The sequence below is a fragment of the Panulirus ornatus genome, chromosome 14 (assembly GCF_036320965.1).
Source record: "Panulirus ornatus isolate Po-2019 chromosome 14, ASM3632096v1, whole genome shotgun sequence".
NCBI classification, from domain to species: domain Eukaryota; kingdom Metazoa; phylum Arthropoda; class Malacostraca; order Decapoda; family Palinuridae; genus Panulirus; species Panulirus ornatus.
The window spans coordinates 56,753,497-56,825,585 of NC_092237.1; the positions used below are offsets into that span (position 1 = coordinate 56,753,497).

The 72,089-nt window shown below is 38.8% G+C and overlaps 1 protein-coding gene across 1 annotated transcript; it reads right to left on the reverse strand.

Moving 5' to 3' along the window:
• Window positions 1-16,231: 16,231 nt before the first annotated feature.
• On the reverse strand, window positions 16,232-48,620 carry LOC139753461 (uncharacterized). Its single transcript, XM_071670002.1, has 9 exons — window positions 48,128-48,620; window positions 45,944-46,144; window positions 43,384-43,591; window positions 40,991-42,585; window positions 30,678-30,796; window positions 26,178-26,330; window positions 24,810-24,958; window positions 20,895-21,006; window positions 16,232-19,184 (listed from the first exon to the last, which is right to left on the reverse strand). The coding sequence occupies exons 4-9, from the start codon at window positions 42,572-42,574 to the stop codon at window positions 16,535-16,537; spliced, it is 4,767 nt and encodes a 1,588-aa protein (XP_071526103.1). The 5' UTR covers window positions 42,575-42,585; window positions 43,384-43,591; window positions 45,944-46,144; window positions 48,128-48,620; the 3' UTR covers window positions 16,232-16,534.
• Between the last annotated feature and the right edge of the window lie 23,469 nt (window positions 48,621-72,089).

Consider the following 72,089-nt stretch of genomic DNA (forward strand, 5'->3'; position numbering starts at 1 on the left):
TAAATGTGCGTATGTGGACATGTATGTATACACATGTATATGTGGGTGGGTTGGGCCATTCTTTTGTGTTTCCTTGCGCTACCTCACTAACGCGGGAGACAGCAACAAAGTATAATAAAAAGAAAAAAAAAAAATATATATATGATAGCTTGAGAGTGGATGTGAGCAATCAAGGCCATTCATTCTTTGTCTGTGCCTGGAGCTACTTCACTAATGTAGGAATCTGTGAACAAGTATGAAAAAACAAAAATATTTAAAAATGGCATTACCAAACTCTGCCTGTGGTTATGCCACAACTGAAAAGTCACTTTTGACAAAGCAGTATGATCAGGGTATACTCTCACGAAAAAACTCATTCCAAAGCATCCCATCCTTTCCCTTTTACTGACTGGTATGCTGTACTCTCATCAAAAAACTCATTCCAAAGGATCCCATCCTTTCCCTGTTCCCAAATGAAATGCAGTCTTGAAGCTGCGAGAAATCCTGAAGATGAGGTCCTTGGGGTTATATAACTGTATGTAAATGAATAACTTCAAAAATTTCACTCTTATACAAACACTATTACTGCTGCTAACTACAAATCTAAAAGAAATTAAAGACTATCAGATATAGGGTAATAGCATAAACAGCCTATGTCAAGTATCTACAAGGTCCTTAATATATGCTTTTACAGTAGTGAACATAAAGTTTTGATATCAATATTTTCATGAACATTACAGGCATGCATGCAGTGGAATTATATCACTGATATTAAAAGGACAGTGCAATCACAGTATTGAGAGAGAGAGAGAGAGAGAGAGAGAGAGAGAGAGAGAGAGAGAGAGAGAGAGAGAGAGAGAGAGAGAGAGAGAGAGAGAGAGAGAGAGAGAGAGAGAGAGAGAGAGCCACAAAACAGTGCAGGCTAGTTTAACTTTTTTCATCCAGTCATACACTAAAATCCAAATCTGAAGCTAGACCTTATCTGAAAAGGGTTAAAAAGTGAAAGATGTAAAGATGACAGAAAAATATGTATTTTTACAGTTTTAAAGAATTAGAAAATCCCTGCCTTATAAAGGGGCCATTTTGTTCTTAGGAGAGGTATGAGGTGGTTATAAAATTCCAGAGCCTTAACATGTTGGGAAAGAAACAGATGTGACACCAGCTTACTCTAAAGTTGCCAAAGGCCATATAGAAATCATGTGAAGCATAATTTAATAAGAATTAATGTGGTGTAGCTAAAGGCATGGGCACACAAGCAGCCAGCTCTTCTGAGCAGACACTAAAGTAATATCTACAGGAGAGGGAGAGCAAACCAACACTGTGGCATAGGGTACATAGGTCAAATTTTAGTTTGCAGAAGTTGGACTGCTTTGCCTTTAGCTCTAGTACGTATGAAGAGATAGAACTTCCCCAAATGTCAAAATGGTACTCATACAAGAATAGATTAAAGCTTTGTATAACTCAAGCAACTGTTCAAAAGAGAAGAATTTACAGCATCTGAAAAGACTCCCAGTATCTTACAAGCATATCTGGGAGCTTGTGTAATGTGGAGTTTTCAAGATATGCAAGATATCACTGTGATTATAAGTATGTTCATTGTGTTGAACAATGGAATTACAGAGCATCAAAGGAGATAGGAAAGCTGTGAAGGATTCTAGAGAGAACATTAAGCAGCAACTAGATTTTAGGGGAATTAAACTTAACCAGGACACATCTGCCTTATGAGGAGATCGTCTTAAGTCTGAGTTTGAAAACAAAGTTATGGTGAAACCAGATGCAGACCAAGTATGAAAGGATGGAGCAAATTTAAAAGAAGTGGAGTAATGCTGAGCTGAGTCAAGGTAAAAATGAGGTGGGGTGTCAGAAATTGGACAGAATCCCAAGGTTCACCAATATTGATTTTTTTTTGTCGCTGTCTCCCGCGTTTGCGAGGTAGCGCAAGGAAACAGACAAAAGAAATGGCCCACTCACCCCCATACACATGTATATACATACGTCCACACACGCAAATATACATACCTACACAGCTTTCCATGGTTTACCCCAGACGCTTCACATGCCTTGATTCAATCCACTGACAGCACGTCAACCCCGGTATACCACATCGCTCCCATTCACTCTATTCCTTGCCCTCCTTTCACCCTCCTGCATGTTCAGGCCCCGATCACACAAAATCTTTTTCACTCCATCTTTCCACCTCCAATTTGGTCTCCCTCTTCTCCTCGTTCCCTCCACCTCCGACACATATATCCTCTTGGTCAATCTTTCCTCACTCATTCTCTCCATGTGCAAAAACCATTTCAAAACACCCTCTTCTGCTCTCTCAACCACGCTCTTTTTATTTCCACACATCTCTCTTACCCTTACGTTACTTACTCGATCAAACCACCTCACACCACACATTGTCCTCAAACATCTCATTTCCAGCACATCCATCCTCCTGCGCACAACTCTATCCATAGCCCACGCCTCGCAACCACACAACATTGTTGGAACCACTATTCCTTCAAACATACCCATTTTTGCTTTCCGAGATAATGTTCTCGACTTCCACACATTCTTCAAGGCTCCCAGAATTTTCGCCCCCTCCCCCACCCTATGAACCACTTCCGCTTCCATGGTTCCATCCGCTGCCAGATCCACTCCCAGATATCTAAAACACTTCACTTCCTCCAGTTTTTCTCCATTCAAACTCACCTCCCAATTGACTTGACCCTCAACCCTACTGTACCTAATAACCTTGCTCTTATTCACATTTGCTCTTAACTTTCTTCTTTCACACACTTTACCAAACTCAGTCACCAGCTTCTGCAGTTTCTCACATGAATTAGCCACCAGCGCTGTATCATCAGCGAACAGCAACTGACTCACTTCCCAAGCTCTCTCGTCCCCAACAGACTTCATACTTGCCCCTCTTTCCAAAACTCTTGCATTCACCTCCCTAACAACCCCATCCATAAACAAATTAAACAACCATGGAGACATCACACACCCCTGCCACAAACCTACATTCACTGAGAACCAATCACTTTCCTTACATTCACTGAGAACCAATCACTTTCCTCTCTTCCTACATGTACACATGCCTTACATCCTCGATAAAAACTTTTCACTGCTTCTAACAACTTGCCTCCCACACCATATATTCTTAATACCTTCCACAGAGCATCTCTATCAACTCTATCATATGCCTTCTCCAGATCCATAAATGCTACATACAAATCCATTTGCTTTTCTAAGTATTTCTCACATACATTCTTCAAAGCAAATACCTGATCCACACATCCTCTACCACTTCTGAGACCACACTGCTCTTCCCCAATCTGATGCTCTGTACATGCCTTCACCCTCTCAATCAATACCCTCCCATATAATTTACCAGGAATACTCAACAAACTTATACCTCTGTAATTTGAGCACTCACTCTTATCCCCTTTGCCTTTGTACAATGGCACTATGCACGCATTCCGCCAATCCTCAGGCACCTCACCATGAGTCATACATACATTAAATAACCTTACCAACCAGTCAACAATACAGTCACCCCCTTTTTTAATAAATTCCACTGCAATACCATCCAAACCCGCTGCCTTGCCGGCTTTCATCTTCCGCAAAGCTTTTAGTACCTCTTCTCTGTTTACCAAATCATTTTCCCTAAACCTCTCACTCTACACACCACCTCGACCAAAACACCCTATATCTGCCACTCTATCATCAAACACATTCAACAAACCTTCAAAATACTCACTCCATCTCCTTCTCACATCACCACTACTTGTTATCACCTCCCCATTTGCGCCCTTCACTGAAGTTCCCATTTGCTCCCTTGTCTTACGCACTTTATTTACCTCCTTCCAGAACATCTTTTTATTCTCCCTAAAATTCAATGATACTCTCTCACCCCAACTCTCATTTGCCCTTTTTTTCACCTCTTGCACCTTTCTCTTGACCTCCTGTCTCTTTCTTTTATACATCTCCCACTCAATTGCATTTTTTCCCTGCAAAAATCGTCCAAATGCCTCTCTCTGATATAAAGAAGAAAAAAGATTATCCACCAACAATACTGAGAAAGATCAGCCACAAAAGTTAGATATGAGGAAAAATGGTGGAGGAGGAGAGCCAAATGAAGGGTGCCACTGCCACACCCTGCCAAAAGCTTCTGATATATCAAATTACAATCAATGAATCTTATCTAGCAAAAGCCATTCTGATAATGAGATGGAAAACTGTGAGATTTATGGTTTAATAGTTGGGCTACTGAATAGATTTCCAACTTCATTCATGACGTGTGTAAGTTCTATATAAAGAAAAAGAAAACAAATTTGGTATTTGGAAATTTTTACTGGCTTTTTATCATGCCAAAACCATAAGACTTCTGTATCTGGCCCCAATATTTCTTAAAAACATTTAATGGCAGAGAAAAGAAATAAAGAAAAATTAAAATATTTATGATTTCATGCCTGTAAAAGGCATAAACTTCCTTAATTGTAACAGACTTCTTGGCTCTTACACTTATAATGAATGAATAGTAAAGGGCATGAAAAAATTAGGATGCTAAGCATTCTCACATTGTTAACTAATGAGCATTCATCTAGAGCATCATACAGTATCACTGTATATCTCATCTATAAATCAAAATACATAATACACAGTCTTAGTGAATAAACAGTAGAAGGCATCAAAAATATATTAAAGAGCCAAATTTAAAGAGACACTTTTATCTCGCACTGCTGACTTGTAATCTCGTTACGAATGTCATGCTATCGTTATATATCTTTATTCATGCATTATAATACAAAATGCACACACAGCGTATCCAAACATTAAACTGTCAATACATTACCTAAATAATGGTGAAAACAAGGTGAAAAGAGAAAAGAGAATGAACGAATTACTGGATGGGTGGCAGCAGTCAGCTTAGTAAATTATATTTTTATATGTGTGTGAGGTTTAAGTCAGACAATGTGTGGGGCCAGTGCCTTACAGGACCCATTTCCAGGTTAAATTAGGGTTGGTGGACTGTGCAGGATGAAAAATCTTTTTTGACAGCTGTGAACTTTATCTATACTTCATAACTTGTAGCAAGAAGAAAAATTTTGCATTATGACTGGTCATAATTCATGGCCAAAGGGTTAAGGAAACTGATGTCGATGTGAGATTCAAAAACTTTGAAAATAGGAAAAGTATAGGAAAAGTAAGAACCACTGGAAGACAGTTGGAAGGGTTAGAACAGTCACATTTTTTGGGATAAGGCTGTACCAATGCACATTTCCAAGACGAGGGAAAAGATTCAATTTTTACAGAAAAACAGACAAGTAAGCATATGTTCAGCATCATACTCCTCCAAAGTGTGAGGATGGGTGCCATCTGGTCCATGTGCCCTACTTGTGTCCAAAGATAGAAGTGCTTTTTGGATTGTATGAAAAAGGTTACTATGAAGAGTATACAATTAGTATGATGAGAATTAGGGAATATGAGGAAGTTACAATTAAAGTTTGAGGAAAAAGACAATAAAAAATAAGTTCCTTTGTTAATGAGAGAGACAGGTACAGAACTGTCTTAACACAAAAGCCAAAAAACAGGTAGAACAAAAGTCTTTAAGATGATTTTGGCTTAAGACCATAAAAACCTAAAATGCATATCAGAGAGGTTGATGCACTTCTTTTGGTTAAAAGAACACACTAAACGATTTCAGGCAAAGAATAACACACTAAATGATTTCAGGCAGAGATGAAAGCTGAGTGTGAGTCAGAGGAAGGACAGTTTTCCAGGTCCGATATGCCAAGTTCCTTGCCTGAATGGCCTCAGGTTAGATGGATGAACCAAGGATTGGAAGAGGAGATAACCTTTGAGGAAGAAGGATTATATGCTCCCATTCCTGTGACAATGCCTCTGCTATACATTCAAAAGTTATTATCATGCTAGAATAATATTTCTTAAGTCATGTGTGAACTGTGACTGCTTCTAAGTTTGTGATCACAGTAGTATTGTACAAGCTGTACTACCTATATAAGTGAACATGAGGCCTTCTTTTTTTCAGATGCCTTTGTCATCATTTACATATGGCTACCAAATCTACAAACTTAGTCTAACACCATCATCTGAAAATGGATAATACCTGATTCATTATTCTGACAAGCTGCGGATAACTTTGACGTTTCCTAGCCAACCTTAGAAACAAATGCTTCTTAAGAGATCATACTCAAGGTTCACAGGTTCACAATTTGCTCTGTGATACACCAATCTTCCATAACAAAAATAAATCTTTAACAAAGTAGTTGCCCTTAGTATAAAACGAGATACCTAAATCATATACATACTTATAAACAAATCTGTCATAGTTATATACATGATGTTTTGTCAGTAAAAAAGTTAGTATATATACAGACCTTAAAAGAATAAAGATCATATCACAAGACTAGTCATTATCAAAATTTATCTTTAAAAAGCTGTACTTCCAAGTTAGCTTGAGAAATTACTTTCATTAAATATACAAGTGAATAAACTGTTATGCATATCGATGCTTACATGAGGAAGGGCAACACGGAATACCACAAACTAGTCATCATGGCTTGAGAATGATTAACAATCATACTTTGCTGGTAACAAAAGGAATGCAATATTTCCTTTGTTTAGTAGTTATCATACAGTATCATGGAAAAAAGTCTGGGAAGCAAACACATGTCTGGATAAATGTCATACTGCTGGCATGAATTGATACCAGTCTTTTTTGAGATGTAAACTCAAATTCCATCACCATGAGCACCTCCCAATGATTTAGACAAACAATATTGTTTTCACCCAAGTCTACCCTATTGGAGAACTTAGTAGTGTGCTGTTACATGGAAATTTAAACAAAATACTGTAAACTGATTTTTCTCTTCTTATATTAAAATAAATTCCTAAAATCATACAACAAAGCTCTCCATTTACTAGGCATCAGTGCCATCCTCAGTAATATACAAATACATATATTTTCTTTTTCTGTGTCAATAGTCAGTACCATCTCTTAAGGTAATGTTAAAAAACCAATGAACAAGAGCCTCTTTGCATACATCCAGTCTATACCTGTTGCATAAATTATAGGAAAACCTGGGACTCCCATCCAGAGCCAAAGCCTAAGACTACTCCATGTTCACCTTTGCTGTTTCATATGCCTTGGTTTATCAGAGAAGGATTTGTTCTAGATTAGCTTTCTCAGCTGTTCCTTTACATTTTTCTATGAAGCATAATTTATCTCTTCTTTAGCACTGATGGGGGATATCCAACTTTATCACAGTCACTCGAAAGCTATAAATATCTAACAACAGAATTCCCTAAGTATCAACTTAAAGTGATTTACAATCATACATCTTTTCAAACCACATATCTTTCATCAAAATCACCAAAGCTTTATTTGGATAAACCCATGCATCATTTTTGTTTTTAAAGCCAACAAACATGGCACATGGAAAACATGACCGAATGAAGGTCATCCATCCCAGGTGAAAAGGAAAGAGTACGAGAGAAAGAATAAAGAATTATAATCTGAGATCCTTGAGATGAAGAAAGTAATCTGAGCACCTAAAGTCTTTGTAGACTGTTCTGGATGTCACTGTAAGAACATATAAACTAGTGCCAAAATATTACCACGGTAAATCTAGGAAGGCACAAAAGGCTAAGTAATTGAATTTTCTCGTGTTATATAACCTTTCCCTTTGCAGGCTCCAAGACAATGATGTCAAATCAGTTAAGAAAATAAGGGAACTGCTCCTAACTAAACAGTTTAAATACACTGCTCCAAAGGAAGTTGGCCTATTCATTTCAGAACATGGGAGACTACCTAATTGGACAATAACTGAGCTCACTGACCCAGATAGGCTTTTTTAGCCCAAATGCAAAGGTTCCAAAATGTGCACGTGCAGGTCTACCAGGCATACTTTGCTATACATCCTAAATGTGTTCCTGGAGATTGTCATTAAAGGAGGAAAAGACTTATGGCAATAAAGTGAGGTTCTATAAGTTCCAATGAAATTATGGATATATCTGCTCCTAGGGAGCATCTTTGGTCATATGTTTAACATAAACATGGGAATAAAACATAAAGTGGCTTGTACAACAAATACACAAGAGTATTATATGATTCTAAATCTGTAATATAGTTATAGTTAACACTCACCCATACTGGTTGAAGACAGGTGGAATTATAAAGAATCATAACTGCTTGGTTCATCATCCAAGGGTTGCTTCTAAACAAATCTGTACAGAGTTAACTACACAGATTTCCTTTCTCTGCTGGTATAAGTCCCTGTAGTGGGATGAGTGCAGCACCGTTTGTTTATTCACTAAACTTGTGGCTCTGTTCTTAGGTGGACCACTCTCATCAGAACTGTTCACTACCCAGTCCAAAACCTTTAGACTCCTCTCCTTAATCTGTTGCTGAAGTCTTATCTGATCTTTTCCATGTGATTCTAGCAACACATCTTTTCACACTGTTCAATCCTACTTGTTGCTATAATCTAAAGAGGTTGTGGTGAATAACTGGAAGTTGTTGAAATCCACAAAAACCGTTGACACACTCGGGCCAGACTTCGCCATAATCCATTTATGAGAAAGGCAGCAGCAACTTTCTTCCACAACTGGCCAATGTTAAAAACCCAGAGCCTTCAAAATATTAAAGTTAAGGCAAAAATATCTTATGGTGCATTTCCTAATGTTTCCTTGACAGGGTAAGCATGGTTGTTCCTGGTAGAGTAATGCATTACAGCACAAAAAAGAACCGAGAATCAATTCAATACTGGAAAAGAATGTTTATTACCTAGGCCTTGATATTATTACATCAAAAACAGGGAGATGATGCTTCGAGTAGCCGTTCAAAACACTGGGAGTCTCGCACAAGACAGCAACATGGAGTTTGGCAATCTTTAAACACAGGTGATTTGCTCTTCCCTGCAAGTGAATGTTCTCAGTTGCATTCACTTCCAAGACTATCTAATCCAGTCTCATCTACGCTTTATACCTGTTGAAGTGTGTAGACGCTTTGTTCTTTAACTAATGGCATTCTTCATGGCTGTGTACTCCTTAGCTGCCTGTTTTCAAACCATCCTTAACTAGCACTAGACATCTCACCAGTCTTTTTACCATATTTACTCCCTTCTACCATATTTACTCCTCAAATCTTCATACGGATCATTGACCTCTTCAGTAACCAAGGCACTCAGACGAACGTTGCCATGATGTTAAGTCTTAAATCCATTTGTTTAAAATGCGCTCCATCACTTACGAGAACCACACTGTCTGAGTTGGGTCTAACTTTCAAACCACTCGCTTTAATTGTTCTCACTAAGGGTACTCAAACCATTCGTTCTAATTGTTCTCACTAAGGATATTCAAATCATTCGTTCTAATTGTTCTCACTAAGGATATTCAAAAAATTCGTTCTACGTGTTCTCACTAAGGATATGATGCGAATGAAGAGACCTGATGATATCTTCACCTATAACTGCATTAGCACGTTTTAACATGTCATCCACTGAAATACTCTTCTGAGCTCCCGTTTTTAACACAAGAATCATGTGACTTTACTGGGGTGAAAATGTGAGGCAGAATGTATGCCTGGCATGGTAAGGGATGCTGAACAATGCCGCCAAACGTTTTTCATGGGCGACTTTTGTTTCTAAAAAGCATTTTTCCTTCCAAATTATTTGAATTACGAATATGGTAGCAAAAAGGGGGCCATCAACACTTAAGATTAACCGAAAAATACTACGGTAACAAAGTATGTAATATCGAAATTGCCTGTTTAAATGACGTTGAACAATATTTTATATGAAAATGAGTCGTAACCAATCAACGAAACAATCATTTTTATGTGCTCTAAATGCCCGAATAATGGCGAAAAAAAAAAAAAAATTATATATATATATATATATATATATATATATATATATATATATATATATAATTTTTTTTTCTGCCTCACATATATATATATATATATATATATATATATATATATATATATATATATATATATATATATATATATATGACTCATATGAATTGAAAGAACATCATTTAATAATAGAACTAAGAAACATTGCTATAAATCTCAATTCGCTAAAGGAAAAACGAGGGAATTAGTACATTTTAAAGACGAGGTGAAAGTTGACATCAGCAGTTACACTTATGCAAGAATAACGGTGTTTAACACCAGATTGCCTAAGACGTTTTTCAAATGAGTTGGTAGAGCAATGTTTGATATAAGAAAAGATTAAGGTAACGAAGGAAATACATTTTGTGATAGTAATTTACCCAGATCGCTCTCCCAGACTGAATGCCCTACATATTGACACAAAAAATATATTATAACCATTTGGAATAAGACTTGTGAAAGCGAATAATAATCTTAACATTCGCCAACAACACAAGTTTCTAATTTTCCCCTTGGTAGGTGAGGGTTGTTCTTTTACTCTCTTAAGCTTTACTCATTGTTTCATATCTTACTATCTCGATAATTGGCATTTTCTTTCGGTTCATTGGACAATCTAGTAAGCACATATTTTTCTTTGGACAGCCTTCGCCACGCCATCCCATCCGTAATGTTCACTCACATCTAACCTTACACTTAACATGCATCGATTTTTTTTTTTCTCTTCTTAAGTCACTGGCATTACACTATCGTTCTATCCTTATGTTCATACAAATATGGAGATATCAAGTGGGTCTGATCATCATTATCGCAGACTGCACCGAAGCAAAAATCGCCGGGAAAGCACCGTGCAGAACATTGTTTCTTGAACTGTTCCTACCTATAGTCGTATTTACAGCTCAATATGGACATCGTGTTAAATGAACACGTTCTCTTGGAGGAATTACTTTATCTGTGGACTACCAATATGCCAAAATATGTTTATTGTTAACACGTATGGTGGGGTGAACCTGTAGTGGCAAGCCACCTCATAAATCTGTCACACTAAGAGAGTCACTTTGTGACCTGGTTCTAATGCAGAAAGCTAGGTCAGGATGTGCCTACTTCTCAAGAGATAATACAAAAAGAGAGGGGAAATAACGAAGCAGCCTGTCCTCCCGTGAGGACAGCTGGATTCATGAGACAGTAAGATTGATTACTGATTGATTTGTCATTAATGGTATGTTACTAGTAAACAGTAAACAACCGCTTATTTGGATATTTTGACAACGGCACGTTTTGCAGTAATATTACTAAAATCAAATTCCCAGGTAAAGAGAAATTTTCACCAAAGAGCAGGTATGGCTTAACAGAATTGATGGTCCAATCAAAGCTCCATTGTGTGGAATGTATCTGAAGACTAATGCGAATTCTATATATTTTTGGAGTATCACTTCTGTGTTCTTGATGAAATTGAAATGTGGGTCTTACCTGTGAATGGTTCAGTTGTCTACAGAGAGGCAGAGCTGCCTAGCACTGAAGGTGTGTGCATCATTTCAGAATTGACACATAGTCGACCAAGTGAATCATCCAGCAATCTTGATAATCCCCTTGTAGGAAATGGTGTTGTCTTGGGAGATTGAGTTGAATTTCCTGCCAGAAGATTGTGAAGAATTTCTCTAGATGCCATGAAGGGAATATCTAAGGAAGTTGATCTGAGTTGATATGCTTCCTCATTTCATCTCTGTTGTATGCTTCCTCATTTCAGAGTTAATACATCTTCTTCAATTGGATAAGAAGTTGCTGTTAGACCTTCTGTGCATTGTGTTACTGAGCCTAGTGAGGGAAACCTTGTTGGAATGAGCTTTCGGTGATGTCTTCAGGGGGACATGAGGTCTCAGTCTCCCTCAAGTTGTTTACTACACCTGGCATGAAATGTGGGCTTTGATCACTAATGACAGCTTGTCATACGTTTGAAGATTTGTATTCACTTGAACCATGTGACTGGCTTTAGGGTATGTGGACTGGTCAAGAGAAACCAAGGAATATCTGGATGGCTTGGCTGTGGATGGTAGGCTCTGGTCTTTGAGCACTGTACAAGACAGCTAGAAAGTGGATGTGATGAAGTGGGGGGCTATGATTTCAACTCTTCTTGGTGCTGTCTTGTTAAGGTGGAAAAGGTGGATGAGCAAGAAATGGAAAAGAATGTTTCTTATGGCACAATCCTCTGCATAGGGTACACTTCATAATTTTGTGTCTATCTATATATATCTCTGATGCCCATTCCATCTGGGAACTCCTACCAAGGGGGTAGCTATGGCAAAAGTCTCCACTTATCCCTGTCCTTACATGCATTCATTTATTCCATGCATTCTTCCCCAATTTCTCTTCCTCCAGTACTTTTCCATTTTATTTCCCCATGTTACTAGTGGTCTTCCCCTCACACTAATCCCTCTGGTCATTCATTTATTTATTTATCCATTTATTATGGTTGATTGCTGTTTCCCGAGTCAGTGAGGTAGTGCCAAAAAACAGACAAAGAATGGCCCATCCACTCAATGGCCCATATATATTGGAAAGGATCACAATTTTGCACGTGATCAAGATATTCCTATGAGTCCACGGGGAAAATGAAACACGATAAGTTCCCAAGTGCACTTTCGTGTAATAATCACATCATCAGGGGAGACACAAGAGAGAAATATGTCAGTTGTTATACATCGAAGAGATGAAGCTTCGTCTCTTCGATGTATATCAATTGACTTTTATTTCTCTCTTGTGTCTCCCCTGATGATAAGATTATTACACGAAAGTGCACTTGGGAATTTATCGTGTTTCATTTTCCCCGTGGACTCATAGGAACACATATATAAACATAATACACACACATATACATACATACAATTAACATATACACATATACATGGCTGATTCATGTGAGAAACTGCAGAAGCTGGTGACTGAGTTTGGTAAAGTGTGTGAAAGAAGAAAGTTAAGAGTAAATGTGAATAAGAGCAAGGTTATTAGGTACAGTAGGGTTGAGGGTCAAGTCAATTGGGAGGTGAGTTTGAATGGAAAGAGGCTGGAGGAAGTGAAGTGTTTTAGATATCTGGGAGTGGATCTGGCAGCGGATGGAACCATGGAAGCGGAAGTGGATCATAGGGTGGGAGAGGGGGCGAAAATTCTGGGAGCCTTGAAGAATGTGTGGAAGTCGAGAACATTATCTCGGAAAGCAAAAATGGGTATGTTTGAAGGAATAGTGGTTCCAACAATGTTGTATGGTTGCGAGGCGTGGGCTATGGATAGAGTGGTGCGCAGGAGGATGGATGTGCTGGAAATGAGATGTTTGAGGACAATGTGTGGTGTGAGGTGGTTTGATCGAGTAAGTAACGTAAGGGTAAGAGAGATGTGTGGAAATAAAAAGAGCGTGGTTGAGAGAGCAGAAGAGGGTGTTTTGAAATGGTTTGGGCACATGGAGAGAATGAGTGAGGAAAGATTGACCAAGAGGATATATGTGTCGGAGGTGGAGGGAACGAGGAGAAGAGGGAGACCAAATTGGAGGTGGAAAGATGGAGTGAAAAAGATTTTGTGTGATCAGGGCCTGAACATGCAGGAGGGTGAAAGGAGGGCAAGGAATAGAGTGAATTGGAGCGATGTGGTATACCGGGGTTGACGTGCTGTCAGTGGATTGAATCAGGGCATGTGAAGCGTCTGAGGTAAACCATGGAAAGCTGTGTAGGTATGTATATTTGCGTGTGTGGACGTATGTATATACATGTGTATGGGGGTGGGTTGTGCCATTTCTTTCGTCTGTTTCCTTGCGCTACCTCGCAAACGCGGGAGACAGCGACAAAGCAAAAAAAAAAAAAGAAAAAACATATACATACATATACATACACAGACATATACATATAATACAAATGTACATACTCATACTTGCTTGCCTTCATCCATTCCTGGCACTACCCTGTCCCACAGGAAACAGCATCGCTGCCCCCTTCTTCAGCGTGGTAGCACCAAGAAAAAGACAAAAAAGGCCACATTCGTTCCCACTCAGCCTCTAGCTATCATAAATTCTCATAAATTCCCTGTCTTAAATTCTTTCCACATGCCCAAATTACCTCAAAGTATTACATTTCACCCACTGTACCACTCCACAATTCATTCCCCTTGCATTCCCTAACAAACTAAATCCCTCATACACCCCGTCATTACTTTCTTCATTTCATCTAGTCATACCACATGCTCCTCCCAAATAACTAGTTACCACAGTTTGGATACTTGACCTCTGTAACTCATCTATGTTCCTGTTTCGGTTGTATGAGTCAGGGTCAGGAGGACTTTTGAGTCATCTACAAATTTTGAAATTTGCTAGTGAGCCTTGTGATATCACACTTGTCACCTGAAGTACTTGGATGCTTTCCAATCTATTTCCACTCAATGTTTCTTGTCTCCGAACTTCTCCATATACAGATTCACTTTCATATGCCATGAGCTCTAACCTTACTTAGCAATGTTTTATGTAGTATTTTGCCCAAAGCTTTATAAACGTCTATTTTTATAACATCGGAAAGAATTTTGGAATCCCAATCATTTGCTGTATGACTAAAACAGAGTGGAAGACTACTGGAGGGAGAGAAACACTAGGGAGGCATGTAAGGACGGAGATAAATGGAGACTCTTTTGCCATGGCCACCCCCTTTATGGTAGGTCCTGAAGGGAATGGGCATCAGAGATATAGACAGACAGATTGACAGCTGACTACAATTAGTCTTCTTTATAAAACTCTATATACTGTACTTTTGTCGCTCCTGCTCAAGAGATCTTGAAAAGTAGAAATATGCCAGAAAGACATTCTTTCAATTTCCTATACGTTATGATGATTTTGCCTACTCCACATTAATAATGAACAGATTGTAACTCTAACCCATACACTTTGACAGTCTTATATCAACAGTACAATCTATGTAGGGGATACCCTCAAATACTCTAAAAAAGAATCCATATGTTTGTTATAATGGTCAATTAGTGCATAATTTTCTGTATAAAATGATATACAACAACCTGGTGAAACACTTTTTTGATGTCTTATGCACCTTTTAACTTATGCTGTTCTGTCAGGAATATGTGGTACTCCAGGAGTACTGTCAGGCATATGAAGTGAGATGCATGGTATTTTTGGATTTTTCTCTTTTACAAATTAAATATGATTACTAAGGGTTTCCATGACTAATAAAATTCATCATGTAAGAGTTTTATACCTTGTAAAATCATTACATAACTTCATAGTGCAGATCCCTGACAGACCTCAACATCACACAAAATGACCAGCATGTGGAAAAAATTTAGGGTGTAATGCCTAGTACAAGAACAATATGTGGGATGCCACTACAAGCATTAATGGCTACATATTTTACCCTTATCAGAGGCAAACACTTAACGAATTTTAAATGCGTAAGCCCCAACCACAGGAAACAGAAAAGAAATACCAGGGCATTTATGATTCGCCTGCAGTGAAAGGGTTAATACATATCTTATATTTGTGATAAATTTTTCTGCATCTTGTGGATCACTTCAGCACTTCTGAGGGAGATTTATCATTCTGACTGAAATATTCTATATCACTTTATGATAAATTCATAGAGCAAACTGTGGTATCATTTGCCAGAGCTTGGGGCTCTACTACCATGAATTCAAACCAAGGGAAAAAAATGACAAAACAAGAGTGAGGGATAAGATCCCCAGATTACACACCAACTCTTCCATGTCTCACATCTTTGGAATATCAAGATTTGCACATTGGTGAGATTATGATTCTTTTCTGCACCACTACTCAGCACTATCACTCAGAGCTTGTTGGATGCCCATGAGGGCAAAAACCAATACCTGAAATAAAGTATGAAAAGACTGGATCTGTACTATCTCTAATGCTAACATGACAAGGCAGGGCATGGACTACAACCCCACAAGGTAATCAAAGCAGTGATCTTTGAAAACTCATGTGTCTTTTTGGATGAAATCTTTAATGCATGGGCTTTTGAGTTTTGGATGTTTATGGATTATGAATATACTGATTGGAGATATACCTGTAATGACAACAATTATTATCCTAGCTCCTTAAATCAAGCCATGCTATTCTGTTGCAAAATTCATTTTCGTGAAAGCTTATCACACAATAAGAAACCTGTTGCAAGGATGAATAGTAACATGATTAAAATATACATAAAAATCATAAAAGAATATAAATAAATTAATAAATATCAAATTAACAACAAAGATAATAGAAAAAAAGCATTATGTAAAATTATAACATGTGCAAGTTCAACAACAATCAAAGTGAGACTGGGCTTATAAAAAGAACAGTTTATACTATTAAAAGTTCACCATTCATGGTCATTTGAATACACAAAAACTGGATAAGTATGAGATTTTCTAACAATTTTGCTCTGTGGTCACACAAACAGAGGAAAATGCATCAAAGCTGTGTGTTACAGGAAGATATGAAGCCTAACTAACATGAATTTGTGTTACTGTATTGCCATTACCATAAGGGGATTCTACTGTTCACAGTCACTCACTGAGCCATTATTGTGTCCTGAGGGCTTACTTGTTAAAACAACTTCTACTATGTTACCTTGTTCAGAAGGTTTAGTAGCACTAGCTTGGTCAAGGGTCACTGTCCCAGTACTTTGTTGTAGTATTCAGAGTAGTACCCTCAGCTATAACAGATGGTAAATCATCACTGGTAGTGGGCACCTGATAAGTAACATAAGCCCAGCTGTGAGGAGCAGCCCCAAGTACTGATCCACCACCACTCTGGAGCATCTGACTGGGCAAAATTTGTCCAGGTACCAGTTGATTTGACATGAGTTGGCTAGGTACAACACTAACAGGATACAATGCACCCACATTTGTGGTGTTTGGCATAGGTGCTTGGCTAGTAAATGTCCTATCGTTGCATATAGGGACTTGATACCCAGATCCAGAGGTTGCAGCATCTACAAGTTGCACACTCATACCAGTTGGGCGAGCTATGCCTTCTTCATATTTTTCCCCATCTAAACTACCTGAAAAGTCCAGTTTGCCACCTTGGCTATACATATAATGATTTACTGTTTCCTCCGGCAGACCTAAGGAAGCTGCCAAACTATTGGCAACAGTTGACAGTGCTTCAGCCTCAGAGGATGACTGACTCCCTATGCTGGTCAGTGTTTCACACATTCCCTCCACATCTAATTCCCCTTGATCACCACCTGAAGATGAATTTGTTTCAGTTGGTTTATCAGTCTCCCCTGAGCCTACAGGCACTTCTTCTTGGTGCTTAAGATCTGGTTGCTTCTGCGGTGAACCAGGTGCTATTTGTACTGTCGTATGTATAGCTCTGTGACTGGACTTGCAGTGTGCTTTGAGATTATAAGAACGGTTAAAAGTTAGGGGACAATGTGGGCATTTGTGACTATTACTGCGCTTGTTCTGACAAACTTTGGTCAGCATATGGCCTTGTAAGTGCCCAAATGATCGAAATACAAATCCACAAACAGAGCAGGTGAAGCTGTCACCATTTGCATGCTGTGAACGATGCTTTAACAGTGCAGCATCGTCAACTGCTACATGGTCACAAAGATCACATTTTGAAAATGTTACATTTCTTGGTACCTCATTGTGTTCAATATACTCATGATATGCTAATTCTTTCCCTTGCCCATACTGAAACTGGAATCCACATGTACGACACACAGGAGCTATAAGCTTAGTGTGATTCATAATCATGTGTTCTTCATAACTACAAAAATCATCAAACTCTATGGGGCCATCTGCAATGCATGTATGGCATGTATATGGTTCCTTCCCAAGGCTCTTCATGATAGGCCCACACTTACGTTTGTGTTGAGCACTTACATGATTCCTAAGTTTAAAGCTAGAGAAAAATACATCCTCACATTCAGGACACTTGTAAGTCTTAGCATTCTGTATTGCACGTGGTGAGGTATTTGAGTCCCCTTTTGTGCCAGAACTTGTTGAAATTTTGGAAGGTTTCATACATGTTTTGCCTTTGGATTCACTTTCACTTAAAACAAGGTACTGAACTTTGGACTTCACCAGCTTTCCACTACCAGCCTTATCACTCCCTTTCTTCAGAATTTTGAGTCGTATATTCTTCTTGTCTTTCACGAGGTGAGGATATTTTTTCAAAACTTCTGAAATTATTTTTGCATGATTAGACATGTCCCCTTTACTTACCTGACCCTGACTAGTAGACTGACATGCAAAACTACCATCTTTTTTGTTCTTACCTTTTTCATTTTCATGACTAGGAGATTCACTGGCCTCAGAGTCACTTAGAGATAAATTCATTAAAACTTTCTTTTTCAGTGACAATGTTAACTTCACTGGAGAGTATGAGTCACTACTAGACTTAAAACTTCCAACTCTTTTCTGCACTTCAATTAGAGACTGTGCTGGTTCCTTTGCATGGGAATACGTTGCCACCTCATTAATTAATTCATTGTTTTCATCAAGTGGAAAGGATACATGTTTCTTAAGTTTGGTTGTATCACTTTTATCCCTTTTCTTTTTTAATATTGATTTCACTGGCACATTCCTACTCTCCAAAACCAAAGAATTTTTGCTATCAGAGGGAGTTTCTCCTTTACTTACATGGGAGAGAGATGAGCGTTCATCTGATGTTGTTTCACACTCTTTTGTTTCCATTTTGTAATCACAAGCCACATAATCTTCTCCATTTGATTCCTTTTCATCCAAATCTCTTTCTTCAAGTTGTTTACATATATTATTTATCTTTTCCATTAATTCATCACCATCTTTCCCAATATCATCATCTTCATCTTGACCTTGAATAGTCACTTCTTGTTCTTTAAATGCTTTTGGATTTGAATTGAGTGAGTTTCCAGCAGTACTGATAGCCTCTTCTATTTTAGGGGCTGAGTTTTGGTCCTTTGACACAACTTGAGTAAGCACTGAAAATGGATCCTGAGGTTGCAGACTATGGTTAGAAGCTGATAAGCTCCTTGTGCAAAAGTCTGAGTTCGGAGAAGAGCTACATTTACCTGAAGACATTGGTGAATTTGATGAAGTGAAATGTACACCAAAACGACTTGGAGATACTGAAACTGTAGATGAGAGTAAGGAAGAGGATGAGGTACTTTCATTATGGCTGTGGACAGACGTTCCAGTTAAGAAAGGAGGTAGAGGTGAATGTTTTGATGACCATGTAGCTATTTGTACTGAAGTATTTTCGGTATCCTCTTCCAGTTCAAATCTTGTAGGTCTGGCTTCTTCAGCTGGTCTCTTGCGCCTGAAAAGATAATATGCAAAATCTCTCAGCAAAATATCCTTATGAAGAATACCCAATGATCAATTTCTTCTCTTAAGTTTATACCAGCCCTGTGCACAATGAGCTATCCAATAATTTCACACTATTCAGTATTCATTAATTCATACATCAGTGAACAGTTTGAAATAAACCAAAAATTTTTACAATAAAGACTGCTCATCTTTTCAAAATTCACATGAAATGTAGCTGATGGGCCCACCTTTTCCTCACTCCCATCAGTAACTGCATACTGAGACACAAGGCACTAACCGATAAACCTCGTAACTAGCATGTTGCTGACCAGACTAGTGTACACAAAAATAAGTATAAATAAATGCCAAACTTAAGCACCTTGGTGGTGGAGTGGTCAGCACTGCTGACTACAAAGTCACTGGCACAGTTCAATCCTTAGGATGAACAAAATATCCAATTGTTCATTCTTCCTTTGGCTAGTAAATAAATGGGAACCAACTTCTAAGGTAAAACACTACACCTGTGACAGGCCTAGCCAGTCAACGGCTTGCATCTAAGCAAAAGTTAACCCAGGAGTGTCCATATCTGGAAACATGACCCCTCACTGACAGGCCAGGGAGGCTATCAAAGGTGGATGCTTACTTTTAAATGCTAAATTTCTACCAACTTAAAAAAATTAGTCCTAAATGATCAGAAGGCACACAGTACATCATAACATGACATCCGCAGTATGCCAAAGCACAACTTCTTTACATTTGTGAAACTATAAATAAATTAGCCAATACAACACTCAATTTAAGACCTTTTTATCCTACTGTATATAGTAGGGTGAATAAAGCTAAAATCACTTATCAAAAGTGCTTCATAAATAGATATTACCAGTTACAGCCAAGGATGAAAAACCATTTTAAACATCAAATGTATCTATCTGGAAGTAAATACTTGAAAACAGTGAAACAACTTTGCTTACAATGTATAAAACAGGAATGACTGGTTACATAAACAAAGAAGCTGAGGTCAGGTAGGGAAATACTATACTAAATTCTACATGGCAAGCCTTACTATCCATGGAAATGTATTCTTTATGGTACACACACTAAATGATGAATTTGTGAAAGTATAACTTCAAAAAAATATCCATTTTGTAAAAGATTTGAGTCCTACTCCTTCTGAATCCTTAATCCCGTCTAAAGCAATCTTAGTGCCATTCAGGAAGAACATAGTGAAAATGATGCTAGCTGTATGAGGTGCCTATGGAGCTGATAATCACTTGCACTATATTGCTACAAATTCTGAAGTCACATACACTTGTGTAACTGAATGTAGTGGTAATAGACAGTGCAAGAGGACTGAGGAAAAGTTAGAAAGACAAAGTAATGGAGTTCATGCTTAAGAGCTATGTCTCTAAAAATTAATCTACAGAAATGCAAAGACCATGAAATACAGAGTTCCTGGAAGACATCCTGTTGTACAGCATCACAGATACATACATACAGTTCCCAAGTGCACTTTTGTGTAATAATCACATCATCAGGGGAAACACAAGAGAAATATAAGTCAGTTGATATACATCGAAGAGACGAAGCTAGGACGCCATTTGGTAAACGTGATTGTCCAAAACATGCGATCACGCGCAAAATTGTGATCCTTTTCATACATACAGATATATGAATATGTCCATAGCCCTGGAAGGGGTTACCTAATTGTATATATACTAACCTTTCAGCAGCATTAGCTTGTGCTATCTTCTGGCTGTTTGTCATGAGTAAATATACCGACCCATCTTGCCCCTCATCCTCATCTTCCTCCTCTACAGTACGGATACTGGTATCTACAAAATATAAGCCATTAACTGATATAGTAATAACCCTACAAATAGAATTTAATCATGGGATGGACTAGTGCAATAATGAATCCTGTATATCAAAGCCACTGATAATTATGTTTAATAATGAACATTCGAATCCAGTTTTATTAGCTCTGTGCATAATTTTAATGTATCTGAGGGCCAATGTTTATTTAACAAAATGAAATAAGGTTTAGACATATGTAAGACTGCCTATAGGCTTAGAAAGAAAGAATGGGGTCATTTAATCACTTGGCAGGGCAAGGTGTCACACAAAGACAGGTTATGAGTGAGGACATGTCAAGGGATGCTGTTTCTTTTGGGGGTAGGGTAGCACCAGGAATGGATGAAGGGAAGCAAAGAATATGTACGTGTGTATATATGTATATGTCTGTGTATGTGCATGGATATGTTGATATGTATTTGTATGTATATGTGCATGTATAAGCATTTACAAGTAGGAAGAGAGGAAAGTGATTGGTTCTCAGCGAATGTCAGTTTGTGGCAGGGGTGCGTGATGTCTCCATGGTTGTTTAATTTGTTTATGGATGGGGTTGTTAGGGAGGTGAATGCAAGAGTTTTGGAGAAAGGGGCAAGTATGCAGTCTGTTGTGGATGAGAGAGCTTGGGAAGTGAATCAGTTGTTGTTCGCTGATGATACAGCGCTGGTGGCTGATTCGGGTGAGAAACTGCAGAAGCTGGTGACTGAGTTTGGTACAGTGTGTGAAAGAAGAAAGATGAGAGTAAATGTGAATAAGAGCAAGGTTATTAGGTACAGTAGGGTTCAGGGTCAAGTCAATTGGGAGGTAAGTTTAAATGGAGAAAAACTGGAGGAAGTAAAGTGTTTTAGATATCTGGGAGTGGATCTGGCAGCGGATGGAACCATGGAAGCGGAAGTGAATCATAGGGTGGGGGAGGGGGCGAAAATCCTGGGAGCCTTGAAGAATGTGTGGAAGTCGAGAACATTATCTCGGAAAGCAAAAATGGGTATGTTTGAAGGAATAGTGGTTCCAACAATGTTGTATGGTTGCGAGGCGTGGGCTATGGACAGAGTTGTGCGCAGGAGGGTGGATGTGCTGGAAATGAGATGTTTGAGGACAATGTGTGGTGTGAGGTGGTTTGATCGAGTGAGTAATGTAAGGGTAAGAGAGATGTGTGGAAATAAAAAGAGCGTGGTTGAGAGAGCAGAAGAGGGTGTTTTGAAATGGTTTGGGCACATGGAGAGAATGAGTGAGGAAAGATTGGCCAAGAGGATATATGTGTCGGAGGTGGAGGGAACGAGGAGAAGTGGGAGACCAAATTGGAGGTGGAAAGATGGAGTGAAAAAGATTTTTTGTGATCGGGGCCTGAACATGCAGGAGAGTGAAAGGAGGGCAAGGAATAGAGTGAATTGGATCGATGTGGTATACCGGGGTTGACGTGCTGTCAGTGGATTGAATCAGGGCATGTGGAGCGTCTGGGGTAAACAATGGAAAGTTGTGTGGGGCCTGGATGTGGAAAGGGAGCTGTGGTTCGGGCATTATTGCATGACAGCTAGAGACTGAGTGTGAACGAATGGGGCCTTTGTTGTCTTTTCCTAGTGCTACCTCGCACACATGAGGGGGGAGGGGGATGGTATTCCATGTGTGGCGAGGTGGCGATGGGAATGAATAAAGGCAGACAGTGTGAATTGTGTGCATGGGTATATATGTATGTGTCTGTGTGTGTATATATATGTATACATTGAGATGTATAGGTATGTATATTTTGCGTGTGTGGACGTGTATGTATATACATTGTGTATGGGGGTGGGTTGGGCCATTTCTTTCGTCTGTTTCCTTGCGCTACTTCGCAAACACGGGAGACAGCGACAAAGCAAAATAAATAAATAAAAATAATATATATATCTACCTAGCACTGTGCTAACTCTGCCTTTTGGCAAAATGTTAGAAGCAATAGATAAAAGTAGTAGGTAGGAACATTCAGACATGAGCATTAGGTAGAAACATTAGGTAAAAGTAGAAGGTAAGAACACTAAGCAGAAGCATTGGTTAGAAGCAGTCAGTAGGAACATTAGGCAGAAGCATCTGCAAACATTGCATTTGAGTTGCCCTCCGCCACTGGCCTATTATGGGTCAGCCACTAAAGGATAAGAAGCAGCACAGGAGTTCACTAGTTATGGAGATTCTTTTGCCATGGCCACCCCCTCGAGGAAGTTCCAGATGAGAAGAGAATTAGAGATACAGGAAGGTATAGATATGATCAGTGGGTTCATTTGCATACATCCATCTTTTAGATATCAATTATTATACACCAAAACTTATAATCCACAGCCAAGCCCCACAGACTGTTCCATGGTTTACCTTGACCACTTCATACACGGTGGTCAGACCCAATGATACCACTTTTACCCCTGTATACATCAACCTAATTAATTCTATTCCATGCAATTCTCTCACTCTATTAAATGTTCATGCTCTCATAACTCACAACCTCTAATCCATCGTCGCATATCCCTGTCCTACTCTCCCCTCTCCTTGCTTCCACTTTTGATACACAGATCCTCTTGTTGATTCTTTCTGGGTCCATTCTTTCCATATATCCCCACTTCTGACACATGGACCCTTTCATTGATTCTTTCTTTCTTCATCCTTTCCATATGTCCAAACTGTGTCAGCACAGCCTGGTCAGACTGCAATTACTAATACAGCTCTTATATTGTTATGCCTTAAAAAATCAACCCATAACACACTACATCTCATCCTCAAGACTTTCATTTCAAAGAAATCCACCCTCTTCCTTTCCTTTGCACTCAAGGCTGAAGTCTCATGTTCATACTACACTGCTTGGACTGCTATACCTTCACACATACTCATATTGGCACTAACAGACAGTGACCTCTCCTTCCAAATGCTTCCTCATGTACACAGAATCTTAGTCCCCTCTCCCAACCTATGTCTCACATCAGCCACAATGGTTCCCTCACTTTTTTTTGGCTGAAACTCTAAAAACAATATTTTCCTTAACTCTAATAACTTGCAGTCAACTAACAATTCTGCCTTGGACACACTTGTATGTTCATTTTCCTTACAATGCCATCCACTACGTCTTTCAACAAACACCAATACATTTCTACTGGTGCTCTCAATACTTCAACAACTTTCCTTTAACCTGCGACAATATGCATGCCTTTCAATACCTTCTTTAACACTTTTTCCCTGAATTTGTCATTCTTACCAAAGGTACTTCTGTACCATTTCCATCCCTTAACTATAAAACTTTTACGTTCCAACTACCCCTTCTCTTACACATTAACATTGCCTTCATATGATTCAATTTTTTTCACCCTCTTAAATTTGGTCCTTCCTTCCTCATGCAATGAAGGAAAAGCTTACATAAGCATTTAGAATACTTTTGACAATACCTGTTATTGTATTACAGCATGCAAAAACTCTGACTAATGTACTTTTCTGGAATCGTACACTTCTAAAAACAATTCTTTCCACTACATTACACTTTACATCATCAATCAATTATCATTCTACACATATGTAGCATTATATATAACTGCAGGAAATAAATAACTTCTTTAATGACATATTCTTCAATGATAACTTCTTTCTGTTCTCTGATGAAACACTACACAAAGGTGAAATTTCACTCACAGTGTAACAGTAAGCAGGCAGAGTCCAGGAACAACTACACCACCAATAAAATCATTATTTAACTATAATGAAAACACAGTGGTACACTCATGAAATAATATAGCTAAAAAAATGACAACACAGTGGTACACAGATGAAGCCTTACCTTCAGCTGCATCTTTTGTACTACCTCTTGCAACTTCTCCAAGGAGTTTGTCAAGAAAAGATACTACCCTAAAACTTGGAGTCTTGCTGTTGCCCTTTCCTGGTTGCTGCTTGATTTGCTGCACTAGTTTATCTCGACGTATCTGTAGTCTATGAAAGTTACATAACTTTAAAATAATGTATCAAATACAGTGAACTAACATTTTGTACATGTACACTTCATGTAAATAAAATTCATCAGCAGTTTTCACCTAAGGAAGTTATATAAAGATATAGTTAACTATTGAAGCAAAGTGAAAAAATACTAAGAAGGTCTAAAAATTAATGATGTTACATGTAAATGGTACAGTAAAAATGGCAGAATCAGCAACAGAAGAATAGTAGAAGAAATTGCAAATGCATGAATAGAAAATTAAGTGAGAATAAAACTAAACATGATGGTTACGTTTTGGTAAAAAAAAAGTTTGAAAATCAAACCTGTATAGACAGAAATGTGTGGATAAAGGAGTTTAGATATTTCCAAAGTGATATGAAGAAGAAGGATGGAATGACTGAGATACATCAGAGTTCTAAAGGTCAAATATGTTGCAGTAGCTTTAAATACACTAATAAAAGGAAAAATAATGAGATGTTTGTTCAAATTAGTGCAATTACCATTACTCGTGTCACTGAAAATTTGGTCTACATCAGAATGATTAATCAAATGAATCAAATAAAACCAGCTGTTCTCTGCTTAAATAGTAACTTTACATAGTATGCCTTTTTAACAATATGTAGTAACAAAAGTTTGTTCCACAATCTATATTAGCGAATTATGTAATCTCATAAACAAGTAGCAGCAGGATATATAGCAAAATGTCGCAAAGAACCTCCTCCAATAACCCAGATCTCACACTCCTGTCATCATCTTTTCCTCATCTGTTGTTCTACAAACAAATATATCAAACATTCCTTTCACTTTTACTATCTCTATATGCCTATGCTTATCTTAATTAGATATCTTTATCAACCATTACTTTCAAAATAATTTTTCTAATTTCATCCAAAGGCCTTTCTTTAAAAGAAATGTTTTGAAACAATAGACTTCTTTCTGTACTGTATAAATACGGTCAAATCATATTTAGACAAGGAAGTAAGAATTTGCACTGTTGGATTCAAGTTAATTTTGCTTATGACTGATGGATGCCATTAAGCTAGTTGTCTGAAGATGGGATCAATCTGCTAGGTACTTCAACTTTCTATTCAGTGAGATACTGTATCTTACTCTAATGAGTCAAAGTCATGAACATGCAAAATGAGATATGACTCTCAAGGTAAATTAGTCCTTGTATGCATTAATTTGGAATGATAGAAAACGAAAAATTCTAACCTAGATTTAGAATGTGGTGGAGATGAAAGATATGGAAAATGCTGTTCCATCAAGCTCATAAGTAGTGGTACCCGAATCCTGCTTGCTGCCGTGTAAATAGCACTAATTTCAGCACGTGGTCTTCGGATATCTAAACGACCACTGTACACAAATCTGAAAAAAAGTAAACTGACTTATAGGAGTAACTCAAATTCTTACATTGTAAAAGAACCTCCACAAAGGAATCTTATGTCAACACGTTTTTTTCCATATTTGTTCCCATGCATCATAACCAAATATAATCTTTTAAACATTCTCTTAAAAGTTTTCTCTCCAATGCAATACCATTTCCATATTTCATCTGTAATACACTCCCTCATAATGCCATTCATGATCAATGATGAAAGCATACCCTGACAACATTTAGTTTTCTGAAAGGATATGTTCTTGCAAAAAAGAGATTTAAAGCATCCTGCTTTAACACAGTGAATGTTCCCCTCAGTAATCTCTGGTATACCTATAAATTCTAAAGGAGATTTAAAAGAGCATACAGATGTAGTCCTCTGGCATATATCAAAATAGGGGTTATCTTAAATTTGTCATTTCATCTTTCGTAAAGAAACCTAAGGATTAGATTTATCTTAACGTAAGACATCATCGTTAAAAACAAGGTTTTTTTGGACATGTATTTGACAAACTTTTCTCTGAGTACCAAGGGTTGCCAAGATGTGAATTTTGATAAGACACTGAAGCAATACCATCATGTAAATCCTCTGGTTGTACAAGTAGCATTTCTCAGACTTTTGACAACTCCCACTTGGTCTGCAGTGCAAAGGCAACTGGTCTCCTCAGAAAGGAAAGATCAGAAAAGTTTATCCAAAGTAGGCCTAGAGAGGTTTATACTAATTCCCAGATGTGGTTCCTGTAGGGTACCACTGTAGGAGGTAATAGTATTACTAGCCTGCCCTGTATCTCAACCAAATGCAACAAAAATGGTCTTAAAAAGTGCATGCTTGTGTATGTGTGGGAGAGGGTTATCCTTGAATAATATAACATAGTGAGGGGAAAATTATAACATCTATTACAATACACCAAACAATACTGAAATGACCAGAGCATTAACAGTTACAGTGATTACCAAAGCACCATCTGTTTAGAGCTTTTTATGTAAATATTTTCACAACACTGGAGTGAGAAGTTCTTTGACGAGATTGTACACCTAATGATACAGCCTTGCCAAAAATGAATTTTCATTCAGCGTAATCTCTTGCAGGCTAGGCCTGTATATAAATATATTTCATCATCATTATTATTTATTCATTCATTTATTTATTTATTTTACTTTGTCGCTGTCTCCCACGTTAGCGAGGTACCGCAAGGAAACAGACGAAAAAATGGCCCAAACCACCCACATACACATGTATATACATACATGTCCACACACACAAATATACATACCTATACATCTCAACGTATACATATATATACTCACACAGACATATACATATACACACATGTACATAATTCATACCGTCTGCTTGAATTATTATTATTATTTTTTTTTTTCTTTTTTTTTTTTTTTTTTACTATTCGCTATTTCCCGCGATAGCGAGGTAGCGTTAAGAACAGAGGACTGGGCCTTTGAGGGAATATCCTCACCTGGACCTCTTCTCTGTTCCTTCTTTTGGAAAAAAAAAAAAAAAAAAAAGAGAGGGGAGGATTTCCAGCCCCCCGCTCCCTTCCCTTTTAGTCGCCTTCTACGACACGCAGGGAATACGTAGGAAGTATTATTATTATTATTATTTTGAAATGGGCACATGGAGAGAATGAGTGAGGAAAGATTGACCAAGAGGATATATGTGTCGGAGGTGGAGGGAACGAGAAGTGGGAGACCAAACTGGAGGTGGAAAGATGGAGTGAAAAAGATTTTAAGTGATCGGGGCCTGAACATGCAGGAGGGTAAAGGCGGGCAAGGAATAGAGTGAATTGGATCGATGTGGTATAGTGGGGTTGACGTGCTGTCAGTGGATTGAATCAGGGCATGTGAAGCATCTGGGGTAAACCATGGAAAGTTGTGTGGGGCCTGGATGTAGAAAGGGAGCTGTGGTTTCGGGCATTATTGCATGACAGCTAGAGACTGAGTGTGAACGAATGGGGCCTTTGATGTCTTTTCCTAGCGCTACCTCGCACACATGAGGGGGGAGGGGGATGGTATTCCATGTGTGGCGAGGTGGCGATGGGAATGAATAAAGGCAGACAGTGTGAATTGTGTGCATGGGTATATATGTATGTGTCTGTGTGTGTATATATATGTGTACATTGAGATGTATAGGTATGTATATTTGTGTGTGTGGACATGTATGTATATACATGTGTATGGGGGTGGGTTGGGCCATTTCTTTCGTCTGTTTCCTTGCGCTACCTTGCAAACGCGGGAGACAGCGACAAAGCAAAATAAATATATTATTATTATGATTATTATTATACTACTTAATCACTATTTCATGCATCAATGAGGTAGCACTAGGAATCAGACAAAGAATGGCCCATCCACTCATATACACATATATACATAAACGTCCATACACTCACATATACTTACATATACATGTCAATATATACACATATACATACACATACACAGACTTATAGATATATAAACATGTACATATTCATACTCACTTGCCTTCATCCATTCCTGGCGCTATCCCACACATCTCTCTTACCCTTTCATTACTTAATCAAACCACCTCACACCACATACTGTCCTCAAAATTTCATTTCCAACACATCCACCCTCCTCTGCACAACCCTATCTACAGCCCATGCCTTGCAAACATATAACACTGTCTGAAAACTACTATTCCTTCACTCATACCCCATATATTCTTCATTGCTCCCAGAACCTTCACCCCCTCTCCACCCTGTGACTCACTTCTGCTTCCATGGTTCCATTCACTGCCAAGTCTACTCCTAGATATCTAAAACACTCCACTTTCTCCAATCTTTCTCCATTCAAACTTAAATCCCAATTAACTTGTCCCCCAACCCTACTGAAATTAATAACCTTGCTCTTATTCACATTTACTCTCAACTTTCTCCTTTCACACACTTTCCCAAACTCAGTCACCAACTTCTGCAGTTTCTCACTCGAATCAGCCACCAGAGCTGTATCATCGGTGAACAACTGACTCACTTCCCAGGCCCTCTCATCTACAACAGACTGTTTACTCGCCCCTCTCTCCGAAACTCTTGCATTTACCTCCCTAGCCAACCCATCCATTAACAAATTAAACAACCATGGGGACATCACACATCCCTGCTGCAGACCGACCTTCACTGGGAACCCATCACTCTCCTCTCTTCCTACTCATACACATGTCTTACATCCTTGGTAAAAACTTTTCACCGTTTCTAGCAGCTTACTTCCCACACTATGTACTCTTACGACCTTCCACAGAGCATCTCTATCAACCTTATCATGTGCCTTCTCTAAATCCATAAATGCTACATAACAAACCCATCTGTTTTTCTAAGTATTTCTCACATATTCTTCAAAGCAAACACCTGATCCACACATCCTCTACCACTTCTGAAACCACGCTGCTCTTCTCCAATATGATGCTTTGTATGTGCCTTCACCCTCTCAATCAATACCCTCCCATATAATTTCCCAGGAATACTCAACAAACTTATGCCTCTGTAGTCTGAATGCTCACCTTTATCCCCTTTGCCTTTGTGCAATGGCACTATGCATGCATTCTGCCAATCCTCAGGCACTTCACCATGATCCATACAAATTATGAATATCCTTACCAACTAATCAACAACACAGTCACCCCCTTTCTTAATAAATTCAAATGCAATTCCATACAAACCCTCAGTTTAACAGACCCTATAACGGATTTCAGATTTAATGGACTGGGTAAATAATAATACATTAATCAATAATACTTCAAAATTCCACACCCTGCTCATTTCATATTGCACTTGCTTTTGGTAGCATAGGGTATACTTGCTTTGTTTCAGTCTTGGTCTGCCTCAAGCTTTCATGCAGTCAGGTTGCATACAGAAAATTGTGACTTTATCAAATAATTTTGCAATCCTTACAATTCAAAATGATATCAAGTGGTAGAGGAATTAAAAGAAAGTGTGTGAACTGCAAATCGTATTACTATATATTGTATTAAAAAACGACCTATAGGGTAAATGTGATCTAACGGACTTTCGGCATTAATGGACACCCCCTCTCCCCATTATAATATATCTTTTCTTTTCTTTTAAACTATTCGCCATTTCCCGCGTTAGCGAGGTAGCGTTAAGAACAGAGGACTGGGCCTTTTTTGGAATATCCTCACCTGGCCCCCTCTGTTCCTTCTTTTGGAAAATTAAAAAAAAACGAAAGGGGAGGACTTCCAGCCCCCCGCTCCCTCCCCTTTTAGTCGCCTTCTACGACACGCAGGGAATACGTGGGAAGTATTCTTAATCCCCTATCCCCAGGGATAATAATATATATCTTACCTTATAACTGGTTCAACACTGGCATACTGCAGATCTTTGGCCAATTCTATCTCATTTTCGCTACCATGGTTTTCCAAGAGTAATAAAGCTGTGGCAGCTCTCATAACACCACGATGAACCTATTAGTACAAAAGAATAAATTTCCAGTTAGATTTATTGATACATAAAAATAAATCTCCTCCATTTTATAAAAAAAGCATATAATTAATGTTATTCATATTTAGTTAATTGCAAGCATATGTTTATCTTGATAAATAAATATAAGGCACATTCAAACTGCTATGCAACATCTGTCTACACATAGAGCATAATTATAAGGATTTGCTTTAAATTATCCATATTGGTATATTTTAAAATATTTATTTATTTTGCTTTGTCGCTGTCTCCCGCGTTTGCGAGGTAGCGCAAGGAAACAGACGAAAGAAATGGCCCAACCCACCCCCATACACATATGTATACATACACGTCCACACACGCAAATATACATACCTATACATCTCAATGTACACATATATATACACACACAGACATATACATATATACACATGTACATAATTCATACTGTGTGCCCTTATTTATTCCCATTGCCACCTTAAAATATGAGAACCTATTCAACCCTCTTGCCTTCCAATCTATCTATAACAGTGCTCACTCTCTTGTAGAAATCTAAGGTTCGTTACATGATGTCATTTCCCTAAAACCATGATGTCTCTCACTTAGGTAATTTCTTCTCTGCAGAAAGTCACACATCTGCTTGCAGATCACCTTTCCCAGAACCTTACAGACCATGCTTGTCAGGGTTTACTGAGGTTGACAACACTGGGCACCTGAAATGAAACCTGAGACCTTCCCTTTCCCAACTGTTATGAAACTCCAAAGATTTGGCCTAGTAAGACATAATATCCAAAATATATATTAGTCAGGGGCACCTTAACAATGCATTACTCACCACCTCACTTATACATAACAGGCCTCCATAAATGAAGACCCTCCAAAATCATGAAAATGAGTTTGCAATCCAGGGAGAGCTTCTCTGCAGCAGTGCGTGTATGTGTGATTACCTTATAGAGTGTTGGGAGGGAGTTATACACTTGTGGGAAGCCCTGTCTCTTTGACATCATGTACTGTCATACAACCTTTAAACTTATATCTGTATTTGCACTGACTACATCCTTTTTCTGTTTATTCCATTCACACCACTCTTACATCATAAAAGTACTTCAATGCATGTTTTGCTACAAGTTTTTTGCTTAATTTCATGTTATATCTTCTGGTTGTTCTATCCACATCTTCCAAAGAAATGTTCACTGTCTACATCATCAAATGTTTACAAACATAAAAGGGTTATAAGGTTATCCCATTCTCTTTTTTTCTTCCCTGGTGGTCAAAAAAAGGTCTCAAACCATTCCTTGTAACTCATCCCCCTTAATCTTTATACTATCTTTGTTGCCCTCCTCTGGATCTTACCTATTAATTCTTTGTGCCTCTTTAAGTGCAGTAACCAAATACTAGAATTATTTTCTAGTTCTGGCCTTATGCAAGATTAAACAACTTGATGAAAATATCTCTATCCACTTACTTGAGTACTACTCTATTATTTACCAGTAGACTGTATGTGTCCTTCAATACAGGTATTCTCCTAATGTGGAACACCAGCAACAGGATGGGGATGGTGTCTACCCTAAGTCTCTCTTACAAACAGTTACCTGCTACTTATTTCCAGTTAGATCATAATTATATTTAGGCCTCCTTTCAATGTCTTCCATTCACTTTACATTTACTCAAAGTGAATTTCATCAACCACGTAGTGGACCAACTTTGGAGTTTGAATTCCTCCATAAAATAATGCAATGCTCTTCACTTTTCACATCCTTCATGCCCTTGTGATCATCAGTGATCATATCTAAATGGATGTCAAATCCTTCTGCCAAGGAACTTAATATTTCAAAAATGATGTAATGGTCCCAAAACAAACCTATGCATCAAGCCCCTGGTGATGTCAACCCATCTAAGGAAGGCTTTACTAACACAAGTCCTTCATTCTCTTCTGCCAAATTAGTCCTCTATCAATCACAGTAATCTCCTTATTCCTTCCTAAAAATCTAACTTCTTATGTGTTAAAGTGTCAAAAGCTTTCTGACAGTTCAGGTACATACAATCCATCCATCTTTCTTTCATCTATGGATAGGGTGGTGAGAGAAGCAAATGTGAGAGGGGCTAGTACGCAGTCTGTAGGAGAAGAGAGGACCTGGTATGTGAGTCAGTCGTTGTGTGCTGATGATAAAGCACTGGTGGTGGATATGAGTGTGAAACTGCAGCTGGTAACCGAGTTTGGAAGAAAGTGTGAAAGGAGGAAGATGAGAGTAAATGTGAATGAAAGCAAGGCTATTAGGTTCAGCAGGGATGAAGGACAGGTTAGTTAGTGGGAGTTTGAATGGATAGAAACTGGAGGAAGTGAAGTGTTTTAGAAGCCTAGAAGTGGAAATGGCAGCGAAAGGAACCATGGAAGTGGAAGGGAGTTATACAGTGGGTGAGGGGATGAAAGTTCAGGGAGTGCTGAAGAATATTTGGAAATGAAGATTGTTATCTGTGAGGGGAAAAATGGGCATATTTAAAGATATAGTAATAATATCATATAGATGCAAGGCATGGGCTATAGATAAGGCTGCGCAAAGGAGGGTGGATGAGCTGGAAATACAGGTTTTGAGGACAATATGTAGTTTGATCGAGTAAGTAATGAAAGAGTATGAGAGAGGTGTTGTAATAAAAAAAAAAGTGTGGTTGAAAGAGCTGAAGAGGGTGCGCTCAAATGGTTTGGACATATGGAGAAAATTAGAGGAAAGGTTGACAAAGAGGATATATGTCAGAAGTGAAGGAAACAAGGAGAATGGGGAGACCAAATTGGAGATGGAAGGATGGAGTGGCAAAGGTTTCAAGCTACCGAGGCCTGAACATACACAAGGGTGAAAGGCATGAACGGAATAGAGTGACTTGGAACACTGTGGCATACAAGGTCGATATGCTGTCAACAGACTGAACTAAGGCATGCAAAGCATCCAAGGTAAACCATGGGAAGGTCTGTGGGGCCTGGTTGTGGATAGGGAGCTCTGGTTTCAATGCATTACACAGACAGCTAGATAATGGATGTGAGCGAATGTAGCCATTCTTTGTCTATTCCTGGCTAACATAGAAAGAGCAATCAAGTATGAAATATATATATATATATATATATATATATATATATATATATATATATATATATATATATTTTTTTTTTTGCTTTGTCGCTGTCTCCTGCGTTTGCGAGGTAGCGCAAGGAAACAGACGAAAGAAATGGCCCAACCCACTCCCATACACATGTATATACATACGTCCACACACGCAATTATACATACCTACACAGCTTTCCATGGTTTACCCCAGACGCTTCACATGCCCTGATTCAATCCACTGACAGCACGTCAACCCCGGTATACCACATCGATCCAATTCACTCTATTCCTTGCCCGCCTTTCATCCTCCTGCATGTTCAGGCCCCGATCACTCAAATTCTTTTTCACTCCATCTTTCCACCTCCAATTTGGTCTCCCACTTCTCCTCGTTCCCTCCACCTCCGACACACATATTCTCTTGGTCAATCTTTCCTCACTCATTCTCTCCATGTGCCCAAACCATTTCAAAACACCCTCTTCTGCTCTCTCAACCACGCTCTTTTTATTTCCACTCTGTACTTATCCCTGGGGATGGAGGAGAAAGAATACTTATCACATATTCCCTGCGTGTCATAGAAGGCGCCTAAAAGGGAAGGGAGCAGGGGGCTTGAAATCCTCCCCTCTCAGTTTTAATTTTCCTAAAGAAGGAATAGAGAAGGGGGCCAAGTGAGGATATTCCCTCAAAGGCTCAGTCCTCTGTTCTTAATGCTACCTCGCTAATGCAGGATATGGCGAATAGTATGAAAAAAAACAAAAACTATACTGTACCATACATGCATTTCTAAATATATCCTAAACATATCCTAGAATATGATGACAAAAATCATAAAAATAGCAGAACAAATCTTCAAGAACATAAAAAAATATTTCTTATATGAACATAAACATAAAGTGGATGGAACCATGGAAGTGGAAGTGAATCATAGGGTGGAAGAGGGGCGAAAGTTCTGGGAGCATTGAAGAATGTGTGGAAGTCCAGAACATTATCTCGGAAAGCAAAAATGGGTATGTTTGAAGGAATAGTGGTTCCAACAATGTTATATGGTTGCGAGGCGTGGGCTATAGATAGAGTTGTGCGGAGGAGGGTGGATGTGCTGGAAATGAGATGTTTGAGGACAATATGTGGTGTGAGGTGGTTTGATCGAGTAAGTAATAATAGGGTAAGAGAGATGTGTGGTAATAAAAAGAGTGTGGTTGAGAGAGCAGAAGAGGGTGTTTTGAAATGGTTTGGTCACATGGAGAGAATGAGTGAGGAAAGATGACCAAGAGGATATACGTGTCAGAGGTGGAGGGAACGAGAAGTGGAAGACCAAGCTGGAGGTGGAAAGATGGAGTGAAAAAGATTTTGAGTGATCGGGGCCTGAACATTCAGGAGGGTGAAAGGCGTGCAAGGAATAGAGTGAATTGGAACGATGTGGTATACCGGGGTCAACGTGCTGTCAATGGATTGAACCAGAGCATGTGAAGTGTCTGGGGTAAACCATGGAAAGTTCTGTGGGGCCTGGATGTGGAAAGGGAGCTGTGGTTTCAGTGCATTACATGACAGCTAGAAACTGAGTGTGAACAAATGTGGCCTTTGTTGTCTTTTCCTAGCACTACCTTGCGCACATGAGGAGGGGAGGGGATTGTTATTTCATGTGTGGCGGGGTGGTGATGGGAATGAATAAAGGCAGACAGTATGAATTATGTACAAGTGTATATATGTATATGTCTGTGTGTGTGTATATATGTATACGTTAAGATGTATAGGTATATATATTTGCATGTGTGGACATGTATGTATATACATGTGTATGTGGGTGGGTTGGGCCATTCTTTCATCTGTTTCCTTGCGCTACCTCGCTTACGCAGGTGACAGCGACAAAGCAAAATAAATAAAATAAATAAATAAATGAACATAAACACTGATTCAATTAGTTCAAAGAAAAACAAACAAACAAAAAATACATAATACATCCCTTGATCTAAAGCACTTTTCTGAATCTAAATGAGATGAAGTGGTGGTACTACAGTTCTGATGTCTTATGCAGGTATCATTTGTCACATTATTTCAAAAACCCACAAAAATTAAAGCACACTGAGCTTCCAGAATCAACTAAACCAACTAAATGCTTGTAATCAGCCACTCACCAATTTCACAGAAATTCATTGGTGCCTAATCTCACCACAAAACAACACCATCTTACCATCTAGACTTAGAAAGTTTCATTCAAATCAAAATATTTCTAGAGCCAGATAGCAAGTTAACTGTACTATGGCTTTAGAGTACATGGCAATGGGGTTTGTATATAAAGTGAAAACTAATCACTCCCTAAATACACTGGGTAACTCTTCAATTAGATGTAGATCAAATAAAAGTGGGGCTACCATCCATCAACACTTGAATGGCAGTTTTTTTTTTTTTTTTTTTTTTAAAAAAAGGACCTCCTGGAAAACATGAAAACTTGAACATGAACTCAGGAAAAACATAACAAAACATTTGAGGTTCTAATACCTATATATTTGAAAAATTACAGCCAAAACTATCCCAAGTAGACAGCATTTGGCACTGCCAGCAGTCTAAGATGGCATACTGATATCGAACAATTGGAAAAACAGACAAAGTACACATAAGATGAGCTGTACACATTTTTGATAAGGCCACAGGGTTATATAATAAATATCCTTGATGTCTGAAAATTAGACTCATTCAATAGATGGGCAACAATTTACAATAATTTTCTTACACAGCAAAAAGAGAGACAATCTGCATCCTCTGAATTTGAGATAAATACTGTGATTTTCCATAAAAGGCACATGGATATTTTTTTGAAACTCTTGACATAAAGATGAATACAGTGGTCTGTCTGCTCCAATACCTCTCTTGAGAGAACATAACCATCAGCAACAAGTCTCTCAAACTCCAAACACAACAAATACCAATATGTCTTTCATACGCCAAAAACAATGCATCAAGTATCTTTAAAATAAAAGCAAAATTTTAAAGACATCCAAAAAAGATACATCGCCACTATATACTGTATATACAGCTAAGGCCCACCTTAGAATTTGCTGTCCTGATCTTTCTCTTCAAACACATAAAATGACAATCCAACTTACCCAACTCCTTCAATTTGACCTCAAAACCTAACCCTCTTTCCCCATGCCAAGCACAACACTGACTTTTTCTCCATTTTTCATGGCTATTACTTAATCTGTCAGTTTCAAGAGCTGAATGCATGTTCCTGCCATCAATCATACAGTAAAAGCTCAGTAAGACACCTTGTCTCATAATTACATGAGGCCAATCTATTCCTTTTAATCCAAACTATAAAATGATGTCCTTGTCTGTCCATCTGTCAGTCCACCCCCAGTCTGTACACACGGTGAAGAAGTTGCCTAACATATGATCACATTACCCTCATATACAGTTGACAATAATTCATTCATTTCCTTGACAGAATTGAAATTGCTGGTAGCTGGGATGATATATATTTGGGGGGAAATATAGTTCCATATACCTGAGAGGGAAGGTTGTGCCAGCAACATGGGAAGTATGAAGATGAAAATAGCTGAGGTGAGTGGTTAAATTACTGAACAATATGTGGTGGCCAAGGAGAGTGGGAGTAGTGTGGTTAGGGAGGATGTGGTAGCCAGTGAAAGAGAGAATGGTGGTGGTGGTAAGGGAAGATGCAGTGGCCATAGAGGGAAAGTGATGAAGATAAGGGACACTGTCGGTCAGGGATGGAGGGAATGATGGTGATAAAGGAGTGTTTAGTTGCCAGGTAGGGAGGGCATGGTAGAAGTGAGGGAGGGTGTGGTAGCTATGGAAGGATATAGTGGTGATGGTTTGGGATGGTGTGATGGTCAGGGTGGGAGAGTGTTGTGGTATCGAGGAAGGGTGTGGTAGCCTATCCATACACTCCTATTCTAAATTCTAAATGTAAAAATCTCTAAAAAGTTCCAATGTACCTCTTAGTGGTTTTAAAAACAAAAAGAGTTTACACTTTACAACTGAAGTATCCAAACTATTGAAGGAGCAAAAGTATAACTCAACTGATATGTCTAAAGGAATTGCTGACACTCACACACATCAAAAACAGAATGAGATCCATATGAAGACTTAATCATGTCATGCATACATAAGCACTGTTTCCAAAACATCGTAATATCAAAGCTCTACTCTAAATCATGCCATATGAACACAAACCATAAAAGTGTAAACTGATAAAGGTAATTTCAGTTTTGCAAGGATGCTAGAAAATCACAAATGAAATTTTTGTAAATAAAAAAAATGCTATAGAAAATAAAAATACCTTAACACATCTGCATTTTTCTTCAACCCCAAATACTCTAATCAAAGACATCCTAATGAAGTATGTTGTCCTATCTTACAGATAACTAATGCATTTAGGAAAAACCTGCATGACTGGAATAATCTGGTAAAATTTTACATATTACAAGAAAGAACAGCCAGCCTAGAGTGAAATCCATCTTGATAGGAAAATTACTCAAAGCTTCAGTTTCAGTGTGGTTGGTTAGTCTGCTGGAAGACTATATGATATTCTTCATAATTATTAAGAAGAATGTAGATAATCAGTGCAGCTCACTGAAGAAGAAAAATATAAAAGAATAAAGTTACATTCTATAATATGCATGAAAAAGTTCTCCATTTTGACAAAACACTGTGCTGCATGAGACCATTTTGATTTCTAATAAGAGTAGTAAACATTAAAGTGATGCCAACTAATGGCAGGATTAAGCTACAAGCATGGTTTTGAGAACTGGCAAATATTCAACTTCAGGCAGAAAGATGTTTGCATTGTTTTTGGAAACTGTTATAAAAATTTTGGATATTACAGTAAAATATGAAGTCCAAAATAACAACTGGGTTAGACATCAGAGCTGCAATAACCTCAGCTTTACTACAAGCTCAGAAAATTTATTTTGCTAGGAGAGACTTTTCTGAGTCAAGACAGAGAACAATAAAAATATGAGATATAAGAGCATCTGTCCATACTGGTTTGATCATTAAATTGCATGGAAAATTTTCCTGATAAAATGCAGTATTATCATGATTTTCAAGACTAGCAGCCACCACTGATGATTCTGACTGGACACCAACAGTCATCAGACAATGTAAACAAAGACTCATTCCACCTGAGGATACCTCCCAGCATATGGTTCCATACAAAAGATGCTTAATAATTTCCTACATATACAATTCTGGCAAAAGGCATGTTTTTATCACGATGCAAATCATCAAGAACAGGGTGGAATGACTGGCATACCCTCAGCTCACTCTAAAATAAAAAAAATCTATCAAAACCCATTTTCTTCTGACAGCAAGCTGAGGATGAGGATGCTTAAGGAAATGTGAAAAAGCAGTCTCGAATGGATAACAAGCTACTGACTGGACCTGTCCATACACTTGAGTTTTCGATATTTGGAGAAAAACTCAACAAGGGCATCTTGTCCTAAACACTTACTGACATATACAGAGGGGGTAGTGATGCTATTTCCTGTGGGGGTGTAGTAGTAACAGGAATGGATGAAGGCAAGCAAGTATGAAAATGTACATGTGTATATATGTATGTCTGTGTATATGTATGTATATGAGCATGTATGGATGTTTATGTATACATATATGTGTATATGAGTGGGTGGGCCATTCTTCATCTGTTTCCTGGCACTAACTCGCTGACACAGGAAACAGCAATTAAGTATAACAATAAAATAAAACTTGGAATAAAAAATGCTTTGAGTAACGGGACATGCAGGAGGGTTTGGGGCATACATGAGATACAGCAAAGTGGTATTCAGATGTGGTATAAAGGGGAGGTAACATGTTTTCAAAGAGTTGAACCAGAGCATGTGAAGCAGTTGAAGGAAGCCATGGAAAGGTCTATTGGGCTTAGTTGTGGGTAGGGTGGCTATGGTTTCAGTGCACTATAAAACTGAATTCAAACAGCAACACTATGGATTCTAAATTTCTTAAACTGCATCTTGTTGTTCTAGTTTTCTAATCATTATGGCTCTCCAAGTTCCTAAACAAGTATGATGATTTCAATGTGCTTACCACAGTTAAACCAACAGATCAGCTATCTTCCAAAAATACCTTTAACCAGTTTAGCATTAGCATGTAGAAATTTCACTTAATGTTTGCCCTTTGCAGAGACAGGCCCCAGCTGTGAAACATGACTAACTTTCTCTATTCCTTCCCATGCCCTAAAACAACTGCATTTGGTTAACTATTTTCAGCTAAAATCAGTAGTGAATGAACATTTCAAAATGATAAAATGCCCAAATACTGATTCTTTCATAAGTAAGCTGTAAAATTTTGATTAACTCTTGTCTAGCCAACCTATCACTAGCTGAGCTAACCAAACTAAGACTAATTTAATCTGAGCTATTCATACAAAGACTGCTTTATCTCAAATAGCATTACTCATTTGTAGTGCCACTTGAAGTTGTTGCTGCACATCAATGTACCACAACAATCTAGTTGCATATTATGTATATACTTGGCCCACTATATCAAAAACAATTTCCAAAGAGCCAGACAAGATGAGCATTTGCATGGTATTAACTTCAGCATAGTAAAAGAATATTTTGCATTCTTTGCTTTACATTCACTCAGCTACCCACAATATGCAGCCATACATGCAAGCTCTTTAAATGTGGCACACATCATACATACGAGCATTTTGCCATTTCACTGCATTGAAAGAATGCCTGTCGTTTGAACTCAGCTTTACGCCTAAACTAGTCATTTTCATGCACTGCCCAGGTTGTTAAGGAAGGAAATCATTTAGTAATGGTCAGTTAACACTTTTCACCTGCTACCATAGATTGACAAGCAACATCATCAAGTTGGATCTTTGATAAAACTGCATGATGACTCATTTATTGGTGTATCATCACTAGCAATGGTGGCATTTGTAATATACAAAAACATTTAATATACTCTATGTAATGTTAATAATGAAAATTTTCCAAAGAATCGAGCATCTAAATCAGTTATGACAATGGGTTTTACAGTATTCATGTCCCTGGATCACTGTAATGCTTGGAAAATAAGAATAAAATTATCATTTATGTGACTTTTAGTTTTCACTGTACCTTCAGTGTTTCACCACTTGAGAACTTGAGTACAAGGTTACAGCACTCTTCGAAATCATATAGGTATTCTAGATTCTTCAGCAAATATGCACCCCAGATGTCATCCTCTACATAGTCTGATGATGTGTGGACTCCTCCACTACTTGCTATACTGGACGTTGAGACTGTTTCCCTTGTTGATGTGGAAGTAGCTGGGGTGCAACTAATAGAAGACACAGGTATATCACCCCTTTCTATCGACAGTGAATCATTTTCATCTTCAATATCAACAACAGGAACAGAAGGAGTTCTCTTTTCAACTGTCTTATGTGCAGAAACTGGAATATTCTTGTGATCTCCAATAGCTCCCATATTAGAGTTAAATGTAGCAACATGCAGGCTGTTTCTGTCCAAAGCGGAACTGCATTTAGGATCAGACACCACCTGACTTACTGAGTTATGACTAGTGTAAGCAACCGCTGTATCTGAAGACGCATCATCATGGTTGTGACTTTCTTGTTGCAAGTCAGAGTTAGTAAAGCTAACTGCATAGACAGTTCCTCCAGATAAATGCCGTCCCTTATCTGATAACACTGGGAACGTTGCAATTGGAGTAGGAATGGCTGTAATAGCTGTGGTATTGGCACTTAAACTTGGCATTACAGGGGTCTGTGGAATTCCTGAACAACTGACAGGCTGTAAAACATGTGGAAGTGGATGATGCCCTGGAGATATCTGCATATCAGATGATACTGATACTGTTGGTAAAATGCTGTGGTTCTCTGTGGTCATTTTTGATTCAATGGCCTGGGAGCTCTCACCAACTGTTACTTTTGCTGATCTTTTTGCAAAGTTTTCCGACACTATTTTTTCAGAACAACTATCACTAGTTACACAAACTGATGAATCGTCTTCACTTTTCCAAACAGCATCTTTATGTACCAACTGTGACTGACAATTTTCATTCAGATGAACTCTACCATGAAGACTGTCATCATTCACATCTATGTCAAACCTTGAGAGCACATTGTCTTTCACATCATGAGCTGGTTCTACTTCAAGAGGTAAAACTGGGCCTCCTGTAGTATCATTACCAATATCTTCAATCATGTTTGATTTCTTTATTTTCTCCTCCTCAACTTCACTTTCATGTTTATCTTCCTTACTTAAATCATCATGCAATGAGGATCTGGATCTAGTATTTCCTTTTAACCTCCCTCTGTCTTTTTTCACAGGCATATTTTTACTTCCAGATGCATAAGTTTTCTTAACATGACTTGCAAGGTTTTGCCCTCGATCAGAAGCTGGTGGGCTTACCTTAGAGCTAGTGCTAATACTGTGCTCCCACCCAGAACCACTATTTCTGTTTCTGCGCAGTGTAACTATTGACGTTGTCATTGTACGAGTACATGTATTTGGAACAGAACTTTTCATTAATCCTGTATTGGAACTTTTACTTTCCTTTTCTGTCTTTACACCATCTTTTGTCTTCTTTCTTTTTTTTATATTTGCAATTATGACTGGTGGTTCTAAATCATCCTCTCTTTCTGTCATCTCCAGACATTCTCTCCCCCTCTTCCGAGGGGATTTGTTCTTTGTTGCCATCCTGATATAATCTGGAAAAAATTAAATATATATTATAAAGAGCCTGTGTATACAAACATCTCTCTCTCTGTCTCTAAAAGAAATTGGGCAAAGTTAAAACCAGTTAAAACTGAACTTAAGTTAGATAGATAAGCATTGTTCAAGGAAACAATAAACAGTGTTACTAAACAAGCAGTTTATGTGGTGAGTGCTATCTGCCAGCCCTACCTTTTGGCAAAATCTCATCCTAAGAAAGTGCTCTCTCTCTCTCTCTCTCTCTCTCTCTCTCTCTCTCTCTCTCTCTCTCTCTCTCTCTCTCTCTCTCTCTCTCTCTCTCTCTCCCTCTCTCTCTCTCTCTTTAAAGCAAGCATGACAAACATTCCTCCTGACCTTATAAAAAAAAAAAAAAAAAAAAAAAAAAAAATCTTGACTTTCACAGTTTTTCCCCAATAACATGAAGTTTGCTGAACTTTCTAGGTGTATGAGAACCTCATTGTACGAAGTTCTGTCAAAACCGTTATCTGTTACAGTGATCAATCTAATTTCAAACTGCATGTTCAATGGACACTGGACATTGGACACACAGACTTAAAACATTTTATAACAATGAGTTAAGATTAGCTGACAATATACAATGAAAGAAGTACACAGAGTTCACTGAAAATTACAGAATACATTGGAAGGGGATCATCAGAATGAGAAAGAAGTGAAGCAAAACATGAGAAAGTAATCAATATCAATCAGATTTTACTCAGGTTAAGTGATATAGACAAATAACTTTACAACACTAAAAAAAATATAATGCAGTAGAAAAATATAAAAATACTTACATGTACAAATGTGTAAGGTATGGATAACTATTCTCTTCTGTTACTTTTTCAGGATCAAGTACTGAAGACTATTCTCTTAGCACTAAAACAGATCACAACATTCCTCACTGATAAGAGCTACAGTTATTCTGGGTTGTGCCATCATGTCCACAGTAATCTCCTTAGGCCAACCTCTACACAAATTCTGTGTAATAAGCATGCCTGAGACCTTGGGAGAAAAAGAAAATCACATTATTCAAACTAAAAACCAATCATAATATTAGATGACTAAAATCATTATGTTATGTAGCACACAAAAGCTTAGAATCCTATGAAGGTTACATCATCTTCAATTAAAGATATTTAAATTATACTCAGTGCATGATACAGAGATTATATTTTTCATACATTTTTTCTTTATGTTTCTCTTCAGTAGGTTCTATTCTATGGCATGAATTAATAATTCTCTAAACATCTCTTCAGTAGGTCTTACCCAGGACATGAATTAATGTCTCTAAATATTCAGAAAAATATAGAAGAATACAGCTGGAAGACATAGAATTCCAACCAATCTTGCAAATGTCATTAGCTCAAAACATTCAACTTACGCTCAGTGAATGACAGGGTTAAATCATATTTTACATGTATTTTTCAACACACCTCTCTTCAGCAGGATCTCACATAATACATAATCTAATACATATTCACATATTCAGTTAGATTTGGGAGAAATAAGTTGAAAGCATACGAATTCTTATCTAGCTTGCAAATGTCAAATTCAAAATGTTTAAACTATAACTGGCGAATGATAAGGTAAAACTTTTTTGCACTTGCACTCTGTTTTCCCAGTTAATGAGGTAGTGCCACAAACAGTTCTCTTTATCAGGTTATCACTTAACTCATGAAGATTTTAGTGGGTTATTACTTAACTCATGAAGATATAATTCCCATGGTCAGAGAGATAATGGTGAAAGTGGACATAGAAATGGAAGTGCTACATAGAACATGAATGCCTGGGATACCCAGGGAGGCTAGCACTGCCTTTGGTCAATAACAACAGTGTGATACAGTAAATTGTATTATTCACCTATCTTTTCACACAAAATATTTCTGTTATTTCTTACTTAATGCATGAATCAATAATCAAATACATACTCTAAAAAAATATTTGAGAAAATAGTTGGAAGAGATCGAACACTTACCTAGCTTATGATTGCCATCGGTTCAAAGCATTCACTTTATAATTGGTGAATGGTAAGGTAATTAATGTTTCATATATTTTTTCTACCATTTCTCTCCAGTAGATTCCTACCCAATACCTAATACATAATTAACAAAATTCAGGCGAAAACAGTTGAATGAAATGGAATTCTTACCTAACTCACGATCATCTTCTGATGAAAAATTCTAATTATAATCAGAAAATGATACTGTTAACTGTTCTTTTCATACATTGTTTCTACACAATGCTCTTCATGTTTTTATCTAACACATCAACTAATGCAATTCACATATTCAGAAACATAATGGCAAATATAGATTTATAAAAGCTATATAAAACACAAATGCATGTGATCCTAGGGGACTAGCACCCCTTCAGTTAAAAATATTCAACTTGATGAATGACAGTAAATTGCATTTTCATATAGATTTTTCCTTATAATGATCATTCTGATATACACAAAAATAAAAACAAAAATAGGTGGCACAGTAAGCAAGAAAGAGAAGACAGTGCTTATGGTAAACTCAAAGTACATTTGGTAAATATGATAAATCTCATTTTTCTTTATATTTTTTTTCTACATGATTCTTTTCAGCAGGATCTTACTTAACTTATGAACTAATAATAATTCACATATTCAAGAAAATAATGGTGAAAATGGGTGGAAGAAATGGAAGTGCTACATAGCATGTGAATGTTTGAATGTGAGGTATTTCCACTTACACTCATTGAATGACTCAAATTGTATTTGTAGTCTACACATTCATCTCCAGCAGGTTCTTACCTAATGCATGAATTCACAATCACAAGCATTTAAAGAAAATACAAATATAATTAAACTAGCACAAGAAATCTGGCTTATTTTGTTGGACAGACATTCATGATATTGTCCACTTTAAGGAAATCTGTTAGTCCCAAACTTTTTGGTTAATATATCCTCTACCTCAATCTTTGAAAACATCACACTTTGCTTATTCATTCTATCTTTAAAGAAGCTTGGCTACAGCTGTGTTATCACTTATTCTATAGAAAACTCTCTTATTTCTACAGTAAGTGCAAATACAGTATCATATCTTCACTTCTCAAAAGTGTCAATCCAAAAATAAAAAAGTCTAAACTTCTATTTAACCTATTACAGCAATTATCTTAGAAAAACTCAATACAGAGAATATGTGTTGCCATTCTTACGTGTCAATACTGAGCAACCTACTTCTAAATTCACGCTAAATTCTTTGCAAAGAAATGATCACATTAAAATCATATCTTGCTACTCCTCACTCTAAGTGTAACAACCTGCTCAAAGCTGCATGGGTAGGAAAGCTTTTCCAAAAGCAAAACATGGAAGACAAAACTACTTACCATGTGAAATAAGATAAAATGGTCTCTCACTTTAAAAGCATTGTGTACCTTGCAGGAAGATAACACACATGATGATGCCATGGCAATTGTAACCATGCTATATCAAATGTTTCCAATAAAAACATCTTCAATTTCTGGTGATAGTCCATAACTGTTCATATCATAAAAATTTTCTGCTGCTGGTTTCTTCCAATGTGACCTCTGAGAATAATGAAGAAATGTAAGTACATGGAATGCACATTAAAAATGTTAAAAGATAAAACTGCTAATGAAAAAGGTATCAACTTAGTATGTCAATCAGATACTATCATTAATGACATGGTTATCATTCAATTACTCATTCAATTACCAAAGTTAAACAGTTTTTCAAAAACTAAGATGCCAGATCAAAGATAAAATGTAAGACAAATATAAAATGATGCAAAATTTGGGTTTCTTTTCTCTAAAACAATGTAAATTCCCATGCTTTCCAGTAAGATTTTTAAAAAAAAGTTAGGAAAGCAAGCAAATAGCAAAAGACCACTGATTCCTTCTGAGGTTGCTGCACTGAGGAAAAGAGGAAAGAATACTTAATGAAAAATCTTAAGAACTTGATATCTATGGAGGCACAAATAATGTCACTTGTGGAAAAATATTTCTTATCTATTTCTAAACATATTTATATAGTAACTTTCAATACTCTTCTTTGTAACTCATTCCTTAAGTTAATAATTGCTCTGAAGAAAAAGTACTTACCTTCGTTTGATGTTTGTATCCAAAACTACAGGTAAAGTAAAACTGGTATACATTGTCTGAAGTTGCTGCTCAGTCATACCAATATATCTGCTTTCTATATCTATGTTCTTGATTTACCTTGGTATCAGGCCAATATAGACCACAACCGATCATAGTATAGCTCCACACTGAAACTAGCTTTGGGAAATGGCTACTGATGTTTTGGGTCCTCCATCTATACAGTCTGGTGTGATTGCTCAAACACCTACAGGGCATGATTTAAAGCATCATATCTTGTTGAGAAGTTAAATAAAGTGATTGCAGTTAAGTAGAACTGGGAAAATGTGTATGTTTATATGGTGCCACAAAGGTGGAGCAGTCTGAGCTTGAATCATAGATTTAGACTAGATTATACAAAATTATGATAAACCACAACTGCCAAGGAGGTTATGAGACTTTCAAAGGTTCTGTTGATCTTTTAGAAGTGAATTACCTACTTTTATATAAATAAATTCAACATTTTCCTGGATATACTATTACCACCTAATCTTATACTGTATTTCTGTAATCACAAGGAATTACATAAACTATGTAATTCAAGAGTAGCCATTTGTCAAAGCTAATTCTGAAAGTGAGCTACATTAGAATTTTATCTGGTACTTTTTCAAATTTGAATGCTGTTCCCTGAGTTAGAAGGATAGATCTAGGAACATGAAGAAAGGCCATATTCACTTGCATCAATTCTCTAGGTGTTATGCGCACCTATTTATAAGAATTACATAAAAAATAAGAGTTGCCGAGATTGATGGGCTAACATCTACATGGGCTTAGATCTTTGACACTCTGCATGGTATACTGTCTATAATCTTGGATATGAAGCTCAGGTGTCACTATATTTAGGCAAGGTTATCACAGATTCTGAGCCTCTTTGACAAACGTTTTTCATGAATTTACCCATTATTTTCTTTAAAATTCATAGCCCTCACTATCACTTCCTTATTTAATACCACAGAATGAAATACAATGCTCTAAATCACCCACTTTAACTTCTACTTTATTCTATTCAGACTGTACAACAAATACAAAATAAAATCATCGAATATCAAATGGTAATTTCAATATAAAGCTAAACTGATGAATCACCATTATGTACTGAAATTAATATGGCTTTTCCCCTAAACAGTGAATTCAAATTAAAATAACAATGCTAATTCAACTGCAAGAAACACATGCACCTTTTGGCAAGCCACAGAAGAATGATGATTTCTGGTGTGACCAAGATTAACAATGACTACACTGATAATAATGCATAACAACTAGATATATTGACTGCAATGAAGAAAAACCTCTTTCCACTTCTTTTCAGCCACTGGTTTTGCTATATGACTCTATCTAACTTCAAGTAAGAACTTTGAGAGACATAACGCTTTTCTCTTTCTCTACTCTCAATAATTCACAGACCGTTCTCACCCTAAAGACATGTCACGAGCGAAATCCACAGGACAGTATAAGCTTGTCACCAGCATTTGTCAAATGTAAACAAAGCTCTCATCGGCCATGTTTTGGTTTGATGACAAGTTAGGAACGCATGCGTATCGACCAACCCCCCCAGCCACACACTACTGTATCAACTTTCAACATACTTCAGCCAGAGACTATCGCATGTCAGATATTCCTTGTTTCTTTACATGTTGCTCGAATTAGTATTCATCAATGTACAGTGGATGGAAACAGTTTGAAGTGATTGGAAAACAGGGTTATGATGATTGGTGTTGGGTCAGAAGAGCCGCTGTGGTAAGCCTTATCTATTCGTACCACAATTTTATTGTCTTTCTTCTTTATCTATTCCTACCACAATTTTATTCACTTTGTTTACACATGGTTACGAAGTCAACTTCTACTTAACTCTCCCTTGAGTTAGTCGAACACTTTTACATCAAATGTGCATTTACTCTTTGTTTACATGGAGTTTGTGCCCCGTTGAATATTCATGTAATGCCAAATCAAACACACTTGTTAATTTTTTCCACTTGTGCCCTTCATTATTCTTTAAACCTGTTAAATCTCTCAAACTACTATTATGTATAGAATTAATTCTTTTTTTTTTTATTTTCCTCGTTTTAGCTTTTCTATTAATTCTTTCTAAGGATAGCAATAACTTTCAAATCAGGCGCCCAACCCTGAATAATCTACAAATAGGACCTTACGTAACCAATATATATCTAGCAAAAATACTTTCATGCATACATTCTAAGCAAATTGTCTGTCTCCTTATAGTCCCTGTAACTTTACTGGTCTGATTATATGGTTTAAGATCCTTTGAGATTACAGACTTTGTCTTCATTTTGTCTCTTACTACCATCCATCATGTAGTATGTCCTTTCCTTATTTCCTCTTCCCAGGTACCCATATATTACATCTCTGCATTAAATTTCATTAGGTATTTTGTATATATCGCAGCTGAAGCCGTAGGTAAATGTTCACTTACCCTCTTTTTCTGTTTGATTCGTCTTTCACGCCTACTTTAAACTGATCGAACTCCTGCTTCTTAGGAGCGCTTTATCCTGAGGTCGTTAACGCTGTAAGTGGAGAGCCAAATGGGCCCTTGTATCATACTGTCAAACTTTTATCGCACAGATCATTGTTCAACACCCTAGTTCGCATTGTCTTTTGCAAGAGGTAAACCCAAAGAAGGAATGATGATGAATTTATAAGACCCATTACTGCAAGATACGGACACTGTACATGGCTTCCTTTTTTTCTCATAAACACATTTGGTCTTTTCAAATAGTGCCTCTAGACAGGGTATCTAGAAAGATCTTTATAGAGGACCTCCCAAAAGGGCCTTTGAACATTTACCCTTAGACACGACATCTAGAAAAGATTTTTGGAACGACCTCTGAACATTGCAAATAGACCATCTTTACATACATGACTTGCGAAAAGTATCTGTAAATACAGTATCCAGACACGAACGTTCGTTAGGAGACAGACCAGGTGTTCTGCCAGCGTGCTTGGTGGAATAGGGTAGGGGCAGGTGTCCATCTATTTAATGCAATCCCAGCAGGACTGGCGAGTGTAGGGAGGCGCCCCTGCAGGCCAGGCCACACCGTTGGCCCCACACAACCCCAGCCTCGCTGTGTCGAAGACAAGCGTGGAAGTTTGCATAAAGGTCAGTATTGGCATTGGACTAGTCAAGCCTGCTAGACAGAGAAGAAAGCGTAGTCGGTGTTGGGGAAGGTGAGAGTGCCTCTGTCACCATTAGCTTGGTGATGGGGCAGGCGAGAGTGCCTCTGCCACCATTAGCTTGGTTCTGGGGCAGGCGAGAGTTCCTCTGTCACCATCAGCTCAGTGCTGGGGCAGGCGAGAGAGTCTCAAGTCACCAAGCACACCCCCCCCCCCCCCCCGACGTGAAGGATCACTGCGGTGTACGATCTGCTCCTACTTTACAATAAGGAGAGGTCAGGGTAGGACCGCTTCAGGCAAGGTGGATCAGGCCTCAGGAATACGCGCGATGCCTCGTCGGGTGTTGCCGGACTCTGCTTACATGGGGTTAACACCGCGGGCGAGGAGTCAAGCTTCGGCGAGGCTTTATCGTAGTCAATATCGTTAAGACCCTTGTCGCTCTAGGATAGTCCACCATATTCCTACATATCATTCGGTAGCATTTCATGATCAGGAATTACTTCCCGACTGTTTTACTACACAGGCTAAAGACTATAATTTCTGCCACCAACTGGGAAACTTACTGTGAGGAACAATGTCTTTCATTCCTCAGATCAGCTCAAGACTTAGAAATACCTCTGACCAAAAAGTCCATTTAATTGCTGGAGGATCGTAAAAATCCCTTCTCGAATCCGAAATCGTCTCTTTAGCTTTATTATATCTGAAAATACTACTCGACACTCTGATTGCTTATGATTGCCTTCCTTATTTTTTTTTTCACTGACGTATAAAAGCTAAAGATATCAAGCGATCATTAAAAAGACCGCGGTAAAATATTCGCCAAATAGTAAAAAATTGAGTACCTCATCCAGCAGGTCTTCCAGGGATAAATGACATAGTTGGAGGAGACGTTCAGGAGATCGACCTTACTTCAGGGAGGATACGGGCGAGGGTAGGTGCTGCTGGGAAACGAAGACAAAAATAAGTAGAATGGTCAGAGGAAAAAAGAAGAAAGACAAGAGAAGGAGATGAGGAATATCGAGAGAGAGAGAGAGAGAGAGAGAGAGAGAGAGAGAGAGAGAGAGAGAGAGAGAGAGAGAGAGAGAGAGAGAGAGAGAGAAATTCAATACGAACAGAGGAGCAGGAAGTGGAAAAAATGAACTCTGGGGAAAATTCGATTGACCGACGTCAAAGGAAGTGTGGTTATGGTGAAGGAAGCAGTGACTCGTGAGAAAGGGAGTGGGCAGGGTGAAAAAAATAAGAGTGAACATGGTGAAAGAAGGAAGGACATGGAAGGAGCTGACATTGTAAAGGAAGGAGCAGACTTGGTGAAAGAAGCACTGGACACGGAGAAGGAAGCTGAGGAAAAAGATTAAGATAACAGAAGGAGAGATGGGAGCAGGAACAGAAAAATATTTGTAACAGAGGAAGGGAACGCAAGAAATCTGGAAGGACAAACATAAATGCTGAGGGTATTGGGATGGCTGAGGGGAAAGGTCTCGACAGAGAAGGAAAAGGGTGGTTTGCGGGAGAGAGAGAGCATGTGTAGTAATATGGGCTCAAGGAGTGAAAATGAGCTGGAATGTACACAAATAGCGATGGAAATGACGAGGTGAAAGTCATGTGAAAGAGAAGGGAGCTACAACGAAACAAAGGATGGAGAGAGAGAGAGAGAGAGAGAGAGAGAGAGAGAGAGAGAGAGAGAGAGAGAGAGAGAGAGAGAGAGAGAGAGAGAGAGAGAGAGGATGGAAAAGAACCGAAGGACAGTACGAAGCTACAGGAACGAGAGAGCCACAGAGGGTAAAGGAGAACGAGAAGAGGGAAGGAATAAGCCGAAATAGGGAGAATCAGATCCAACTGGGGAGATTTTGGAAAACAAAGATGGAAATAATAAGCTAGAGGAGAGAGAGAGAGAGAGAGAGAGAGAGAGAGAGAGAATCCAGAAGAGGAAGGGGAGTTATTAAAGAGGTAGGTGGGAAGGATCGGAGGGAGAATGCTACATACGAAATGGTGCGAGAAACTGAAAGGCACAGGGGAAGAAGCCATGTTTATTGTATCATTTAAGAAATCAAACAGATTCATTAGACATGAGAATTGTTACGTGGTGATTGAAATGATCAACAAATCCAGTCTGAAATGATGGTTCACGTATGATTATCAACTAGACGTGGTAAGCTAATTGCGCAATAATTTCCAGATGAGTATTTTTTTTCTAATAACCGTGTTACATAGGCAAACTTTAAATCCTCCTGTTGAACTTAACCGGAAGCAGGTGACGATAAAAAAAAGTCAAGGGTTTTAATATGACATGTTTAGTGTCTTTCATTATTTTCACATATAACCTTATCAGGACCTGCCGTTTTATTTACTTTCATTCCATTAATGCTGAAAATATACCGTAAACATGTTTGTCCTCGCAAATGCCACAGGAAATTGTGGGGTCCATTTACATATAAGTTAAGGAACACATCCAGAAATCATTAGGACTTTTTATCAATGCGTCACCTAACTTGCCCTTGCAACAATTCATTTTATTTTCAGCTTGAAAAAAAAGTGACATGGTCTCGTGCTCACATTCAGTTGTTAGTTTCTCAGCTGTATGGGTCGAACCATTCCTCATCAACTGGCAAGTTGGAGAAGGTGACATTTATGTTAGTATATTTCAATTATAACCCTTAAAATTAAGGTTGCTGGGGGAAAATGAAGTGAGATTTCTGAAGTTCTGTTGGTATCTGCGTCTCAGCTGCTCTCTAATCAGTCAGTTCAATCTTTTCTGAGATGCTCTTTACCCTCCTTATTATAGCTGTAGTTGTTATCGTAGGATAAAAGACCAATGCTTCAAATCAAGATCCACTAATTTTACTTTGCTCTCCAAGCAGTACACGATATTAGCAAAGCGAAATCAGTGATATTCCAGAATTAGATTCGACGTGACCTGAAGATGCTTATTTACCGTATACTGACATGAGAATACACATTGCGGAATGTGAGCCACCGAAATCATGACTTGGAAATTCATTTTAGTGTTATGTAACGATGGTAGCGACGCCCAACATGACGGAGGCCAGAAGCCCAGCGGACGGATGCCAGACACCTCCAGCAATTCTTTGTAAAGCAGAATGTCTGATGCGTCCTCCGTACACACCCACGGTTTTAAAATGCCAAGTTTGATATCTTAATCTTTTCTCGTATGCACGAAACCCAGCCATGAACCAGAAACACATGCCTGCCACACATAAATATTCACAGCAGCATTTATCGTGAATGATAAAGGGAAACATTGCGGACATTTTCATGCATCAGGAAGTTGAGGTGGGTGCAGACAGACGTTCGCTGTCTAGAACGGTCGCCAGACAAGCCTTCCCCATTTGCCGTGATGAAAATACTGACTCCCTCTGTCACAGACGTGCTCATCCAGCGAGAGAGCTTTGCTTATCAAAAACAGACGTCACACGGGAGAAAAGATTAAGGGAGAGAATTTTCACATGGTTACGTTTGGAGTTGTCAGATGTCCCATTTACAAAATGAAATATCATGGGCTTTCCGGGAAGTAGCAGTAGTCTAGAGTGAGTAAAGAAGACTTTAGGGTAATAAATAACATATCTGTAAGTGGAAGTATTTCTCACTTTCTAATGGAAAACACTCTGCAGTGTAAGTGTTTAGTTTCCACTGAGTCGATGGACTAAAACGGACCGTAAATTATTTAGTCATCGTGACGGAACCGTAAATTATTTATTGTCTGTGACGAAGAATAATGTGGAAGGACTATACGAAGGTGTCACACATCTACAGACTTTGCTTCTATAAGTTACTCTGACATGTCAGTAATTGTCATTGCGTGCACCCTCGGAAAAAATAGGCATGGAAGAAAGCAATAGCTGGAAGATAAATCAGATATTTCAATAAGGTAATTAGGATAAGTTGATTAATTAAACATGCTGCCGAGACATATGACTGGGTGCTCTTAAGTAATCTAGCTAGAGCCGTTCTTCACGAGTACATTATGTAATAAGTTCATTTTCACTTCATTTTCGCTCGCATTTTCCTTCTGCGTTTTACTGATGGTAAACCCGTGGTGTCAACTCAAGGTACCTTGATGATCAGGAAGGGAGCGGGCAGTAATAACCGTGAGGCAGTATCCGGGGAGTTCGTCTCTGACCCCCGAGGGAGGCTCCTGCAGGAGTGCTATCACCTCCACCTCTGAATAATTGAGCTGGACATATCTGCGGCACGTATGTTCGGGCCTGATGCCTTCATTATTGAGCGAAGGTTGTCTGGATACGACCAGAAAACAAAAAAACGAATTGAAATGAAGATGATGAGGTGTTAATGAAAAACGGAGTTTGCCAATTGTAAACGCCATAAATATAAATGTGTAAACAGCAACAAGAACACTGCCGGAAGGTTAGTGTCTGGATTTCTGAGGGCTGTATCTGTTGGTGTCAAGGGAACGACCGCAGGAACACGCCTGACAACAGACCGTCGTGGGGGAGAAACAGGCGAGAGAAAGAAAGAAAAATAGTTGCTCCGGCACATTCCAGTCAAAAGTCCGCCCAATACGGTCCGTCTTGCACTATCAGTCCAATACAGTCCGTTCTGTGGGGCCTGTCAAGCATAGTCTGTGCCACAGATCCTGTCTAGCACAATGCATTCAGCGTAAACCGACCAATTCCAGACTGTCGAGCAGAGTCCTTCCTACAAGAGCATACGCTATAACAAAAGAAAACGGGGACTTGAGGTGTCACTGTGGGGGTACGTTTTTTAAACACTGAATCGAGTAAATGAGGTTAATATGTTTCATGTTTTCTATTATTATTGAAAAAAAAAAATGCTTCAAGTACAACTAGAGTTGAACTTTTAAGTTATTCCATGGCTTGTGAGAATCGTAGATATTCGATGAAATAAGAATAAAATAAATTCATAGCCTCTCCAACACTCTTGCGGGTCTTGCCTGCATAATGCGTGCTTTGTCGGTACCAGACTGTGTTTGGTGCTGGCGAAAGAAGCGAGCGACTCACCTGGGAACCCGCCAGCACAGAAATGGAAATAACACAAGAAATTCAATTTTGTTTTCCATTTGACCCAGTCCGTCCAGATCAGATGAGTGTTTCTATAGGTTGAAGGCAATATTTGGCATGGTTTTAAAAAGCTCTTCATGCTTTGTTGAGTATTTATATGTGGTTCTGTGTTTGGCCGCTGCTCCCCATAGTTTATTTGTGCAAACAAGCCACTCGAGGACTGATCATTATGGTACCTCCTCCTTCCCTTGAACAGCTAAGCTGTGGAACTCTCCTCCTCCTTTCGTCTTTCCCTTTTCCCGTAACCTTTCTCCCTCTGTCAGGTCTATAAGGTCCTCCTAAGCGATCATTGATATCTACTTTCCTTCTTTCATTTAATTCCTTTCACCCGCGATGACCTTTGATTAGGGCACGTTTGGTCCGTGCCGGCCACTATAGTACACTGTATAGTCGAGAGAGAGAGAGAGAGAGAGAGAGAGAGAGAGAGAGAGAGAGAGAGAGAGAGAGAGAGAGAGAACCACTCATGTCTGCATACTTCCAGGATATTGCTGCGACACATTCATCTACCCAAGCGAGACTAAAGTTTCCCATCAACTCGTCAAAAACTTACGAAGTTCCGACACGCGTACGTAAAAAGTTTGTTGCCGATCAGTAAGAAGTCTTCGAGGGTGAGGAGTGGAAATCCTGAACTATGCCTCAGATACAATTCATGAATTCACCCTCCAGCCCCGCCCCTCCAAGGTTTAAGGTCCAACCACAAGGCGTTATTCTGATCTAAGTTTCAGTACCTCCGTCAGACACTCGGCTGTAATTCATCCAAGGGTCAGACATGAGAGCAAATACTCGTTTTCATTTTGCCATTTCTTCATAAGACCGGATTTCAGTGATAGCGAACGTTCGTTGAGATTACACTCAAAAGCCCGAGTTACGGTGAGCACAACAGTTATATAGACGTTCCATCAAGTTACCGAGGCAACAATTCTATTGTGTACAAATTCACGGCACAAAGTATTGCTTCAAAACATCTCTACTAAACATGACCAGACCATGTCTCAAACTCGGTTTTACAGGCGAGACAAATATATTCCTTACACATGTACAGTCGTAGAGAAAGACACTAGGGCATTCCTCGTCGAAGATGTACTGAAACCTCTATATCGACAGGTAGAGACAATGCTTGGGATACGCTTGGTTGAACCCCTACAGAGCCTTCTATCTGACAGGCAGAGGAAAAGCCTGAGATACATCTGGTCGAAAGTGCATAGGGCCCTCTGCAACGACAGGTAGCGAAAGAGCTTTCGGTACAGCTTCGAATATACGTACGTGTACCGGAACTTTATGGTATGTCCCAGGACTTTTGTTCATGACTGTACAAGTCAACATATTTTTTTTTTCATTTGGGCGAGGACTCCTTTCACTATAACTTGCCTGGAAAATCTGAGAAGTAAATGTCATTAACTGTATCGCTAGTCAACAGTACGTTGGGTTCCATTTGAGTACAAACGGGGCTCAGAGAACGACTCTCTTATCTCACTTTGAAGGGATTTGTTCGTGTTCATCATTTCAAATTTTTAATGTAATCAAAACTATGAATCTTTCATATTTAAGTTTGTACGTGATATATTCAAATATTCTACTTTTACAGCTTCAAAACGTAGCTATTTAGTTGCCTATGATTTTGATAAAGTTAATTAGTAGATGTGAGATAGCAGAAGAGTGTATGGGTTGGCAGGAAAGGCCAGCAATGTGAGGTAGAAAAAGGAAATGCCTAAAGCATGGAAAAGGTTTGAAACTAACAGCTACAAGACAGATTGCGTGTGTGAAATCCAGTGCTGAAGGTTCACATCACTGGGTGTGTGGGATGCGAGCATGGGGTAGAGGATTCACATCAGTGGGTGTGCAGGGAGGAGTGGGCTATGTGTGGAACCTGGTGCACAGGGTTCGCATCCCAGGGTACGCGGGGAATGGCCGAGCAGGGGGAAAGACACCATCCTGGCAGAGACAGGGGACCGAAGCCAGGCTGACAACGGAGAGGGAAGAAATACGCATTTGCCTTTGTCTGCCTTGCGGAAGTGCCCAGAGTAACGGAATGAGGGGAAAATGAAACGTATGCATTAGTTTTTTCGCTCAGATATGAGCTCTATAATGGCAGGAGAAATGTACAAAGAGACTGCTATCTCTTATGTAAGCTTGATTCGACTTTCGCTGAAGTCAGCCTTCTACCATCGTACAAGCCGTGTTTTTTAAAAGCAAAACCCAGTATATTATGACACCCTGGGCACTGCCGGGTTATACCATCATCCTTTTGTCTTGACAGTCGTGTGTTTATGTTTCCTGGGAGCTGTGTTCACACGACCCATAAATATTGTTACACCATCACATTCTATGCTGCGTGTTCTCAAGGTTATTCTTTTCCCTCTTAACATACTTATTTCTTCATTTGATAAGACCAGTATACCATAAGTCTCTGGGTATATTCTCACTACAGTACCCCTTTGTTGATCTCGTTTCCACAACAATCGACTCCAACGAGAACACCTTCGCCACTGGTTCCTCACTTCTCTACTGCGCTGTCTTTGCCTAGGCTCATTTAACTCCCGCTCTATCTGCCTAAGTTCCCTCTAATCCACGCTCTCCCAAACCTGTTCTTTATCCCCCCTCTTCGAAACGTTTGTCAGACTTGGCTCGTCTTTTTTTTTCGAAGTTTTCTCTGCCTTAGTCTGGTATCCCTGTTAAACCTCGCCCGTCCTATAAGGCTGGATGCTTCACCAAGCCCTGTACCCCTTATCGTCGCCCCATCTGAACCTTGCCCGTTTCAGACGCACCTTTTCCGAGGCCTGGTTTCCTTCGCCTTTGCCCTTTCTAAGCCTCGTCCTATCTGTCTGGCTCGTTTCAAAGTGCGCCCCCCCCCCCCCCCAACACTTCATTATCGGGTAGGTAGCTCTTGGCAACGGCACGGCCAGATTTCCGCCTTCGTGGAGGGCGCTCGGCAATGCCCACGACACTTCCAGGAATTTCGTCTGCCTCTTAAAGCTGGGGTTCTCCTCCAGACAGGGACGTCTGCTGGGGCAGGACAGGTGTGCGGCGCCCCATGTTGGTGTCTCCCTTGATGGTAGTGTTAGTGTATGGCGGCGGTGGTTGTGATGGGGTTTGTTTAGTGATGGAAATGTTCTTTTTTTTTTTTTGCCGCTGCTGGTGTTGATCATATACATTACTAGTGTCTATTATTGGTAATGCTATTTTCGAGCGAGTTTTTTTTTTTTGCGGATGTGGAAATTGGTGATGGTGATGTCTGCAGTGATGGTGACGTTTAGTGGTTTTGATATTAGTTGTTATGGCGGTGACGATAGAGGGTGATGTGGTGAGGGCTGAAAAGATTTTCGTGTGTTCATGGTGGTGATGGGACAAGTTGTTATTACCGGCAATTATGGTGATGGTGGAAACCAATGACAGCGGCAGATGTTAATGCAGTGTTAAGTTAGGTGATTTGGTAGATGATTTTTTTTTGTTAACTTCCCAACATCTGTCGTGAGTGGTTAAAACAAGCAGGAGCCTCAGTAGGGTGGTGGCGTTTACATGTTATGAGTATCATGGATGTAAGTACTATCTGTTGCTGTCGACGTTGTTTTGTAAGGGACAGGCGTTTTCCGGCTGTTACTGGCCGTGTCTAGCATGAGGGTAATGTCGGGAATGGCCAATGCTGTACTTAGTTAAATATTTCCAGGTGGTTGTGTGATGATTGGCTTAGCGCAAAACGGTGAGAGCTCCCTAGCCTCTCTACACAGCGACAGTGTATATGGCGTAATACATTGTTCCAAGTTTTGATGCTTAAGTAAAAAAAAAAAAAAAAAAATCCTGCGGATTGAAATGAGAAAAAAAAAAAATCAAAGAACTGGCTATACATTGATTTCTGAGACTTTTAATGTGTCAGTCCATTTATATACATGTAATCTTCCGGTCAAAAACAGCCTCGCACCAGCCGTCTCAATTTGATGTTACGTAAAACAAGGCCGCTCATAAAGTAATGAAGTTATGTAACTCGGACTAATTCTTTATGCGACCAACTCCAATGTAACCTAAATTAATCAAGACGTTCAAAGTTCCAACGTTCACCATTGAATTTTGTTAACCTAATGCTAAATCCCCCAGTATCATAACTTTTAACTACATTTTCAAAAAAAAAAAAAAAAAACAATCGTTTGCCAAACCTAGTCTAACCTTAACGGTAGAAGTTTTGTTTCTTCTGTGGAGGAAAAAGGTATTTGTTCGAAACTTGTGCAGTCTTATGAAGCAAAACAGCAGTGTAACTGAGCGAAGCCTGAACACTAATGTGAACCTTAAACGACTGTGGTTTTACATGTATCTCCTTCAAATTCATCCTCGCTTAAAGGTAAAGGTCGGGGAGGTCAGTTAAAATGCCAAGTACTTGGAAAAAAAAAAGTTGACATCATTCCACATACGGTTAAAATACATAAACAAAGCGATCGGCATATTCGTCAATCATAACCTAACAGACCGTAATGCAACATAACGTTTACGGAGGAAAATCCCCTTCGCGCTTTTCGGAACCAGAACTATTTCGTCGGATGAAATCAATGTATTGTAGTAACTTCCATTTATTTAATTTCTGATACCTATTTTCGAGAATGTTACTATACATTCAATACACAAAAATGTTGTCGAGCCATACAGAGACCTGGAAACTCTAAAAGGAGAGGTCGTATCTAAGTAATTGGCCTATATATCCAGCTTTGTTTTTTGAAATGTGTATGTTCTTGCACTGGGATTAGGTTATATCAATTAATAAGCATATGAATTATAATCTTATCTCGAATCATGAGTCAAATATCAACAAATGAATCTCTCTCTTTTCTCATATGATTGCATTAATTAACATTTCAGGAAAATTTCTTTAACAATGCTTCCTACTGAAACAGGCGAAATACCAGGACATAGTTCCCACAATAACCTGACAATATTTTCCACGTGCTATGAAAATGTTCTACACACCACATAACGGTAATATCATACCCATTAATAATTAATAAAAAAAAATAATTCACGTTCAAAATTAAACTGCGCTGATATTATGTAATCGATGAGTGTTATAAAAATGAAATTTAAAAGACTTGCAAATCACCGTAAGAGTGCTGTCTGAATTTACCAGCAGGTTAGGACTCCGTGTTCCTCCACATCGACGAGATGTCAAAAAATTCAGTTCGTTTCTACAGTAAGTGCGTAGTATGGTTTGGGGATACCGAGTGTTGGAACATCTCACTTAAGAAAATAACAGCAATTACTTGGAACGTGATTACATTACAGTGCGACTGAATCGAATATGAACACACGAAAACTTCTCGAAGTTTCTAGAGTTCGACTCCGGGCTTGTACTGAAACAGCCGTGGGTAAGTAAACATTTTAAAAGTTTCCCATAATTCAGGAAGATACTAATGCAGTTGAGGTTCAAGTGGGTATGATTGCGTCACAAGAAGTTAGTGATTTAGTTGAGTATTAATTGATTTTCAAACGATAACCATCAATGAGCAGTTACATATTTTTGGTAGCCACCCATTCCGTAGAACTAAATATTTACGTAATGCTCGTTAACTATTCGTTACAATTATCCCACCCATATGACTTTGGGGATCAGGAGCCAAACGGGTGGAGATTAAAGAGGTCCTGATGTTATATATATATATATATATATATATATATATATATATATATATATATATATATATATATATATATATATATGTGTGTGTGTGTGTGTGTGTGTGTGTGTGTGTAGATATGATAATCACACTTGACCGTGATGATATCATGAAGGTGAAATCGCACTTCAGTAGTTCGTGCATTTTTAACGTATTTTTTCTTTGCATGCGGTTACATTGCGAGTGAAAAGTTATCTTCGACGAGGCTGCATCACCGTCTGTTGATGAATGGGTTACTTCTCAAACGCGCTCGCGAAATCTTGCGTGAGAGTTCTCCCTGTTCCCGAGCCTGCGGAAACTGGGAACTGGTTCCAGAGATACTCCTTGTTCCCCAAACTAATCCTTTACTTATAAAACTAAAAATGTGTTTTCATGTAGCATTGTCACAGATATAGTAGCATTGTCAATATATCCCCTTCCCCATCGTATGGGAAAGCAACCAGATACCTGGTGTTAAGACTTTAATATTCTCCTGCAATATCGTGGTAGCTGGCGGCATTATTTTTGAAGGTCATTTTACAGTGCTAGAAAAAAAAAAATCCTAATGGAACAGTGAAGCAAGATAACCTACCATAACTGAACCATATCATACCAAATTTAACCTAACATTACCACACTCAAGCTAACCCACCCTAACCTGTTTAACCACTCAATATAACTTAAACCTACCGACCCAACCTTTCACAATATTGCAAAAAGTCCCCACCTTGCCTGATTGTCAAGAAAAATCACAAAGGCTTATACTTAAACGTAGAGGAAAATTTTCATTTGTATTTATAGTGTATGAAAGGGAACTCTACATGAGGAATATTCGCAAAAAAAAAAAAAAAAAAAAATGGAAACGTGACATCCTCAGACGTTAAAAATAACTGGAATTTCTTCCTATACTTTTAAGGTTACGTTAGGTTATATCAGATCAAGGAAAATATATCGATTGTACTGTTCTTCCTTATATGAAGTGGTCTGCAGCGTAGCACGCAAGGAACAATATCCACCGCAAAAATAGCAAAAAAAAAAAAAAAAAAGAGTTGCCGTACAGTGATTTTTAAGCACCTTAAGAGCACCGTTAGTTAAGAAAACATGCCATGAAATTGATGATACGTTAGCTGTGTATTCCATAATAATAATAATAACAATAATAATGATATTAGTAATAATTATCCCTGGGGATAGGGGAGAAAGAATACTTCCCACGTATTCCCTGCGTGTCGTAGAAGGCGACTAAAAGGGGAGGGAGCAGGGGGCTGGAAATCCTCCCCTCTCGTATCTTTTTCAATTTTCCAAAAGAAGGAACAGAGAAGGGGGCCAGGTGAGGATATTCCCTCAAAGGCCCAGTCCTCTGTTCTTAACGCTACCTCGCTAACGCGGGAAATGGCGAATACTTTGAAGTAATAATAATAATAACAATAATAATAATAATAATAATAATATAGTAATAATAATAATAATAATAATAATAATAATAATAATAATAATGTAGCAAGACAATAGTTCATACTTGAGATGAGATAGGCTACGAAAACTTTGATGAGTATGAGATTTCAGTTTGGACACCGCGGGCCGTTAACAGGATACCGGTTATTGGAAGAGCTAAATTGGTAAAAAAAAAAAAAATGCTATGATAAAAGTATTTTCATTGGGGGAATCCTGCATATAAGACATAAACCATATAAGCCAGCACAAGATAGTTTACAATCTCTAAGATGACAAAGGAACCACAGCCTATAGCTATATAATGAAAACATGATTTTGAATATTGCACAGCCTGTATTTGCTGATGGATTCGATTAGTAAAATGAGAAGGGAAAATGAATTACCATGATTAAAACATGTTACATCAAGAATGCTGAACGTTTGCCTCCATAGCCTATTTTCAAAACTTTGCTTGCCAAAATTTCTCTTTAGAGCCGAAGAAAAGGCTAATGTTCCCCTGAGGGAATCAGTCATTTGGCAGCATTTCTAATGCTTTTATATGTTAGAGTTGAGGTGCTTTATCATTACATGACCCAAGATTTACCATCACTTACCTTCAGCGTCACACGACGTCGTCTTCGGGAGGGCTTCATTTTCATGACGTTAATCTCCCCACCAGATAATATTAGATGAACCTTAATTTCACTCCTCGTTTCCCAAGTTTCACCGCCACCTGACTCGCTCCAACTTGTGACCTTCATGGTCTTTGCTTTGCACACTCATGATCTTAACGTTATCACCACTGTATGCTAGTTTTCGCGCGTAATCGCTCGGTCACACATGGCGGTTAACTGGTGACGCAGCTGCTATTTCCAGTATTTGTAAAAAAACTTGACACGGTATGATTGTCCTATATTTAGCATAGTACGAAGCACCGTATAGTCACATTTATCTTTTTTTTACTGTTTAAAGATTTTAGATTGAGTATCTAAAGAAGCTAGAGAGTCATGGAAGTGAATAAGAGACCGGTGTGAAAACTGGAAAAAAATGCAGGCTGGGTTATTCGGAGCCAAAAGTTTACTGTTCAAAAAAATTCTTTGAAGAAAAAGGTAACAAACAGGTAATTTTCACTGTCGCAATTATATTCTTACGTTTCATGGATTGCTCTTCCACCACAAATCTCTTTTGAAACAAATAGAGAACTGGATACAAAGGAACTTTCCCTTGAATTAGTACGAATACCGTTACTTTGCTATCACTGGTAATATTGAGGTTATGATCTCAATATGAACAGTGGATGTATTACAATATAGTGTTAAAGTCTGCTGCTCTGATAAATGTTCTGTATTCAACTAGAAAAAAAAGAAGTGTGGAAACTGGTGTCCAAGGTGGAGTGAAGGGTAAGAGAGCGGTGGGTGTGTGGGGTCCAGAGGGTGAAGGTCACCGATTGACAGCCTCTCCTGCTCTCCTCACTTGACCTTGGACGTCAGTCTCTACACACTTTTCTTCACTTAGATTTAGGATATATAGAAGAATAGGTAGTCTTCATAAGATATCCTGGGAAGACAGTAAATATCCATTTCATTCAGGTAGATAATACAGGGCGGGGCGTTGATATAACAAGGTTACTGGTATTTCGAAATCAAAATATATTTTTCTCTGCTATCTTGTTACGTTTGTCCTTGCTCATAACTGCTAGTCATAAGCACTTAGGATGTAGAATCTTAAATGCTTTTTTTTTTTAGTTAAGATATATCAGGAAAGGTGAACCTGTTTGAAGTTATGTTAAAGAAACATTTGCAAGTGGTGGCATTAGACGAATAAAGGGTAATAAAAAGATAAATCCAAGCATCTTATTATAGCCTGCTAGCTTTGTGGCAAATTACGTGCTGTAATACTTAGGCTCTATGACGTTACAGGTGAGTAGTGTCATGTGGTATAAAAAGTCTTCGAATTTACGCAAAATTTAGGAACGTTGAATGGCAATGATTAGGCACGTTTGACTGTTTTTCTTTTATGTATTGGAATGTGATCACCAAAAGTATTATTATTCTTAACCTCGATGTAAAAGTAATGTTTCAAGGATAAATTTTCCTTTGAAAATATTATTTGAATTTCAAAACTGAGTGTGCCAGATTTTCCGGGGATGCATATCGGGTTTATTTTCTCAAATTTTTCATGCAGAATATTAGTGCTGCCATGAGTAATTGACTCTTGCTTCCGAGCTAAATGATCCTTGTTTCATTTGTAAGTTTTTTTCTTTTTAAGTTTGAACGGAATTTTTTTTTCAACATTTCCAATAAATTGTTCTGACTATTGAAGCATTTTACATTAGCATGAGTTTTATGAATATCCAATTGGAAATTTAGTTCTGCTCCTTTACCGTACTTCACTTTAGCTAGATTTTTGCTTATTCCTCTGTATCTAGTTAAGAATAGTTGGGTAATGAAATGGTATGCAGCCACTGACACACACACAGAGGGAAGGCTAAACTCAAATACCTGATAATTTAGGGCACATGCCATGAGCAGGGCGAGGACGTCTGGACACAAGTCCAAGTGGTCTACCTAGTTATTCGGTTAGTTTTTCTATACAGCAACCAAAACAGCTTAAAAACAAATATGCTGCAGACAGTTTCAGAAAGTTAGTCAACGGATTTGTGGTTTTACAAAATTTACAGGGAGAGTAAAGCGCCATACTATCGGCCAAATTGGTAGTTAAAAATATTAAGGTTTGCATCCATCTGCTGGATTTTTTCTGTAACACCGTTGACAGTGGAACCTTAAGGCGTACTGCTGTTCATTAATTGACTAATGAAGTAACAGCGCGAAAGCAATAATGAGTAATAGCTCTATGTTTGTGCTGGAATCATCTGGTGGAAGATACCTTGAGGGTGTGTGTAAATGGAGACTAGGTACAGAGTGTGTTCGATCTGTTGCAAATGAAATGCGTCTGTGTATACATCGGCATCATACACAAAGAACAGAACAAGGGTCCTTACCATTTACAGACCTAGCAGATCTGATGACAGCAACAACAGCATCCCGTGTCCGAAATGAGACATAACCCAGCAGATTACGGACACCATGATGTCCGTTCGTTACTGAAATCATTGTTATCTTTACACAATACGGTATCGCATGCTGAATTAGAAGCTTATATCACATATGACGCCCTAGATAGAAACATGACTTTATTGCAGATAATGGTTATGTAATGATATACTTGAAAATTGAGTTGGCGGCAGTTCAAAAAATAAACACCGTTTGGCCTTTTTCTTACGTGGCATTCCCAACGTAAGCTGTGAATCTGATAAGATCATGTGGTTTTTTGTTATAGTTCGAACTATTCCATTTGTGATACAGCGGCATGCGTGTAGGTATCTGGGAGTTTGATTTGGTCGTCTCAGCATAGAAACCCATAATTTGGTCGTCTCAGTATAGAAACTTAGCGGAAGGGTCAGTTGTGTGCAGTTTATCCTTTAACCTAATTTATTTCCCCTGACCTCCCTTTTACCGTCTGACCTACTTACCTCATCCAGCCAATCCCAGACTTGGTTGGGCGGCCAGTATACTAGTTTGACGGGTTTCCGTTGCCAAAGAATGCAGATATTCTGGAGTTTTGTAGAACTTTCAGTCCATATCTTATATTGTGTAAACGAAGGTGGATAAGTTATGTGATTACTTAAACTTATTTCTTCCCCAGGCAGTAAGAAATAGTAGCATATTATTATTATTATTATTGTTATTATTATTATTATTATTATTATTATTATTATCATTAGTATTATTATCATACGTTCGGTGGAGTAACCTATCTCGTTTAGTCGGTGTTGGTACAATAACATGTAATGGTTTTTCTTTCTTACAGTCTTGAGTTACACAGTGATTGGGTTCCATTTGTTTTAGTATATTGAGTATAAGATTCCTGCATATATATATATATATATATATATATATATATATATATATATATATATATATATATATATATATATTATATATATATATATATATATATATATATATATATATATATATATATATATATATATATATATATATATATATATATATATGACGATTTTCATCATAGGGGAATGGAAGAGGGAAACGTACGGGAATTACTGACTGCACCAATTAATTCAACTTGGAAGCCAGATCTTTAGTTAGAAAACATAAAATCTAATTGGGGATTAGGTGGCTGAGGGATCGTTGTATCCGTTTCAGGTGTCAAATTACCATACGTTGCTTTTCTTTTGATGTTATTATCCGAAGCGAGTGAGTTGGAGAGTTAACGATAGATAGCAGAAGGTGAAATGGACAGGAGAGGGAGAAGGGAGAGACGGACAGGGGGTGGAGAGGGTATAGTTGGAGAGAGAAAGGGGGTAAAGGAGCGAGGATGGTGAGGAGTGCAGGGATTACTGGAGAGGAGAGCGAGTCGTTACTACCGATAGGGGAACAACAGAGGGAGTTGAAGTGCACTGGCTAGAACTGGGAATGGATAGAGAACTGGGAAAGATGCCATGGTAATGGGAGAGAAGAAACGGTGAGAAGTGGGGCATAAGAAGAAATGAAGAATACAGTGGGCCAAGACCCGAAGGGCTTGTCCCATGACCTTCAAGACCCAGAGCATACGAACGGTTGTCCTCGTTTGTGTGATACAGGGTGGCAAGTCTTGCTGGCCACCACTCGTAATAATTGCCAGAAAATATTTTCTCTGGAGAGCTCCATAATGTACCTTCATAGGATTAGGTGTAAGAATGAAATACTTTTGATATGGTTAAAATTCAGCTAATGAATAAGCTGCTTTTGGTATTAAGGTTTAACTCGTTGAGCACGACGGCGCGACTTTTTGGGTACAATGGTGTAACGTGATCCCCAGGTCAGGTCAGAGGTTGCACCATAACAAATGGTTGTGCTGGAGGGGTCGCACCGTCGTGCTCAAGGAGCTAAAGTGTAACAGTACACAAGGAAAATGGGAGGGTGTTGTAAGAGCAGGACTGCGTCATGGGGCAGACTGGGACTGGCATTTCCTGTTTAGAAAAGAACATCGTCTCTCCAGCTGACCTCCTGACGCAGCCCGCCTCCCGCCCCCGCCCTCGGGTGACGCAACAATGACAGCCTCCTCCACCCACTCCCCCAACCCACCCTCCCGAAGTCCATCCGTGACCGTAAATATTGATGACAATTTTGTCGTCAACGGAGGGGAAGTCTCTCTCTCTCTCTCTCTCTCTCTCTCTCTCTCTCTCTCTCTCTCTCTCTCTCTCTCTCTCTCTCTCTCTCTCTCTCTCTCTCTCTCTCTCTCTCTCTCTCTCATATCATTATAGACGGTTCCAGAAATTGTTGTATGGCGCTAATGTAGTTTCAAGGCTGTATGCCTCAGACAGTAACAGGGAAAGGATTGACTTCTTTGAGATGAGGAGTTCCTCCTCGCAATTATACTCCTTTTGTCCTCTGACGATATATATATATATATATATATATATATATATATATATATATATATATATATATATATATATATATATATATATTCTTTTTTTTTCTTTTTGTTTTGTTTCTTATGCTGTTCGCCATTTCCAGCGTTAGAGAGGTAGCGTTAAGAACAGAGGATTGACCCTTTGAAGGAAATCCTCACTTGGCCCCCTTCTCTGTTCCTTTTGGAAAATTAAATACGAGAGGGGAGGATTTCCAGCCCCCGCGCTCCCTCCCCTTTTAGTTGCCTTCTGCGACACGCAGGGAATACGTGGGAAGTATTCTTTCTCCCCTAGCCCCAGGGGTATATATATATATATATATATATATATATATATATATATATATATATATATATATATATATATATATATATATAGGATGTGTGTAACTATGTGTGATATATTCCACATTCTTGCTTCTGTAAGCTATTTCCATCTTGTAGAATATCTGTGCTGTTGCTGACACCAATGATGATAAAGAAAAAAAAAAAAGGCCCAGGTTTGTGGTATGAGAGTTACTGGGCCTTGGGTATATGGCTTAAGCAGCTGGCATAGTTACCGCTGATCCGCTTACCGTGTCAGCTGCATCGCTCATGTCTTCAGCTTCCCATGAGATGGGCGTGGGTTGCTCAGCCCGGGGGTTATATTGTTGCGTTTCAGGAACCACTCTTGTTCCACTTAGTCCATCACGCAGGATGGAAGTTATTAAGCTCCGGCGAACAGTGTCTCGTAATTAGTGGTTATCATGTGTGTTATATTTAGATGACAACTAATCCCGGTTTGTTACTTAAATGCCACGGGAGGGTTAACATCCGCTTGGAGATAGATAGCTACGTCATCTCTACGACAGCCTGTTTTGCTCGAGGTCAAGGAAACGGATTATGATGTTGAGTTCGAGTTTATTTTGGGCAAAATATGTAGTGTTTGTATATGTAAATGTTTACCAGATGCAGCAATTAAAGTCTATACAAATACGTATTTCCAACTTTCGTGGCCAAAAATGTGTTGGTGTGATCAACATGCCCATGTAAAGGATTATCTTAGAGCCGGAAAGATATCTTTTTTTATGGTATCTAAGTTAAGAGAATCGATGCAGGTTAAAGGTTCAACGGTGATGCTTTGCAGTGTGGTGTGTGAGTTGAGTCAGAGAAAATGGATCGCCTCCGAGGATGGGTGACTTTCCTTTTGGTGCTGTGGAGAATGCAGCCTGTTGTACATAAAAGAAATGTACTGACGTTATGATTTTGAAAGACCCCTTAAGTATCAGTCGTAGGAACGAGCTACTTGTGCCTCAAATTCTTATGGTCTTATCGAGGTATGGTCACTTTTTCAATTGAGATGTTACGTGCTTCAGTTGAACCTGGCCTCCTAGCCTGTAATAACCCCACACATTTTGCTGTATGGCCCCTGATTATCACCACTAAGTGCATCCCAGACGTTTTCGTTGCAGCTGTAAAACATTAACAAGCTTTTCTGGATCTTTGTTGAATCCCACCTTTGAAGTCTGGTCTTATACCGCAAACGGGTTTGAGAATGTCATTGAGGATAAGCTACGACCTACCCACGTCATTCTGTCTTACCATTTCTTGTTTTTTGTATATGAATAGATTTGTTCCATCTTAATGGTCCGAATTTCTTTAGTTAGTATAACTGCTCTCGTATTGGAGTCCATGGTATAGTCTCTGTTGCTGTCAGGAGCTTGTTAAACGGGTAATTTCTTAAGAGACGTGGATACCGTAAGACATTTTACGTATAATAGGCTTTCTGTTATGATTAATGGTTGGTGATTATTCTTTTTGTGACTGTTAAGACTCATTTTAAGGATGGATACAACCACATGATAATGATGAAGTTGCTTATAGATTATGAGTAAAGATTAATACTTGAAGTTTCGTTCCGTATCCTATTCGTATCTTTTTTTTTTTTTTTTTTTTTTCCAAAAGAAGGAACAGAGAATTGGGCCAGGTGAGGGTATTCCCTCAAAGGCCCAGTCCTCTGTTCTTAACGCTACCTCGCTAATGCGGGAAATGGCGAATAGTTTAAAAGAAAAAGAAAAAAAAACTTGATTAGCCGATTAACCAGTCGAAATCTAAAACGCTATTAATCAATTTCGAAGGAAGACCAAGAATGCATGCATTCACGTATATCAATCCCAGATCCCAAGATTTTTACTTTAAACACACCAATTTTGTTTTCCAATTTGACGTTGCTTAACGGAAAAGAGCATAGTCATCGTGACGCATAGTGTCCTCTGGGCAAACTGAGGATACGACTTATAAGAACCTACATGCACAGTTTGTGCAAGGAATTGTATACATGAATAATCCCCGTCAATGCAGTGTATAGCGTACAGTGTAGGCCCGTCTGTCCATCTTGTTATTTTTTTTTTCTTAAGGCTGATAGGTTATACCCTCTGTATTTTACAGGAGTATGGGATTACACGTTAAGAAAACTGAAAGTGTTGCAGGAGCAAACGTTCGGGGTCTAAATCTGTCGTGTCTCGCCAACAGAGGCAGAAGGCATTGATGTAGGAGACGAAAAGACACCGCGAGGCGAAGAGATGTCTCGTAGTCTCGTGACATTACTTGTTTTTACATATCTAAACACTTGCGCAAACATACACCTCTGTGTTTTTTTTGTTTTTGTTTTCCCACGTTATATCGCGTCCACACACACTTACACACACCTCTCCATCCCTCCCTAGAGATTCCTCAGTCTGTCGCAAGGATTGGATGGCTTTTCATGCACTGTCACCGCGTGCACCGCTGCGTCATACATACACCGCTTCGTCATACATGCGTCGCTGCGTCATACATGCTTCGCTGCGTCATACATGCACCGCTTTGTCATACTGAGTTGATGCCCAAATGTCGGGAAAACTTAACATCACCCTTGTATATCTCCTCACCGCCCCCACATGATGAGTGGTAATGCTCGAACCATTACGTGTAATTTCCATGATGTTCCGGTGTGTTGTAGAGTTGACGAAAAGTATCCCCCCTCCTCCTTTCCATGTTACCACGGCGGAAATACCCATGTCTGTAATTGCGGGTGGGGGCTGGCTATGGCTTGTGAGGCAGGCTTTTCTTTTTTTCTTTTTTCCTTCGCGAAGGACATTTAGAGACTGCTCTTAAGCGTGTTACGACTGGCTGGCGAGTCTCATTGGACGTGGACATCTGCAGTGTAAAAGATTCCTCGGATGTCAAGTGGGATTGAGAGAATGCCTGCCCAGTGTTATGACATCCCCCGGAAGCTCTTGCTTGTTCAGAAAGAAAGAAAAAATAAGTGCTCTTTGGAATGATAGAAGTTAAACCCTTTGAGCACGACGGTACGACCCATGCTTGAGCATGAGGGTACAATCCCTTGGCGTTTCTGATCTGCCCGAATAGGATCAGGTCAGATGCCATACCGCCGCGGTCTAGGGTCATACCGTCGTGCTCAAGGAACGAACCGTAATGTTCGAGGACCATGCCATTGTGCTCAACGGTCATACCGTCGTGCTCAAGGAACGAACCGTCGTGCTTAAGGGCTATGATATCGTGCCCAGGGAAAATACTTTCGTTTGAGCTCAAGGGTCATACCGTCGAGCTCAAGGACTATACCGTCGTGCTCCAAGGCCTAATGAGTGACGGGTGAGGCTTGCTGGCTCCCCCGGGATGCGAAACGGGAAACGTCAGGGGGCTCCATCCTTTTCCTCCTCGAACGGGTTGCAGCAACAACGACACATCCTCATCTTGTAGGTAATAGGCGGGTGTGGTGAGGCGTGAGGAACGTAGACCAGGCCTTCACGGGATTTCTCCCTCACTCTCTGGTGCAGGGGAGTGGGAGATGTAAGGCTACCCTGGTAATCGTACATCGTGTCATCTTTGCTGTTTATTTCACCGGCTTGAACAAGTGGGTAGGTAACCAGCTTCCATCATTCCCCCCTAACCTAACCTCGCCTAACCTAACCTCCTGCACCAGCAGTGTGGTTTTCGCCTCTTAGATACAAGAGGCCTGCAGTTTATTTACTCTTTGGCCTCTTGACCATGGCTTGTGTCAACAGTTTAATGCTTGGTTTGTAAGTGTGATTTCATCCTGCAGTTTCAGGTGCTTGAGATCTCCATACCTCAGGTGCTTTAAGTGTAGTGTTTTGCTTGTAATGGATATCGCTCTTGCCTGCAGTTAAGTGTTTGGCCTCTTCAGGACCTCAAGCACCTACAGTTGAAGTGCTTAGCCTGTAAACATCGCTTCGAAAAACTGCTGTTGAATGTTTGCGTTCTTAATGTCTCATGCACCGCACCCTGCAGTTTAGAACTTGGTTTTTCATCATCTCTGTCATTAACAGTGTGGTGCCCATTTGTTTTTTTTTGTTGGCACCATGAAAGGAAGTGACCAGATTGACATGAATATTGGATGTTATTCTCATCTTAAACTTAGACTAACCTAACCACGTCATGTAACGTCACGTAACCTTACGATCTAATCCCCTTTAACTATATTACGAAAGGCCTCCCCCTTTCGTGGTAATGTCTGACACTGGATCCCTTCAGACACAAATCAGATTACCATCCCACAACTCATATGATCATTAAAACCTCTTTTTCTACTCCTGCGTGCAGAACACGCGCCATATGAAAGTGAGAGTTGAAGAGGCAGTTACT

Excerpts from the sequence above, each read along its gene's own strand:
- LOC139753461 (XM_071670002.1), bottom strand. The coding sequence starts at position 42,574 with ATGGCAACAAAGAACAAATCCCCTCGGAAGAGGGGGAGAGAATGTCTG. Across the intron at positions 30,797-40,990 it reads CAAGTGGTGAAACACTGAAG|GTTCATCGTGGTGTTATGAG; the intron begins GTACAGTGAAAA and ends TTGTACTAATAG. Across the intron at positions 19,185-20,894 it reads CAAGCTAATGCTGCTGAAAG|GCGCAAGAGACCAGCTGAAG; the intron begins GTTAGTATATAT and ends TTATCTTTTCAG.